The sequence below is a fragment of the Larimichthys crocea genome, chromosome IV, assembly GCF_000972845.2.
Source record: "Larimichthys crocea isolate SSNF chromosome IV, L_crocea_2.0, whole genome shotgun sequence".
NCBI lineage: Eukaryota > Metazoa > Chordata > Actinopteri > Sciaenidae > Larimichthys > Larimichthys crocea.
In genome coordinates, this window is record NC_040014.1 from 807,648 (window position 1) to 879,736 (window position 72,089).

Genomic DNA, 72,089 nt, shown 5'->3' on the forward strand with positions numbered 1-72,089 from the left:
AGGCTGTACCCCCCACAATAAGGATAAGCAGTTTCAGGAAATGGATGGATAGATTAGCTTTATTAGATAGAAATAGCTGAAAGAGGGACAGAGAGAGAGGGTCTGACATGCAACAAAGAGCCACTGGGTGAAAATGAACTCTGGCTGCATAAAGGCCTGGGGTGCCCCACACTATTTCAATTTCAAAGGAAAATTGCAAAGACCTGAGGCAGGAAGCAAGACTCTATCTATACAGTCCATCTTACAAGTTTCCTTCCCGGAAGAAGTGGGAAACATTTCTGTCCTTGTCTTTGTTTCAATATTGATATATGTGTTTTATTTACTTTTTTGCCCTGAGTTGAATCTTCCAGACAAACTTACTGTAATTCTAACACTGCATACAAATAATACCTTCTTTGCTGTGATTGGCCTTAACCTAAATTGATGCTCATTTACAGCATAAAGGTATGAACACATTTGGACATTATTACATTTCATTGAACAAAATTGTCCCCTGCACTCAGCCCTGATGGGATGTTGGCAATAAATAAATCGTGAACAGAGTTATCGCAAACTGTAAAAAGTCTATAGTCTCAGATATTTTGTGACTCCTAACAAATGCTGTGTGCAAAATGAAAAGAAATCCATGATGCCTCATATTGTTGCCTATGAGAACAAGTCAAGAGGAAAACGTGATGTTTTGGCAAACATATGTTTAGACAGGCCCCAAAATGTCAAAATGAATATGGTTTTATTCTTGTTCGCACCCAGTGCCACAAACCTTTCCTCCTCACACTACAGCCCTGTCCAACCACATATGCCCAGACAAGTGATTAGAAAATGAGAACAGATATGCGAAAACCAGGCTCTTACTTAGTTTTATCTGTTGATTCATCCTGTTAGGACCGCAGCGACTTCAGTGATGTTTATGTCACAGCTAAGCAAGCCACACACACACACAAGGACACAAAGAAAGATGACGGCTCAGCCAGTGCACTTGCTCTTTTGCTCTGTCAGGTATTCATTTGAGCCGTGACAGCCTACGCTTACCCTGCAGACACACTGGCTAAATAGATAGGGACTGTTATGTGTGTGTTGCAGTATTTGACCATGCCCTGTGTTTATAAAATGTCATTCTTAACTGTTCTGAGTACAGCATCCTGTCCAAATTGCTGTCCTCTAGCAATTTGACTGAAGAATAGTGCAACAACCAAATATTGCTTCAAGATGTGCAGAAAACACTGAGCGGGCTGGTTATATATCTAGCTGCAGGGTGTTTTTTATACCACAATGGAATCTGTTCAGATGGGAGGAAATAGGTAACTGCAGGTTAAACTCAATGGCTAAATTAGAAGAAAAAAAAAACATTACAGCAAATAAATCTTAAATGCAATGTTTGATTGCTGTGCCCTGGAATTTAGCCATTGTTCTGTACCTTTGGTTACATTGATTCATCTTTGTCTCCTAAGAGTCCAAAACCCATTACCTATTATTGAAAACACATCCAGTAAGTCCTTGAGAAAAATTTTAGTCATCAAGTGACTGGACTTGATTTAAGTCAGTCAGTAAATCAATAAAAAAACAAAAAAACAAAAATCAGTTTTATGCTTTTGGAGGCATGATGATTAAAAAAACTGTATATAGTATATAGTATTTTTTTTCCAATTTTACCAGAAAGTATATATATATATATATATATATATATATATTGATGTGTAATGTACTTAGAACATTTTTGGGAGATAAAAGAAACAGATTAAATTAAGTGCAAAGAAGAGAGGTAAGATTTTAATAACAGAACACATCCAAACGCAAACAGAAAAAATGCAAGAAAACAGGTCTCATCACAGAGGGACTGTTTCAGCATGTTCAGTTGTGAATGATCACCATATTCAAGTAAGATGTCAGAGTTTGACTAGTGGTCTATGAATATGTTTACATCTACTAATTAACAATGGGGTTGCACCAAGAACGGAATGGTAGTCCTGTGTTTGTTGTGTCACGAGATTATAAGAGCACCGAGGCTGGGTCAAGAGGCTGGGTAAAAAGGTCCTTTTGAGTCCCTGACTAAAAAAAGCTAAAGACGCTTGGATTTATTGACATTTAATATATTTCTTCTTCAGATCCTGGGTTGGTTATAACCCTAAAGCCAAGAAAAATGTCTAGACCATCAGTTAAACTCTGACAAGTTGAATGATGACTAGGTGCAGCTTTCTTTAAGAAACTAGAGGTGCATTTGGTGAAGTGCAGGACAATATCTTGTAGTGATCCTTAAAATATCTTATATTGTCCTAAAATCCACCACCAGATGCCAGCCAGATATTTTTGATGAATCTAGAGGTGTTTTGCTGAAGCATTGTAACTTTTTCCCGTTCTTTACTCAGAACAATTGCCCCACCAACCCACTAAAAGATGACCTAAGCCAAATCAAATGCATTATCAAAGGCCAGAAGCATTAGGTCATTAATGGTAACCACTCTCTTACCTTTCTTTTTTCCCCCCACTCAAATGTACAAGATTTCAGCAAGAGACCAGGCCATAAAGACTTAAGTGGTTGGGTTCAACTTCAGGTCATTTACACTCTCAATGAGTCTCAATGTAAGACTCAGGTGAATTAGCCCATTACACTTAAATACCAAAGAGTCTCCATATCTATGATGAAGCTTATCATCACGGCAAGCAAATCTGTACCCTTGACAAGGCTTAGAGGGAAGGGATGAGAGGGACAAGAGGAAGGGGTAGAGATGAGTAGCAATGGAAAAGGAAAAATATGAAAGGATCAGAAAGAGCTGAAAAGGAGGTGCAGAAAATGGGGGAAGGGAAGTTAAGAGGAAGGTTTGCGTAGCTCTTCAGTGACGGCAACAAGCTAGTGAGAACAGATTTGATTCAGGGTCCCTCGTTCACCTTTGTCCAATGACCCTTGTTTAAGTAAATCTCATATTCCAGAAGACAGGTAATGTTCTACTGGTGTTACAGGGCAGGATCTAATCCCTGTAGAACGTTTCGGCCCAGCGTTCAGAGGAACTCCGGAGCCTAACAGAGGATTCAACTCCCAGAAATCTGTGAAGGTTCCAACTTTATAACTCAGACAAGGATACTTTTCCAGAAACTACAGGAGGTTTTGGAAACTAGTCCCATGTCTATCCAGATTTCTCTGGGCAGAGCAAAGGAGAAAAGCTTCAGAACTCTGGGAGCGTGTTTGTGTGTTGGTTAGTCTGCTGGTGGGTCTGGGTATACTGAGCAAACTGGTTAGACTGGCGTGTAGTGGGCTGACTGGGTGCAGTCTGGTTTGCTTGCTGGTTTTCTGATTGGTACTGTTCAAGCTCTCTCTTCCTCCTCATGGCTGACTGCAGCTGCTGCTTGATTACGAGAATTTGGCCTTCCAGTTCTGACAGCTCCTGAACCAGCGGGCTCCTTCCCACACCCAAGCCGGGTCCACAGTCGCCCACACCCAAACCCCGGCATTGTCCCGATGTCATGCCCTGCCTGGAGCCACCCAGCCCTGATCCCAGTCCTTGGCCCAACACCCGCCCTAACAGGTCAGAACGGCCATTGGAGTTGGTCACTATGGGCAGGTGTTTCTCCAGTAGGGGAAGAGAATGTGGATGAGGCAGAGGAGATGGCGGTGGAGGTGGAGGAAGATCTTGGGAGGATGGGTGTTCCAGGTCATTCTGCATCTCTTGTGGAAGGACTCTACGTCTGTTACTGTGGGAGGACTCTGCAGGATTCCAAGTTGCTGACTGGTTGTTTCCCTCATTGCACCTGGACATAAGACAGATACACAGAGAAATGTAAGGTGGAAATTTCTTTCTAAGAATGCCATTGCACCTTTCCAGACTGAATCCTATGTAAAATCAGCAGCTCATATGGTATCTCTCTCCCCAACTATTGAACAGACACACAGACGATGCCAACACTGTGCTTACACACTGAATTGCTGTTGCACATACAGAATAATTCTATACATGTTATATATCAAACTGGAATTTAGGGAGAACCAGACCTTGAAGAAGAAAAAGGAAAGTAAAGACCATTTTCCATAAACTGCTGTATGCGACAGTTCCAGACATTATTGTTAAGAGGTTCACAAGGAATAGAACAAGCAAAGTGAATGCTTGCCAAGAAATAGTACTGGTGTTCTCCCCCAGTGTCCCATTAAATGAAAAATGCCCTTTTCATGTGTCCTTAGTATTGCTCTGCTATTTCAGCTTTGTCTCCTAAAAAATACATTTATATACAACAGATTTGCAGCAGGAAATATGTGTTAAGGAAAACCTAATGTCAACTGAATTACATTTTCTATGAACATCCTTCCATCCATTTTCCATAACTGTTTATCCTTATCAGGGTCGTGAGCCAATCCCACAAGTGGACAAGTCGCCAATTCATCACAGGGCTGACAAATACACATACACATACACATTACATTACATTGCACATGCAAGTTGGAGTCACCAATTAACCTGCATGCTTTGGACTGTGGGAAGAAGCCAGAGTACCTGGAAAGAACACACGCAGACACCTGGAGAACATGCAAAGAACATCCACATACACATGAAGAACATCCAAACAAAAGCAGGGTTTGAACCATCGGATCTTGATGTAGTCGGGTTTTCAGAATCCAGTGACTTCCCTGTGAAAGTCTGGATAAGTGTCATGATAAATTCTTTACTTGTGTATATGAACAAAGATTTTGCGGTGATTTTGCAGTGATTCAGGCCACTCCTGGTGTTATGGTTTGCCTAGACTTACAGTTGATTGTTTTGGCTTCCATAATGGCATGACGTGGTGGCTAAGTTGTGGTGGGGCTTGCATTTGTTGATATATGAGCGTGCTCTAGCATGTTTGTGGATTGGGATGGATTTCTGTGTAGTTTGCTGAGGATTATGATGCTGCAGGGAATGTAGATACAGATGATGCTGATATAGGGGGTTAGTGTTAACAATGTCATTATCATGTCACTATTGTTGTATTATAATGCAAATAAGCGTTTTTTTTTAATGAGTATTTTCATTTAACTATATGAACCCCACCCTTCCCCCTCTGCCCAGCAACATGCAAGTTATTTAAGACAAAAAAGTAGATCATGACTGTCAAGGCTCACTGGTAGAAATTCATGTCCAATTAATTTCCCCATGGCATCAGCACTGATCCTCCCACCAACCTCTCCCATCCAACCTGGAGGTCTACCTTCATATTTAGGCTAATGAGCACTAGCAGCAGTATCTTGGGTTGGAGGTGTGAGGTGTCAGTTCGACACAGCATCACTATTGTCATCTTCTATTTAGGCTTAAACATATATCACCTTACAAATCCTTTCTCAGTGTGCTGCTGCAGGGGGTGAGGGAGAAGCAGAGTGATCTTCAATCATTTTTTATTTTACATTTGTCATGCCTTCTTTTCAACTCATTTATCCTGCATAATCATGTTTCATGTGCTGTGGAAGCACCAGACACCACAGAAGAAAAATGTAATCTCAAAGCTATTTCATTGAAGCTTTAAAGTGGCACAAACTTTAAAAAAACAGCATGGTTCTCCTTGGTGATAATAACCCCTTTGATTGCACTGACCATGAAAAACTCCTGCACTATCGCCCTGGACCTTTTCTGTACAGCACACGATAGGAGAGTTTCATCTGCAATATGTGATTGGATATTAGGCAAGGCTGGTGTCATCCTGTGTTTAGAGCAAATACTGGTGAGTGTCCTTGTCTTTATTCTTCATAAAAACATAGACATGTTTTGCTGAAGGCTCTCCATGATCCAGAATATTTAATTATTATTGAAACTATAGAACTATCGTATAGTTTTGTGCTTTTATTAAAATAACATTATAACTTTTTTGTGAATGACTGGATTAGATGCAACATAACAAACAAACAAACAAAATGAAAGAAAGAAAGAAAAGTCGCCTTTTTAAGACAAAATTCTATTCATAAGATTGATATAGTAGTAAACAGATTACTATTGGATTTTAATGGTACAGTTATAGTACAGTATAAAAAATCTACTTTAAAAACTTTTTTTTATGAACATAAACTTTTGGCATTATATAGAACTCCCAAGAACAACCTGTGCTCCCTATCACTGAAAATGAGAACGCAAGCCAGCATACAAAATACTAATACAATATAATATATTCCCTGTCAACTCAAATTCCTGCAGTCATTTATAGGATAGCTCTGATGCCAGAGACTGAAAAAAAAGAACAAAATTTGGTTTTCTTCTCTCAAAGAGAAACTTTTCACATCTACTAGACCGGATCTGCAAGCTGGAAAATAACTATGATTTCTTTAAAGGAAGAGCGATTCCATCATATGAATTGAAGCTTAACTGAAGAACTCTCTGAATCAAAGGTATTTTCCTCAGTGATAAGAAAAAGTGACAAGAAGAATCTAATGAGATACTCCTGACATCAAAAGAGACCTTAAGCTGAAGGATGAGACATCAGAATATAAGAACTTAAAAAGAATCTCATCTTAAAATGATATATGCAACCCAAGTGCCTTCTTTTGACAACAAGGTACCTGTATTTATATCATGGCTGCAATGAAGGAGAATATTTTGCAATGTGGTTAACATTATCAGAAGTTCCAAATCTTAAGATAATCGCCCCTGTTTCAGCATATTCTATACATTACCTCTTACTGTTAGTGTGCTAGACTTTACAGCACAGATGTTTTCTATCTAATTCTGCAAAAGGATGATCTCACGAAGGTCCCTTGCAGGCGTTACAACATCTAGATTGAAACAACTCCTGGCTAAGCTTTTATGCCAAATGAATATAGAAACGTCTTTGACGGCTTTGAAATCACTGCCTAAGACTCACCTTCACACTTCTTTTATCTGTAAATAACTCCCTGACCCCGTGCACTACTTTGCTTTGTTTGATGAATTATCTTTTTTTCTATTCATTTTGCAGGATGACAATTGCTTTACTGAACTAACCCTTTGCTAAGGTGCTGGAAGAATCGATGAGTCCAAACCGATAGAAGAGATTCCTTACGCTTCTTAGATGTGTTTCACTTTGTAGTGTTTCACTTTAAAATGAAACTCTCTTCTATCAGTTTTTTTTATGAACTTACTTCGAAAGCACTTTGGAGCTGCTCTGAAAAGTGTGATGTAACCAAATATGGTTCTTATTATTGGTAGAGCCTTGAGTCTTTCAGCATAACACACAACACCCTTTTCCTCTGTTGTTTTTCCACCCAAACCTTTAACTTCCCCTTAAATCTCCTTAGCATTTAGAAGCCTGCTGTAAGAGACAGGAGCTCTGTCAACTTTCATGATATGAATGGGTATGATGATTGAGACAGAGCTCACATAAATTCACTGGAAAATGTCTGAGATTGCCGCAAGAAATAATGATATCAAGGTCAGAAAGGGAACTGTGCACCCTGCAGTGTTGCAGATCCAAGTATCCTGAAATACAAATCATTATTTTCTTCGCAGATCCAAGTATCCTGAAATACAAATCATTATTTTCTTCTTCGATGTTAAGATGTCCTTCACATGATCATTATATAAGCTGATAAAGAGGCATTAACTATAAAGTATCAGTCACTCCTCATAGAAAGTGCGTTGTGCAAGATTATGTTGCATCTTAAAGAGGTGCTACAGTAAGGTTTTAAATATAAGAGCTGTAAAGCTCATTAACGTGTTCCTCTCACTGACATCAGAGGGCATCTTCCTTTTTCAGCACAAAAATAAACAGAGCTACAGCTACGTATACACTATATACAGGAGCCTATATGCACCAGTGCAAGTCAGTCTATGTTTTGCTCATCAAATACAGAGATAATTTTGTTTCACAGCTGTGGGGGGAAAGGTACCACAGCTCCTTTTCTTTCAAAGAGATCAGATCCCTCCTCCCTACACTATTTACAGTTCTCAGTTTTCATAGAAATCCGGTTTCCCCTCCTTCTAATCTAAATAGGTCACCTAATTCCTCTCATCAAGTTATGTTACATTTTCATAAATATAGTTTTTTTCCATAAGCAGTGTTTTTACAAATGTCCTTGCAACGTTCTGCAGATCCAGAGCTGTTAGACACATGCACCAAATACCGAATTTAGGCTATTACAATTCACAACTTCCCGTAATCACTTTCCTATCTCAGGTCAACCAGTGCAGCTTATGTATGGAGGGCAGCTTGTGTTTACCTGCAGATCTCTGTACCACATCCTTAGAATGGAATTAGTCTGGAATATATCACCACTGACCAGTATTTCCCAACCCATCTGTCAGTACAGATGTTGCTACCAGCAGCCACAACAAGACATAGGCACAGCTTGTAGCACAGTGCACAGGGAGGCTGTCCTTCAACAAGCAGGACACAGGTGCACCAGAAAGATATGCATCCTGCTGAAGTGTCCTTGAGCAAGATATTGAATCCCTACCAACTCCAGAAGGTGCAGCTTTATACAGGTTTGAATGACCTCTTTTACCACCCCGTGGAGGAGGAAAACGTTAATGTCAAATTTGGTCCCCTTGTATTCAACCGTTGTGGCTCTTATCGGTTGTGATTACACGCCCCTGAAATTGTGGTGATGGTGTGCTATACAAGAGTCAGCACAGCAGGAGTGAAAAAGGGAAGCACAATCCCTGCCCAATTATTTTGACACTGCAGAGTTACTCTAGTTGCCCGGAAATTCAGTATTGGAGGAGAAATGTATGTGAGAGATCAAAAGCCATTTCCTAAACATAACAGACATCGCATTGATTTACTCTATATGGTATTTTGCATGGGAAAACATGCAGCTGGAGTGGTGTATGAGGCATTAAATACACAAAATTAAAAAAGGATTTGAAAATGTCAGATATCATCAATACACGTGGAGCCACAGGCAATCAGGACAACTAAAAGTAGAAAAACAGGAAACAGCAAAAAAGCCTTAAAACTGAAGGGGGATATATTGTAAATGCTATCTTAATTAAGTTGTGACTGATTTAAATAATGATAAGCATACATTAAGTAAGCACAACAGTGGGAGCAGTGCTCTTATCCGTTATGATTTCTCCACAAAAAAGACTCTAAAGCAGCTGAATTGGAACAGATGTTGTTGATCTAGACGTGACAAATAACCTTATTGTAGCGTGGATGTTGGTTAAAGGTCTCGAGCTACATGACCTTAATACTGTGCCACTAAATTACGAGATCTTAATTGGACGTTGGAGAGCTTTTCAGTGTATTACAGACACTGCTCGTAATTCTCTCAGATGGACATTTCTTTGGTGCCTTTGGGCTTTTCTACAACCTTGTTAGCATGGAAATGAAATACAATATGGTTCTATACTAAGTAGTCAATTTAAGCCAATTAAATGTTTAACCATATGCTCCAACTGGTTACATAATGTCTTCTTTTTATTGCTCTCTACAGCACTACTTGTACTCTGGTGGTTAACACTGATACTGAGGTTTTTGGCGCATCTTCTTTTAATTGACCTCAACCCAGAAGTACTTACACCACAAAATCCCATATGCATAAATGGGAAGACAGTCGGTTACTGACACACAGGGTTTCTGCAGGACACTGACAATATGACAGTAATAATTTCTGACTCTTAGACAGCATGCAGGCACAGTGCAGAAGAGCTTGATTGAATGAGCATAATTATGCAGCAGTAGGTAATCTATCCTCATTACCACAGGCATCCCTCACATGGCCTTGGCTCCATAATTATTACGTGTATTTAATCCCCACTTTGAGTGCTCCACCTGAGCATCCCCTCCGTGTGCGGTGCTAAGTAGGGATGGATGCAAACTAGAGTACGGCAGAATCTTTCTCACAGAAGAAGATAAAATGGAACTCATTTGCTCAGCAAAGGCTTGAGGGTTGTGTTGATCTCCTCTGAGAAGCATTAAAAAGAAATGATAAATTCCCCGTTTTGCCTAAACTACATCAGATATGCTTATCTCCTGATGGCATCTGAAGACGAAGCTCCAATGAGACATTATACATGGCAATATGAACTGTGATCGAAAGTGAATAAAAAGGGGCTTCACTATGACACACACACTGTAATGGTGTCAAAATGAATGTGAAGGTTTATGTAACTAATCTGGATCCCGCAACATTTGAAAAGACACTGAAACTGACTGAAAGAAGCTCTCAAGATTTACTGCCTCTCTCCCCTACTGTGCCAAACAATACTCTGTGACATCAGCACCAGATTATTTCCTCAATTTCCCTTACTGGTAATTAGGTTTCAACAGACTGACCATTCTGCTTAGTTTCTGATTAAAATGGGTCCCTTAACTGCCACTTGATGTTAATTAATGTCATTTATTCACAGTCTGATAATTTGGCCAATGGGCCGTTTAAAGTTGGAGAATTGACTTCCCGTTATAGCTCCCTGTCCTTTTTTTTTGGTGTGACTGAAGGTTACCATATGCTGTACGTGATATGTTATATATCTAGTAATACCCCAGTACAGCATGGCATCTTTCAGAAAGTAATTTCCTTTGTCATTTTATTGCATTTTAAGATTTAAATTGGTGGGACATTCAAATTGTATTTGAGAGATGGTGCAGTGGTTTGATAGCACTCTGTGAGGAGTAACGATATGCAATGCAATGAAAATTCAAGACAGCATGTAAAAACAAGTGTTTTCTGCTTTTAAGAGCATTTTTCAGTTTGAGTATAAAAAGCCAAGCCTCATTTTCATTCCATGCAGAAGTGGACATAGGGTAAGATAAGGGCAAGATGTGCACTGGAAATAGACTTAATGAATACATCCACAGCAGTTCTCTTAGTCCAAACATGCATAAAGCATGTGGCTTAAAGACCTACCGAAGCTTCTGCTGAACTGACTAGAAATACTGATGGATGAAAACTCTGATCTGTGTAGAGCGATGAGGAGGCTTTAATATTCCCCAGATTAATACGTGGAACAAATAGGTCACCTTTTTATAGGTTTGCGATTCCAGATTTTCTACCATTTGATTCTTTTAGTAACATCATCCAATTGTGGCTTCTTCTTCTGCAACGATTAATGGCACCTGACTGGACAATTAGCACCAGCAACGGCTTCTCTCAGTGAACCGAAGTGGTGATATTCACATAAAGTAACAGTAGTGGAGTCTGCATTTCATGGAAAATCAGTCAGAATTTGCTCTACTGTTGGATGGATCCAATTGTTGTGTGAGCATTATGCACATTTTGGAGCTGACTTTATCCAGTGGCAAACCTGTTTCTCATGTTTTAATGACTCTCAAGTGAAGACTAAATGTACTAAGTGACTTATAAATCACAATACAACTGGGCCCAGTTTATATTCAGTTCAATCAGTTAGGGATGTTTGTTTTATGAAATGAAATTCATAAAACAAAAAAAACATCACATGAATCATTAATACAATAAACTAATGTATTTGTCTACTGGATTTATTTGAATTAACCTAAAGTGTATTGAGCCCAGGCTTATGGGACGGGGACAGTACCTCTTCTCAGGCTTGGTAACAGTCGGCAGTTTGTCATCAGTGAAGACTGAGTTGAGGGCCCGGTGTAATCTCTGCAAAAATAATCAACACATTAGCTGTCACATGCTTTCTGTAAATCATTTAGTGAGAAAGAGAATGAGAGAGAGTACAACAACAAAATATGTCACTGTCTAAATTGGTATGGACTGCACATTAACTTTCAACACGTGCTCGCGATTCAGGATTTTTACATTCAGTTATGGCAATTTTCACTTAGCAACAGCTCCTCTGGTGATTGGCAAAGTGGTTCTTTGCCAAGTCATGATTGAAAGGGTGCTTCACTCAGTTATATGTGTGTATTTGTGTGTGTGTGAGTTTGGTACCTGGCTTGTGTGCAGCCAGTATTTGAAGCGTGGCTCCTTGACCCTCGGGATCACCAGCTTGTACACAATGTGTTCTGCTATTGTGGTCAGTAGAGATAAGGCCACACCCACGCAGAGCATCACAAACAGACCAGAGAAATGCTTTATACCCATCTGCAGCGTCTGGAGAGACATGGAGTTGGTTAGTGGGGTTACAGGTTATAAGAAAGGAAAGAAAAGGAAAGAAGGAGATGTAGAGGATAAGATATCAGGGATGCTTATCTATTGCTTCTAATGGAGGAGAGGAAAGACAATTTAAACATTTATGTTTATTATTTATCTTTAAATTCACATGGTCTGTGTATATTCTGCAAATCAATTACATAATACAAAATATACATAATTTTGCACAATATACATATATATTTATTTAATTGAGAGAAAAAAAAAACTGCATGCGTTTGGGAATCCTTATCTTACTCAAGCAGATGTTGTTTTGAGTTGTAGGCGTGGCGGTAGCTTTTAGCTGGTGTATGCAAAAAATTTTCTCCAGTTAATACTTCTATGATAAAACTTTTTTTTTTTTTTACTACTATTATTAACCATGATATGTGGGAACACATTGATGTATTCACCACATTCAAAATTCCTTCTGTCCCCATTGCAACAAGTTTGGCCGATCTCCTAGGATTCATCGGTACTAATTGTTTTCAAAATTCCATTAAAAACAGTTTGCATAGACAAAATGCTGCAGTGACACACCTAATGAATCTGAGAGCAGCACTTGTAAAAGCTTTCTAGAAAAACAACACAGTGTATGGACGCTGCTCAGGTTTTTTCAACTCTGTTTTCATTCCTATCTAAAGTAAATAACAGTATAAAGTAGTGGGAAAAAACAAATATTCTAATAATTAACAGCATTACAAAAGTAAAATACACATTGCCTTTGTATAGCACTGAAATCAGCATTTTCTTTCAAAGAGAGAAAAACAGTTTTTTTCCAGAGACTTAGACATTTGAAATAAGAAATCACCTTCCCTGACTTACTTCTCCTGGAAAAATACAACACGTGTTTCACATGAAATCATTTTACTACAACCTAAAAAGGACAGCGAATCCATGATTTTTTAAATTGCAAACGTATTCATTTTCCATCAGTCCATTTCAGATGAGCTTGAGCCCAGAGAGGTCAGCAGCATTTTTTGGATGTTGCTGATATCTTGCTTTCGTTTTGCGTGGTAGAGTCTTAATACACATTTTACTGGTTCCAGAGCACATGTAGTGTAGTAGTAGAATCCTTTATACAGTGCAGTTGTTTTTTAATGCAGTGCTGTCTGAGGGGTCAAAGGTCAGTGTTTGTTTTTCGGACCTGCCCCTTATGCACAGAGATTTCTCTGGAATCTCTGAATCTTTTAATGATATTATGGGTTGTAGATGGCGAAATGCATAGATTTATTGAAAATGTGCATTGTCTGTTTGCCCACACGGTTTCCCACAAAGTGGAGAAACTCATCCCATACTTGCTTGTGAATGACAATGAGCATTTCCAGGACACCATCACCTGCCACTATTGAACCTGTTTACCTGTTGAATGATTTTTGAGTATACTACAACTTTCTTTTCTTGCCTCTGTCCTGAATTTTTCAGAACATGTTGCAGACATCTAATTCAGAATGAGTGTATATTTACAAAAAACATCAAAGTTTATCAGTTCGATTCAATTAAATATAGCTGAAAAAAGGATTTTCAAGTCTGCATTCTGTTGTCATTTTCATTTTACACGGTGTTCCAACTTCACCTCCTACAGTAGCTTGTATTCTAAATGTGTTGCTACGGGGGAAACGTCTCGTTAACGTATCATGAGTCTGCAAGTGTAGCCATCTATGACTGCAACATCACACTTCTCTTAATTGAGCACTTGTTGCTTTTCCTGCAGACGTTCAGTATGTTCCCATGTGACTCTCTTTACTGCTGAGTATGGAACAGCTTGTGATACAGCCCCAGCTGCAATGATTGCATTATAAAGTCATGTTGGAGAAATACACATGATGGATTAAGTTTGTCATTGCTGCGTTGTGACTTGGCGAGCTGGCTGTAATGAAATTTTGGAGAGTGGGAGCTGATGATTCCTGGGAAGTCAAGCAGTACAGATAATAGTAGAGTCTGACGGCCAGGGAAGACATTTCAAACTCTGTGAATTCATTTGGATAGAAAAGATAAAATTATAGTGGTATTATTCTTTAAACTTAAGACAAGCTTACAGAGGAGACATGACATTAATTTAATACTATACTTAGCTCCAGTGCAGGAAAAGCACTGTAAGTTATTGTATCAGCCCAGTCCAACATTCCTCACAGTTATGGGGGTTCTCTGGATCAGCACATTTAAGCACATATTATTCTACCAAGTTTTGGGAATACACACTCCCTGTCTCTTTCACTATATGCAGCCATATAAAACAACCATTTCTCATAGTCGTCTTAGAATTTACAACTCTACTTGTGTGTGATTTCTACCTCCTTTGGTTCACTCATCGATTACTTGTATAAATTTGAGGCAAAAATCTATGAATAACTTCAATAAAAATGTAACACTCATAATCTTCATCCCTTTGATTGCAATTTATTTCTTGGTAATGTTAAGTTTGGCCCCCTTAATGTTAGGTAATTGAATAATATGCCATTTATTGGTATTGATTTTATTACTCCAAATGGGATCAACTTCTTTGGGGTGACAGAGAGTTGGCACAATGCCAGAGAGTTTGGCCGTCTCGCTGAAGCCAATCCATCAGATTTTTCATCTTTTCAGAATGCCAGGCTTGCTGCTGCTGCAGGTGGTGTAGCAGTCATTCATTGGAATAAAAGATTGCTCAAGAAAATGCTGAGCAGGACTAAACTGAGCCAGCCTAGTCAGTAATTCATATTGCTCCTATCACATGAATTTCCTGCTGATGTTGTCCAGTGTTCATTTTGACAGCACAATGTAACTGGGCCAAAACGTGCTACTTTTGTTTCCGACTTTTTGGGTGACAATGAAATGGTGCATGCAAGTGAGCAAGTTTAGAAGTTATTTCACAACATTATCTATGACATGAGAAGTAGATGATAATCATACTGTGATTTTTTAAAATGGCACCTGACTATAGTTGAATGTAAAGATAAATGACAGGCAGATAAATACTGGTCAAACGGCTTTTTATGTTGTCACCATGGGCAGGTGGAGGCATGATGCTGCAAAATGAAATGTGCCCAGGGCTATTTAAATGTCTGCAACAGTAGATAACAACTAACACGTCTAGCTGTTCAGCGACACTGAATCTGCTGCATCGCAATGTACTACATCTGCTACTCATATCAGACTCATAAGATGGTAATTTACATTCATCTATTAGATACTGCCATCATTCAGAGGCACACACCCAGGAGTGCTTCCTAATTAGACATTGTGATTAGTAACCAGCAGAGATTTAAAAACAGAAATGTCACAAAGTAGGAAAGAAAAATAAATAATAAAAAAAAGTACAAATACAGGAAGAAGGAGGAACAGAGGAGGAACATGAATTTCTTTTTAAAGAAGTGAGTTTTTAATTCATGCTTGGTAATAGGGAGTTCGCAGCTTGCACTGAGCTCAGAGACACTTTTGTGGATTCCAGAGTCACAGCTGGGTGGAGAGACAACCAGGTTGCTAAGAGAGCTAAATGCATGGAAATAGCAGAATAGAATGGACCATGGGCGCCGGACCGAAGTTACGAAACACAGCTTGGTTAACAGCTGGAGGGTCAGGGCTATACTCTGAATTAGTAGAGAGAGTGCAAAGTGGTTGTGGAGGCAGTGCAAGAACTGAACAGGCAGAAAAAGGCAGAGTCCTTGGTAAGGATTCTTTATATCTATATATATATATATATATATATATCTATATAATATATTATATATATATTATATATATATATATATATATTATATATATATATATAAACTGCTTCCACTTAATTAAGCAGCAGGAGAGCTACTTCTATACAATTATGGTATTTACAATTTGGAATTCTAAGCAGAGAGATAGTAATTATACTTTGTATTGCTGTGCTTATAACTGCAATAAATTAAGCAGCATTATATTCTTCTCTTTATTATTTTTATATTGGAGGCTGTGGAACAAGCTCAAAAGTCAACACAACAATTTATAAAGTTGTTGTGCAAACCTGTGAGCGGCAACTACCTATCTGCACATCCAGTGAGGGCTGAACTATATTCCTATGGAGTCATGCATCAGACTATCTAACAATGTTCAGCAGTCACTCTCTCTTTGGTCTGCACTAACTCCTTGGGGAAATATCTGGCTTTTTAGCTGCTACATGCTGCACAGTGTTCACTAGGCAGTCTAGTTACTCTTCTGCTTGTTCTCTGAAAACAGCTGCCTGCTGCAGCTGGAGAAAAGGGTGGTGAGAGCAGTGAAATGAAACCAAACATATAGGTTTTGGGCTGGAAAAACCAAAACAATGATCTGGAAGAAGCTCCGACTGAACTGAGGGGAACTGCAGAGTTGGGTGATTTTTTGCAGGTTTATTAAGAGCAACCCTTTTCACGTTATAAATAGATATTTGTGCAGCTTTAGACTTGGTTTTATTTGTTTTTGATATGTAGGTAGTGTAGTGAAATGTATGTATTACATATTTGAACCACATGCGGTATTTGGAAGATACAATATGTGCCATACAAAACAACATATTTGGTACTAATATATATACACTGTATGTATGTAATGTATGTCATTCTGCTCCTACCTCAGTCACGGCGAAGCTGCGTTTCCCACAGGGCACAACCTTGTACCATTTGTCATGCAGCATGTCCATGAAGCCATCGGACTTGTACTGACTAACAAGCTCTGAGAAGTTGGAGGTGAGTGGAGAATTCTGAGGAAGACCAATGCCATAGCCTGCCAGTGGAAATGCACAGAACAAATTCATTATTCCTCTGTCACAACAGCAAAATCATTTTCACTTCTGCTCCATGTACTTCCATTATATTCTTTCTATGCTTTATAGCTGTGTACTAGAATAAGGAAAATAACTGCTGAGAAGAAAGAAGGGAGTCTTGGCATATGTTGTCAGTGTTTATCAGAAAGCCCCACTGTCACTCTCAAACAAAGCAGGTACTTGACACTGCAAGTAAATCTGGGATTTTCTTAGCATGCCACAAAAGTGTGACAAATTCAGCAATGGCCAATTACAGAAGTACCTTGCCTTGGTAGAAAATTCACTGATTGATTTGTATTGTATCCTGAAGGCTTAAGGGTGCATTAAGTAATTAACAACAACGCTGGAATCTGGGACTATGGTGGCCTGTAATGGAAGCAACTACCATGGGAACATTTTCACACTGGGAGGAAGAGGCTTGCTAAATGGAGATTAACAGTAGACAGTAGAGAATCTAAGCTGTTGAAAGCCAAAAGATTAACTACTGCACAAATGTTGAGTGATTGATATTGTTAGATTTACGGTTATCCTAAAACTGCTTATGGGCAGTCAGACTGCAGTCATGCAGAGATAACTTTTAAAATCTAGAGATGATTACAAACCAAAACATGTTTGTGAATATTGCTGTACTGCCTGAAATCTGACTACTGTTTTACAGCACTGGCTAATGACTAATTTAAACATTTTCTTTACTTCAAAGTCTGTGTAAAGGCAATTCTGATAATTTTTTTAAAATACATTAAATATGGTGGAAAATAGTTGCTGAAAATTTGTGAAAAGACTTCAAATGATATATTACTAAAATGTGGAAACAGTTTTTCATCAGTTTTCAGTCCAGGATTTTGTGGGCGGTCCTAAAGGGTTGCTCAGTAACACGCTAAGGCCACCCTGAGCATACCCCTACACCCCTAGCAGAGATTAATTAATCGCACTCAGTGTTTCAAAGTTAGTCATGTCATTTCCTAAACTCATCTGACACGTTTCAGTCGCTTCATAATTGCTGCTCGACTGCTCCCACGAGTGGCCGTGGCTTCAGCGCATTCAGTGGACACGAAGAAAGACACTTTCTTCTTTGGTCTGACAAACTTAGAACACATTTATTCTTACTTTACACATATTTAAGTCAACAAATAAAATGGAATGGAAATGGAATGGGTTCACTTTCATCCACAATATGCAGTAAACTTGTTTCAATCTACTTTCATATCGGTGAAGTCTTTGTTAGTAAAACTGAATATGAAGTACCAAAGAGGCAAGTCGCTTGCCATATAATAAGCATCCATGTTACCTTCTATAGCAAATGGTTTTCCGACTGTTAGCGTTTTACAGTCTGCATCTATGGAGACCTCATAGTCCAGCAGAGCTTTGTCCATGATGAAAGCATCCAACCTCTGAGGGTCAGCCCTTTAAACACAGCAGGAAGATCGAAGTGCAAAGACTGAGATGATTCTTGATTCTTGACTAGTCACATTTTTGCAGTCACTCCTGACAAACCCAATCAAGTCAATCATTCCATAAAATATAATCACGATCAAATATATCACGTTAGAGGCATTCTGTGTTATGTTCAGACAATTTTGCTGGGCCAGAGTGTTGACCTGAATCATGCCGTTGAGTTTTATGACAATCTGATCAGTGGCATTTGAAATGTTTTTGATGGATGACTGGACAGACAAACAGATAGATGGTGCTGGGACTGATGAATCTTCGCTCTCCCAAATTCATTGCAGTGACAAATATAACCATAGCGCTAACAGAAAATCTTACATTGTCTGGGAACCAATCCCAGATATAAACATTTTAAAGTAACTCCAAATTTCACATGAAAAGTTTATACCTCCTGAGACAGAAACTTAAATGACCCTTACTTAACCCAGGGTTGCTACTCTGAGTCTTATTGTCCTCATACCACACCTCTGACCTTACAGAGTGAGTGAAAGAATAAGAAAAGATTGAATTCGTCTGTTGTGGTAAGTCACACAGATACAAACTATATATATTCTTTATATGCTACATGCTTTCACTTAATTTTACACAAAATAAAACAAACATGGGCCAATAACGATAAAGAACCAAATTAAATGAATACTGTACTGTAGACATACTTAACACAACAATAAGAGGTAAAAAAAAAAAAAAAAAAAAAACAGAAAACAATGAATAAATAAAAAATGTGTGGGAATGAATTGTTTTGTTTTGTGCTTGCAGGTATTTTATAGAGGCAGGTTAGGGGAAATCACTGAAAATGGGATGTAAATGACTCTACAAACGTCTCTCATCCTTTTGCCTTGTCTGAACCGCATATTTGTCAGACCAGTCTTGCCCGTGGTTTTCCAATAATTTTACTGGCCATATGCCAGTAAAATTACTCCCTACCAGTTTCTGCCAATTTACTTGCATTCCTCCCTCCAAGTCTGTTATACAGAAGTGAGATATTAAATCGTAACGCTCTCAGTGAGGCATTTGCAAATCAGCTCAAAATGTCTGTACTGAAAGCCAAAGACTACTGGGATACATATTCTACAAAGACTTTTTTCAAGATATTTCCTGTATATTTTACTTATTATCACGGACAGTGTATGAAATCCTCCACTATCTTCTATGCCCAACCTGGCTGTTCATTATTACAGTTTGAATTAGACTGCAGCTTATATCCTACGATCTTACAGTATGTGTTTTATATTGATATCATGCATTTTATGACCAGTGCACTACCTTGACATCAAACAATTACCTAATCACTGTTATTAAAACACAATGCTTCTTTTTCTGCATTATCTTCCTTATTACTTGCTTATAAAAGTAGCTGGATTTCTTTTTGTGGTGTGGCTTTTATTTAATACAACGTGATGTGAGGCACAGCAGTTCCATTAATGCTGAATCACTGAGTAAAAAAGTCTTCACATTTTGAAGTAAGACCTGTAGCACCAAGGTTAAAATTCCTTGTGTTATGTGAGACTGTATTAAGGCGTATATAAGCGTATCTGCCTCTTTAATAAGCAAGCCAAAATAGCACAAGACAGCTGTTGATGGCTGATAATGCTCCAGTCAGTGCACTTTGTCAAAATGCTCTAATTATAAAGCAGACAGGCTGCTTTAGTAGCTGTTGCTAGTTTCACTGGCACTGGCTGGTGAGACATGTTCATTAAGCTGAAATATTATGGGAAAAACAGCACTCAAAAAGACACATACTGTCATGGGTACACAGTGTGCAAGGATAAGAACTGTGACAAGTGCAAACAGAGCTCTAAATTTCAGTTAATATCCACAGGCAATGGTGTTGCACTCATGAGGCATGGAGTTTTGTATCTGTCATAATAAATCAAACACTTATCATGATACAAAATACGATTATGGTCAAAATCCAAAATGTCAGTTGAAAACAATGCATGAATGTTGAGTTTAATCTCCACATGGGGCTATGCAGTATACTGCAGGTGCATTATACTATAATGTGAGATTCAAGTGTCCAATGGACGCATGGTATACCAAATGATTATGTAACTGATAATACTAACATCTGGTCTCTTGGGGAGTTCAAAGTGGCATTGCGGCAGACTTGTATTCTTTCGTGTTCCCCAGTTGTAATTTTATAAAGATGACATTTTTCCTTGAGCCCTCTAATCATCATTTCACAAGCCCAGTAAAAAAAAATAAAAAATCTCGTTTCATCCATTTAAATGTCCTACACGACAGAGGCCTGAATTCCAGCTGGCTTTTCACACTATATTCTGCTTTGCTCCGTGGGGATGCTGGTTGAATGTTGAAGCAGCTTAGGATGACAGCAATGGCAGGGTAAGGAGGGGTGGGTGGGACCTGAATGCAAACAGACTGGCTTGTGGCATTATTTTTAGTCAAATTTTGACTTTCTTCGGACATGCAACTCACATTCTTTTTTTAATTTCAAAGACAATGCAGTTTATCATTTTTCCCATTTGTGTAACCACACTGAAGGTGATTTTCAGGCAATGATGACAGCGTGAGATAACCGGTTGGATATAGAGGACAGATGACAGTAATACCAGGTTGATTGATGACTACCATGAACATGATTTCTTATGTATTGTACTTTAATGTTTATGTGTGTGTTATGTGTGCGTCTTACTTCAGCTGATGTATGCCATCTGGTGTTGCTGGGACGTTGTATCTTCTCATGTACTCGTGCATCTCAGGGAAACTCTTCTTGACGTAGTCCTCTGCACTGCTTTCTCTCACTGTGGCAAATCGGAATCCCTGAGAGGGATGGTGCAACTGCAGGAAAAAAGAAATAAACTCAGATTTTACCCTTGAGAATGCCTTCAAAAAGCATTAATATATATACTGATATATTTTATTTTAGTCAGCATCTTTCTCTTTTCATCAGTATTTTTTTATACTGATGAATGTTTACTTTTCCTTTCCTTTTGTGGAACACAATCCCAATATCCTTGAACTTTTGCGATTTAGAGTTAGAAGCATTAATTACTTTATCGCAATTCCTCTTACAAAGAAAATATTTGCAGGCTTCAAGTTTAAAAGGCTACTCACTTCACAAAAAGAGCTCTTTTAAATTTTTAGAAAAGACACCTTTTGGTCGGCAGTTATACCAAATGAACATTACCGTTTCAAACATTTTCAAAGAGAAACTCCACAAAATCTTGGCATCATGAACTTGAGAACCTAGAACCATCATGAACCTAGTGAATTTCAAAACCACATTAAAAAAAAAAAAAAAAAAAAAGTTTGTGGAAAAAAACTCACACCTAAGAACCATAATGCCGTAATGTTTAATCTGAACTAATTACGAAAATGTATAAGCCCATGACAGCATATTTCTCTATCACATTAAATATTCATGAGTTTAAAACTAAAAACTAAGTTAATATGCTGTGATCTGTGTGACAGTGACCTACCAACCCAAGAGATTCTGATTTAAATGTCACTGTATCCTGTTTGGTGCAAGAAAGTGCGTGAAATCAGTGTTTTTTAGTCCCGCTCACGTCATACCAGTAAAAAAGAGAGAGAAAGAGAAGAAAAGCAGAGTTCTCTATTGTGAAATAACCTGAACTGTGCTAACTTTGTATGGTGTATTAATCAAGGATCATCATCTTATCACTTGTATTAAGAAGCTGATTGAGAAAATAAGTTTTCAGGGCCAACTTTTATACCTTTGGATCATGTATCCCTGACAGTTGTTCATAGGTCTTCTCCCCCACCATGACAGCAGCTAGATTAGCAGTGTAGGTGGACAGACAGAACAGACAGAATATGGCCCAGAGGTTCATCAGCAGGCGGCCTGTCCAGCACTTCGGCGGCTTGATAGCCACTGTTCTCCCAAAGAGAATAGCGTAGCACACGTTGAGTGCTGAGGAGAAGGAGAACACCCGGTCGCGGTTGCGTCCACGTGGTGTCATACCAAACGGGCTGTGCCACTCATACAGAGTGAGGAAGATGGCGGTGACATGAAGGGAGACAAAGATGCCGAGCCACATGGACCAGTGGAGAGGCCACATGAAGGCACCAATGGGTGCAGCTGTGTCACGAGTGCGAACCTGGGCAAGAGGGTGACACAGGATTGGAAAAGCTTTATAACTGATATTATTGAAGTCAGAAATTTGTGTCCTTGTCAGATTTTATTACCAATTTCTACAGGTTGTTCATGTAAAGACTAAGCTGTTACATACAGAATCCTCAGTTTGCTGTTTTATTTACCACAGCTGTGTCAGCATCAGGCTGAAGTATTATGTGTTCATCTAAAATTCAGTAAATGATGAGGTTAGGCTTGATAGGCTTATTTCACCAATTTGAGCTAGGAACTGAAACAGGATTAGGAGTCTTGCAAAAACTCACAGATGCAAGATGGGATACTATAATTAATGAAAACAGTTCAGTGGGAATTCACTAGCCTAGCAATAATTGGACAAGAATGTGCTTCATAATCCAACAGTGTACTGTTATCAGACTCAAAATACTGGTAGAGGTGATAGTTATGACAATGCAGTTCGAGAGACAAAAACAGTAAAATGGGAAAAAGAAAAAAAATGTAGGAAATGGGAGCCACTGTAAACAAAGCAGACTATCTCTATAGCAGCATGTTAAGAGGAAGAGAGGACAGTGATTACCACCATCACTATGCCTGCCAGCCAGTGAGACTAGATACAGTAATTGTAATAATAGGGTCACTCCACAAAGCTGTACTCACCAGTCTAGCCCCATATAGGGAATTGCATTAGAATCCAATAAGATAGGGCTTGTAGTAATAAAATGCTGCAATACTGATACTGACCATCAGCATACCAAGCAAGCAGTTGAGGTGAGGTCAATGACAGTTGGGAAGGAAGTGCCAAAGAGTAACAAAAATGAGATATATAAAAATATAAAATGCTGTAAAAAAATGCATATAAAAACAAGTAGGAGAAGAAGGGAACAAAAGAAAGAGACACACTCACCAGGATTCCCAAGCTGGTGGAGAAGAATGGTGAGGTGAAGTCAATGACTTGGCTTCTGGCTGAATTAATGCTAAAAGAAGTTACTGCCAGGTGGGCAGCGCCGCTGAGCAGATCACCCACCAATCCTGTCCAGCGACCATTCTTGAAGCCCCCATACTTCCCATCGCCTACAATATAGAGGTCGAAAGTGAAGCCCATGTCCTCTGCCAGCTTCTCCAGCAGGTCAATGCAGTAACCATAACAACACTTCTTGTGGTCTGTGGGAACAGATCCGTTGGGTCCTGCAAGATTCTGGAAAAGTTTTTCCAAAACCGAAGATTCGTTGGTGAGCGGGTCGAGGCACAACTGACCTGCGGGACACAACCCATCCCCATCCACCTCACGGGTAAATACAAATGGGTGCTCCACCAGTGTCACCACCCGCATGTGCAGCCGTGTGGATCGGCGCCAGTCACCTCCCCCCCCAGAACCTTGATGGCTTGGCCAGGCCCCCTGGTCCATCAGAACCTTACCCCTGCGCCATCTTCCCAGACGGGTCCAGGTTGGCTGGCCTAGGGGGTCCAGCTGAAGGGACCAGATGTAGTGATGAGCCTCTGAGATGACATTCTGGCTGTGACTGTGTCTAGATATAAAACCGCCCTGGCCCTCAAATGATGTGTTGGATAGAAATCTGAGAGGAAAGAGAAGAAAGAGATGACATGGGGGTAAAGGGGAGATACGGGGAGGAGAGTGGTGGAGGATGAGAGGACAAAACGATTGAATATTAGAGGAGGAAAAAACCTTTTTACCTTCCATAATTTGACCTGTGGATACACAATATATCTTGGATATTTCTTTCCTTGCAGGTGTGTGAATTGAAATGAAAGAAACCATAGATCCAGGATATTGAAACAAACAAACATAATAAAAAAAAAAAATCCACATTTTTCTTTTCTATGTTACATTTCCAAAGCTGAAATTGGGTTCAATCTTTTAGTATTGGTTATATACTATATATGTGCCCATGTAGACTTGAGAAGGTGACAGTTAGCATAGCAGATCACAATACAAATCACCAAAGTTAGACTGATTTAAAATGTTTCATGGGCAGAGAACATTGAAGTCTGTTTATCTCTGTTGCCCACTAGTGGCCAAAAGTATTAAGGCATATAAAGGTAACGATTATTTGCCAATAATGAGTTTCATCCAACCTGTAAAATACATATACTGTTAAGCAGTCATCGAAAAAAGAGACCAAAAATCAAAAAGTATAAAAGAAACCAAATAAATACAGAAAAGTTTGAGATAGAGTAGTAGTTACCTTTTTGCTTGTAGCATAAAAAAGACCTGAAACTGAAGTGGATTTGAGGAGACTTCCAACTTATTGGCACTATTCTCTACATAAAATGTGCTTGACCAGTGTAAAAAAGTGATCCTCAACCCGAGGGCACTGAGCTGTGTTTCATCATTTTAGTGATAGGTGGAGTGCAGAAGTGCTACAACAGACACTTTGCTTTAGGAAGTTACATTTCCAATCAAAACTAAACAAAATCTGCGTGGTAGATTCATATTAAAGGCATCAAAACTATTATGTAACACATATGGAATTATCAGGTAAACAAAAAAAAAAGTGTAAACAAGACAAAATATGTTCAATTTTAGATTCTTCAAAGTAGGCACCTTATACTTTGATGAGAGCTTATTTTCTCAGTCAGTTCCATCATCAGTTTCACCTCGGATGGTTTTCAATTGACATCTAAAATAAATAGTCTAATTTCAGTTGTTCAGAGGTAGTGTTGGTATAGAGTCAATTGCCTTATTTCACTACTGTAGTAATCCACATTATGTCAAGAAACTCTAATTTGAGTTAAGAGAAATAACAGTCCATTACTTTAGGACATGAAGTTCAGTCAATACAGAAATGTTAACAACTTTGAATGTATCAAGTGCAGTCAAAAATCATCAAACACTATGATGAAACACCTCCAGGAAAGAAAGATCAAGTTACCTCTTCTGCAAAGGGTAAGTTCTTTATAGCCTCAGAATCACCAATTAACAGCACCACAGATTACAGGCCACATAAATGTTTAACAGAGTTCAAGTGGCAGACACATCTCAACTGTTCAGAGGAGACTGTGTGAATTACTGTGTGATTACTTCATGGTCAAACTGCTGCAAAGAAACCACTACTGAAAGAGACCAACAACAAGAAAAGAAGAATTGCTCTGTCCAGGAAACACAAGGAATGGACATTACATCACTGGAAAGCCTAGATGACTTTAGATGTTACATTTCCCATCATTGTTACTTCTTATCTATGTTGACTTAAATCAATAAATCTGACATCTTCAAAATACATTACGGTATGACTGGAAAGATTGAAAGATGGTCCTTTTGGTTTAAAAACAAAGACTATAGTGAACAATTGTGGTCATGGTTGACATAATTACTTGGTTTAAGTCGCTGAGAGATTATGTTCACCTGTTGGAAGCACTTGTTAAGGGAAAATGAACAGCAGTCTCTCTTGTCAAAGCCCCATGCTCTGTTAACTTATCGATCCAACCCAGCCTATTCCCTGAGAGGTTTTGCTGTGCTGTAACAGCATCATGCTACACTACTTTGGACTTTTGTTGTTATATTATATTGTTTTATTAAAAAATGCTTTTTTCTGATGAAGACAGTCTTGTCAAAGAGGAGTTAAAACTACTGATCAGGGTTAAATTCACAGTATGGTTAGGAAAAACCTGAAACCTAATGACCCTCCTGTGCTTAAGTCAGAGACCTTTGTAATGAAGTGCTATATCAGTTTGTCTTGTATCATTACAGTAGATCTTCATTATGCGAAAGACACACAAAGTGAAAGCACATGGAGCATAATATAAATCACAATCAAGTTAACTGCAAGATGCCCAGCTGAAGGAGTTTTCTGCTGGCTTGCTTTTTTGGTCAATCGCCAACAAGAAAACCACCTTTTCCAGACACTTTAAGATTTCTGTAGCTGTGATTTACAGGCTTAATGTACAATTACATTTTACCTTTGGTTAGTTTATAAAAAGTCCCAATTTAATGGTGTATTATATTGGTGGCCTTAGTGGCTGTCTAGTGTGTGTGTGTGTGTGTGTGTGTGTGACAGGATAAGACAGACCACGGTCCAGTGATCACGCCATCTCTCTCACTGAGCCATGCTACTGGCTGTCTGAGACTGACAGCTACCGGAGCAGACGCACACACACACACACATGCGCGCGCACACGCACGCACACATGCACGCACACAAAGAACAAGACTGATCCCTTGATATTAAATGTTTATCTGCAATTTTTTTTAGTGGTCCTAGTAATAATTGTTCTTAAAGTGTACTGAAGTAGCATATCACATGACATGGTTAAGCTAAGCTTGAGTCAAAAGAAGTTAGATGAACAAGTTAAATAATTAAAATGACCTTCTTTGTTATTTCATTGTTTTCTATATGCATGTCTTCGTCTTTCTATGACTCACTCTCAGTTTAATGTTGTTGTTAGAGTTTTGTTATTAGGGTGCTTTAACTATGCGCTCCTCCTCATGCCTCTTGGTTTTTGCTCCTACTATGCTCGTTGCTGGACTATTACAGTGCGTCCCTTTAAGTAGCTGAAGAAAACACTTTTAAGGAGACGACTGTCAGCTCAATGTGTACTGCTGTGTGAACAAGAGACGAACCCACTAGTGGCCTTTTAGTGTGTTCACACAAGCAGCAAAGCAAATCTTTTGTGCAATAATGTGACATGCACGTATTGTCTAAAGCGAAAAAATACAAATTTGTATCTTTGTTCGGTGATTGACGCAAGGTGAATAGTAAGATATGAAAAAAAGAAAGAAAGAAAAAACGTACTGCAGGGTTTTGCAGAGTGTTGTGAGAGGACCGGGCAGAGCGCTGCTGAGTGCTGGTGAGCCACTACAAAAGCCGAAACATCTGGAGGAATAAACACCTGGAATCACACAAGATTCTGCTCTGATCAGGAGGTGTTTACTGGCTAGAGAGCTCTGACTTTTGGGATTAGAAAGATAAGCACAGTTGGACTGCTGAAAATGTGTCTGTTATTTGATTCCAGCTATTAATTACAACTTACTATGTAGTCAGCATGTAACCCTAATCAAGCAAAACTCCATCATGGCAGATCTGTTTATTCTGAACTCATGCTGCTGTAGTGAGCCAGATTAAACGCAAACATTTAGTTGTGTTACTTGTGCAAATAAACGCAAGTAATCCTGCAGGTAAATTCATAGAATATGGATTTATGTAACTAATGTTCACACATATTAACTTTGAGAGAGCAACGGCCTACAGTAAAAATCCACCACTCAACGAACCAGTGGTGTAGCTTCATTACTCACTCAGATAAGGACTCGGTCATAGACTTTCATGCTTAAAGTGCTGGCCCATACTCGTCCATTAGAATGGATATGATCATTTGGATATAACCCAAGAACAGAGCCCAGAATAGAGTCTCCTACATCAGTTGTTGCTGACAAGTCTCACAACAATGCTACTTCCCAAACAGAATAAAGCAAACCAAATTATGACTCAATGCAAAGACACCTATTTGGAACATTGGAAATAAGAAACTAAAAGCCAAAGAAAATTAAAATGTTATCTCATGCCCTAAAAGGATTATGAATTGGCAGAATATCTCTACTGCCAGAGATAGAAAGCCAAGACAGATCCTTAGCAAGTTCTGGCTCAGCGACCACAAATTGGCAATCGAAGCAACAAAAAGAAAACAGAATATGTGGTCATTGTTTGACAGGTGAGTCTGAGACAGAGCTGCACATCCTCCTACAAAGTAAAACATTAAATCATATGGGGTACCTCAGTAGCTCACCTGGTAGAGCATGCGCCCCATGGCTCAGGTTCGATTCCAACCCACGACCTTTGCATGCATGTTGCCCCCTCTCTCTCCACAGTTTACTGTCTATCTTCAGCTGTCACTATTCAGATAAAGGCATCATCATTTTAAGAGCTGCCCAATAACTAACAACATGACACAACCGGAGTGTGACCTTGACATACACACAGCACATACGTACATGTGTAGACACATTGCGAACTGAATTTAATGTTTGGATGTAAGAATACATGCAGGCACCTCTACCGTGAAAGTAGATGCAGACCTCTTCCATATGCCGTCAGGAGGTAATGATGTAAATGATGTGACCTTTTCCAAAATGTCTCTTTTATATCACCTTGCTCACTAGAACCCTTTCCACCACCTTGTCTACTTTCCTACACCTTTAACTGGCATTAAATTAGCCTGACAGCTTAACCAGTGCTCCTGAAGGTCAATGTCTTCACTGCAGCTTGTAGATGTTAAGCTACCTGAGGAGTGTGTCTTTTTCCTTATTGCATATAATGGAAGTGACATGCTCTTGCATATACTTGCAGAAGGTGTTGCGTGTTAAAAGCGAAATGTCACATTTTAGTAAAAAGGTCACACATGTTAATAGTTCATATTTTAGTGTTAAGTCAAGACATCAGTAACATTTTAGTGTGTTTCAGTGTTCTGAATCTGAAGTGACAGATAGTTACAGACTAATACTAGCAAGGTATGTCAGCAGAGTGGAGATGTATAATGGAATCTGGGTTTTTTCGTGATATTGCCTGCAGCAGAAAGTTTCTTCAGAGTCAGAGATGCTCTTCTTTACTCCAAGGTCACTCCGACAGGGCTCTATCCCACTTGTGTAAAAAACATGACATGCTACAACAAACATGGATAATAATGTCTAGGTTGAACAGGTACAGTCAGTGCTGTGAGCGTACATGTGGATTTCCCCACATCTCTAAGGGATTTGATGGGCCATTTTCTCTCATGCATGAACAGGAAGCAGGCAGGGAGCAATAAGTAGACAAAACACAATGAAGGGACACTGGCTATGGAACAGAGATTGGTACCACTCCACTCTCATAATCAGAACTCCGTGGTACTCATTACAACTGGGCCTGATTCTAATTGGCTCCATCCATTAACTAACTATTGACTTCCTCTAAACTGTCCATTTTGAATTACCTGAAACACCCACAGGACTGCTACGATGGCATGAAAACACCCTCAAAATAATTTTAAGTTTGAAGCATGGCTCATATAGTCTGAACAGACTTAGAATCTTCAAGCTCGTTAAGTTGAATTGCTCTAGATATAAGGTCTAATAATGATACCGTAGAAATGCTTCTTCTTTTAAATAAACTCACTTAACTTGTATTTTGCCTTTTTGAGTATCTAACCACACGTAACTTTTACAAAGAATTGCATTGCTTTCAATGGAGCATCTAATGCTGGTTTGACTGGCATAATGCAAGCGGATACAAAGGCAAGGACAGGTGGATACATCTCTCTTTAAGAGCTGCTGACTGTCAAACAAAACCTTAACGTCAGGAAATGCTACAGCACCTCCTACACCCTAGATAAAAACTGTGATTTGATTTTGTTTCTACAATGCAATGATTCATTTGAGGCCCTGACATGAAAAATGAAGACACTTGAATCAGAGGAGTCTTTATGGCATATTAAGCTGCCGAATGACATCTGGGTGAATCACATCTATTACACAGGAACACAGGAAGCGTCACATCCACGTCATGTTTCCTCCTCATGAATCACCTAAACAAGATTTTGAGCATAATAGGGTATAACCACAAGGCTGTGCCTATGTTCACATCACCAGCCAAAAGGGAGTGTGCAAAAAAAGCAAGCGATGGGAATGCATTTATATTTCACAAATCACTTTCATTACTACAAAATATTAATTAACAACATTAAATGTTTTTCGTTGGTATTAAAACGTCTTGTTCTTAACACCAAAAAATACAGACATAAGCAAATGCAGATGCCTTTTTAGAGGCATAAAAGTGTCTGCCAAGAGCATCCATCCTTGTTAAACCAACCTCCCCCGAAGCAAACAGAAAGTGTTTTACTTGCATTGGTTCAGGTAATGCAACCCTCAAAGGGGACATTTATTATATAGCATTTTCTATCTTTATAGCTCAGCTGGCTGGCATATCAGGGTTCTATACTTGGCTTTGTTGGGCATGCATCACTTTAAAATGATTTTTTATCAAGAAAGGCTGTCTCTGGTGGGAAGGAAAAATGAGTAAGATAAACTGGCTATATCTTATCAGTTAATACAGGACTTTTGCCCCCTGCAGTTTATCTGCATCTACATCTCCAGGCATTATTCACAGTATTTACATGGAAATGTCTTTGTCTCTCTATTTTCAGCTCTGTCTTTCGTTCTCAGTCCGGTGGGCAAACTTTATCAGTCCCTCTCACAGGCTTATACTATACATACTGTAAATCCAGACTTTTGGAATAGCATACACTGTATTGTTCTTTACCTGACTCTTAACCACAAGTTTATTTAAACTGACAGGGTTTCAATCTTAGCCTGGTGAACATCTACCAGGTCAAAAGGTTTTAAAAAGGTTACTAGGCTATGAGAAATTGGTGGGGATGCATTAAAAAGTAATGAAATTATTATTTACTTTACATTTATCAATTAATGACACACAAAATGGGCAACACAGTGGTGCGATGGTTAGCACTTTCACCTGACAGCAGGAAGGTTCCTGGTTTGGACCCTTTCTGTGTCTGTGTGGTCCTCCAGCTTCCTCCCACAGTTCAAAGACATACAGATTAATCTGTCAGCTCTGTGATGGGGAACTGGCAACTTGTCCAGAGTGTATCAAGCCCCACACAAAGTATAATGAACAGAAAGCTTAAATCTAATCAGTATTTGGTGTGTCCTTTGCCATCCTTTTACTTTCTAGATGCTCAGCAGGTAGATTGTTCCAAGAATCTTGGAGAACTCCTGATGTATTCCCGGACCATAGCTCTGTTACAGGACACCTTGTTCTTCTTTTCTCTAAAGATAGTTCTTTGACTAGCTGTATGTTTGGGATCATGGCATGTTGTAAAATGAATTTGGGATGGATCGGACACTTCCCAGATGGTATTGCATGATGGATGAGGATCTACCTTTACTTCTCCACATTGAGAAGACCACACATTCAAATCCCCAACTCCATTTGCAGAGACACAGGCTCAGACCTGTAAGAAACCTCCACTATGTTTTACTGTTCCCTGCAAATCTGTGTAGTACTCTCCAGTCAGAACTGGATGCAGATCAGCACCCCACAACAGTACTGTAGAGCTACAGATGTAACCTTTTATACAAATGTATCATTTATCAAGGGAACACTAAGCCATATAATTTTAATAAAATGATCACTCTCTGCTTACTGAACACTACCTTTAAACTTTGACATTGATTGATTGTATGAGCACTAGCAGTACATTAGCTGACAATCTAACTTTATGATACTTTTATGATTATCTTATTACCATCATCATTCATTCAATTAAACATCATTCATCACTGTCATCATTGTGGCATGGCATGCACATTGCCTCACACTCCCTCAGAGCTCCTGTTTCCCTGCTTACTGCTTCAACTACACTCTCCTCCTGATCACTCTGTTCGCTTCCCTGTCACACCCTGCTCCTCACAGTCAGAAACCTCTCCTCCTGTTGCTGCATGATGGCGGCTACTGCTGTCACCTTGGATGTTGAAGCAAAATGTGTTTTATATTTTAGATTCTTCAATGTAGACACCATTTGAAAAAACCTGCATGGTTTTCAGTTAAGAATGTGCCTTGTCATATGTAAAATATATAAAAAAGTAGTTCCAACCAAGCAAAATGATCAACTAGACTTTTTGAACCTGATAAAATCAACATGACAACATTGTAACACTGTAATGCTGTAACAGAGCTGAAGAAAAAATAACAGACACAATAGCAATACAAGATTTATCATTTTGTTGTTAATTTTGATTTGTGTGTCAGACAAACAGATATGTTGCGATGTCAAATGTAGAGCTAAATCAGTTAGAAAGAGATCAGAGATCAGTTAGAAAAGTAAAGAAATCAGAATGTCATGGCTCTTCTTGGGCTATCAAAAGTTTCCAGGACTATCTGAAAGGAGGGAAATTGCCAAGTATTACAAAACAAGATCTCAAGAGGAATCTAGAAGTAATGAGGGTCAGTACCACTTGATTAGGAGCAACCGTCAGGCTGACAGGTGGCATTAACCATTTTATTAGCAAGCCTCCTCTTGGTCAGGTGTTGTGTCTCATGCAAGACTAGTGAAGTTTCTCAGGAGAGCATGCCATGACAGAACTAAACATCATGCCACGATCACAGAGGAGAACCTGCTATAAGTGTGGTTTTTTGACATGCAACTACATTTTGGGAGGAAAGGAAAGGTTATGAGAAAACTGACCGCATAATCTTTCATAATTAAACGAGATACAGGTGGGGTAATCAACTTCATACTAGGTGTTATGAAGAAACATTGTCAGTGATGTTAGTGATTCTGCTTTATTCCTAGCTTAAGACACCAAATATGTGGTGCAACAGTGGAGCAATATGTTATGCACCAGCCGTAAAAACATCAGGCCTTTGGCTAGCCCCGTAAAGAGCTCCACAGCATCACCTGCTACACAGCACAAATCCAGCACTGACTTTGCAGCTGCTTCAACAACTGTTCTTTTAATGGCAGTATTAAATTCAGCTTTTATAAACAGCCCAAATTAGTACAAATTAGCACATGTAAAAAACAAAAAACAAACAAAAAAAAAAAGAAAAGTGTCTGATGCCATTGCTACTGCTCTGTGAAAGTGCTGTGACTCACCCTGCTATATTGCAGGACCATTATACAGTATGATTTGGACACACATGCGATATTAATATTTAAGGGCTTAAATGTATAGAATGAACTCATGCCACAATCCTGAAAATATATAATATGTAAATAAATATTGAGTACACCGAAAGTCAACATTTAATAAGGTAATAAATCTGAATTTCAAATTTCACTTTTCTAATGACTTCACTTTCCTATAGTTTATGGTACTGTTAGATAGCTGCTAGGCTGCTGCAGGTGCTGCCTCCCCTGTGTGCTAGCCTCTTTCCAAACTGGAGAGCAGTTTTGTGACCACAGAGAAGTTGTTTTTTTAAGGCTAAAGGCCAACTAATATGGATTTCAAGCAGAATATTTAATTAGATAAAACATATATTGTGATTTTTTTAGAAATCATTACACATTTCTTTTTTAAATATATTTTGACTTCAGGTTTTTACAACAGTCTGGAGTTATGATATTTTTGACTTCAGGTTTTTACAACAGTCTGGAGTTATGATATTTATTTACTTTAAAAAATAAAAGCATTATTGTTAGCTTAAGTTTGCTGTATGACTCAACAGGACTAGAAATAGTTTCTGTTACTAGGTCGTTACTAAGGGAAAGCCTACGTGCTGGAGTGTGAACTGTTGCTTATTGCAAACAGAAGTCTTATTTTTCCCTGGTGCATATAGCCATAGCCTAAGTTTTTTTTAGCATGGTCATTATAGCAAGTCAAATGTATAATTAAGACCCTTTACAGGGTTCTTGTTGGTTGGAAACATCAAAATGTCATCTAAAGGGGGCGCCGTTTAGCTCAGCTGGTAGAACACCCACCCCATGTGCGAAGGCTCAGTCCTTGCTGCAGAAGCCCAGGGTTCGAATCCTGTGGCTCTTTCCCGCATGTCATTGCCCATCTCTCTCACCACATTCCTGTCACTCTTCAGTTGTCTCTATCAAATAAAGCTTGAAAAGGCCAAAAAAATTATCTTTAAAAAAAAAAAAGGCAAAATCTGCTAGAGGTATTATTTCAGCCAACAACCAGAATGAGAAATGTGCTTTTGTTTACAAAAAGACTAATTGCAAAAAGACTAATTGCAAATTGTGCCATGAGAACAAAGAACTGCACTGACATTGCATTGCAACTGAGAGTGTTTAGGAAAGTAAAGGCTAGAGGGTGTAATTATCACAACATTACAACTAAAGTGCTGGATGAAACAACAAATGTAATATTTTAGAGCCGTTCAGAGCTATTTACATAATGCAGCAATGTGTCCAAATTGAATTTTTTACCAATTAATGGCACGGAGGGAAAAGACAGGACAGAGTGGATCTGTTAGATTTTTGTATTCCTCGCTTAGAACAGATTTTGACACGCCTTTTGAAAAGTAGGATATTTGACATTTGGACTGATGATTGCATGTTGTAGTATGTAATTGTAATTTCTAGGAGAACAGGTTGAGAGGAAAGAGTCTTTGCACATAGTAGAACAGAGAGTTCCTGTGCTCTCTCTGTGTTGCATTATATACAGTATACCAGTATACTCCAGTGTCCCTTACAGCTATTTCCTAAACATAATGCTAAGTGAGATGCCTTGAAAGAATTTTTCCATAGAACCGACTGAATGCATGACTAGAAAGCTCAGCTCTGAGTGCTCAGCAAATGGAACCCAGTGTTCCTTATTGGATCGAAGCCTAAGAAAGCAAATGGAGAAAAAGATGGGAATAAAAGTCGTAATAAATAAATTGTCCAAGCTGATCAACCCTCTTAGAATAAAGAATAATTAATCATCTGATTTCTCATAATGGAATGTTGATCTTTCTACATTATTAGATTATCTTTGTTTCATCCATCCATCCATTTTCTTTAAGCACTTATCCTCTTTAGGGTTGCAAGTGCGCTGAAGTCTATCCCAATTGACTTTGGGCAAGAGGCGAGTACACAATGGACAAGTGTATCTTTGTTTCATTTTTCTTTTTTTCATCCATTCCATATATTATTGATGTCAGTAGATTTAGTCTATAAATATTCTAAACTTGGAGAATAAAATTGATCTGGGGACATTTTTAATTTTACTCAGAAGTGAGAATTGGCAGAAATCTCTTAAAACGCTTTTAAATTGGGAATTGAAAAAATCCAACACACTTTTGCACACTTGCCAAACAAAATTATTTCATGGGCACGATGATGATATCAAGAAGACGATATAAAGAAGGAACAGTTAAGCAGTTTTGAAAAAGAATCCAATACAAAATGTGTAACTTTGATGAGTTCACCCTCCACAGTGACCTCTGAAATACTGTTATTTGAGGGACATTTTATGTCTTACTCCTATGTTATGATATGTCACTTTCTTTATGGTGAAGAAATGCTACCAAACATAGACTGGATAAATAGAGCAAACTTATTTCTGAAAAGTATATCCTATGTCCTAAGTATGTGACAGACAGAAGTTTTTTAAAAATAACATCACAACCCCATGCTTTCTCTTTATATTTGGAATTTCCCAGTAACACTCTAATCCATTACATCTTAATCGTTCTGTAGAAAGTCTTTCCTGACACCGGGTGTCTGTTATCAGAGAAGAGGCTAACGTTTGATCACATAGCCTGGAGGAAAACATCTGGGAAAATATCTGGCCAAATGCTGTTGTTGTATTTATGTTTATATATTCAACCTGTCACCTATCTCTGTGCACTTGTAATGTGGATTCTGTTGTACACATTAGTCCTTGATCCATAATCTTGATCTTTTCTGGTGGCTCTTGTAACTGTTTGATTGTTGTTGTTTATTTGCATAAATCAGCATTTTAAAATATTCTGTGCATTTAAGACTTTTTTTTTTTAACATGCTTAACTTGTGTGTTTTATTGATAATCAAATGAAGTAAAATAAAAGCAGCATTTATTTGTCTGGATTTGTCTCATCTTGCTGAAAAAACATCTGCCTCCTAACTTGCTTGGTCACACTGGAAATGATGTTTTTCTAGCTTCTAGCCTCTGGTTTCCACAATGCCTCACCTGCCATAATCCTCTACAATAGTACAGTTGTCTGATGACACATGCCTCTATATGTCAGCAATTTCTCCTTGTGACTGGTTGATTGCTTGGCCAGCGACTTTGATGCAACGATAAGTCCAAATTCATCATGCGATATACTCCCTGGAAGGTTTCAATGTCAAGCTTGGGAACCAAGCCTGCGGGGTGCTCATCTGTCACAAGCTTTCTGGCTTCAACACTATTGCGGTGACAACACTTCTTCCCTCCAGGTCCGCTCATCCACCAAACACCTGATATCACTGCTCTCACACAAAAACACAGGCAGTCCCCTCACTGCAACAGAAAGGATCTAAAATATGTGAAAAGAACAGCAGGTTTAATACTAAAAAGCCGTTGGATTGGAAGGGTTTACGACAAGAGTTCCCAATGTGATGGTCTGTACACCCCCACAGGTCCATGAAAGAAATCTCAGTTGTTCAGCAGATGATTAACTAGGTAGGAAAGAAACAAAAACCCTTTGGAACCACTAGTATCAAACAAGGCAAATACGCTCTTAGCTGAAAGGTTTAATGATTATCATGATTTTTACAAGCAGACTTTGCCATGATGACCCTGACACAGACTTACAAGGTGACAAAACCAGTCAACGCTTTCACGGCTGGTTAAAAGGAGAGGGACCATTTTAACGTTGGCCTATTTCACTTCTAAATTACCCTTAATAATGGCTTCAAGTGGCAGCAGTCTCTCTTCATACAGTCACACTGGTATAACTTATTTTCTTGTGCAATGGGTCAAGTGTTGAATAAAGGTTAATTATCACGAAAGAAGGTGGACTTAAAAAATGTGTCTAGCGGCACACTGAGTTTGGTAGCAGATCTATAGCAGATTTTTATGTATATTCACTGTGGAGAGATGAGTGGGAGTGTTTAACTCTGTCTGACATGATAATATGTCACTCATGTGAGCACACCTTGGAGAATACAAGCAGCTAGCTGTTACTAATATTTGTTGCAGTCTAAGTACGCAGAATTTATAAAGTAGATTGGGAAATTGTAAATTGTCTTGTTTTCAGACATCTTCAGACAGAAGAAGCTGGCCGTGTTGGATAACAACTATTGAACAACAACTGGCAACTGATTGTTCTGCTCTGAAAATGTCAAATGGTGAATTTGAATATATAATCGTGTCAAAATGGAAACCGTGTTGATTTTGCCATGTTTTTATTTGGCTTTTTTATGATTTCTCTCAGTGTTTCTTTTAAAAGGGTAACTCAACCCTCAAATAACTTTTGTCAGCTCAAAACCAATGTCTATGGATATTTAGTAGTGTTGATCTTTTCAGGTCCAAATCTTAACATTTTAGTGCAGTGAATTTGTGCATGAAATGCATAGCAACCTCCCTTGACTGGAGGTAGGTGACATTTATTATTATGGTGCTTTTGTGTATCTTGGCTTTTAAGCTTTTATGGTCTGGGTGCCATTTTAAGACAACTCAGGAAACCCGCTATGAATTATGTGTATGTGTGTGTAAAATAAAAAAGGTTATAATACATACGGACAGGTTGAGATCCTCTGTCTATGAGATGCTGCTTTATAGACATGCAAACACCCTTTCAAATGAGATGTATGACAGTAATCCTACAACAAACATCTCTGATAAAGGATGAATATAAAGGATTCGTTTTTGTGAATACTGATTTAAAGTTTGATTGTAAATTTTGATTAAAAACTCTCAGAGATGAGGACTTTCTGTCTATTCTCATTAGCTCCTCCATACCTGATGCCCTGGCGGCACCAATGAACTTAAGCTAACTTGTCATCCTTGGTGTTTGGGAAACATTAATTCTGTGTGACAGTATGTCACTGTCTTAAATCAGCTTAATCTCGGTGAAACTGTGTTAACAAGACCTGCTAAACGGAATTTCTGTTTGTGAATATACACCAGGCATGACAATAAAAGCCACATAACCGCTGAGCTACAGTGTTGTTGATTGATGCTGTGTCTAATTAGCTCAGTGGTTTTCTTTGTTGCTGCAGCACTGTGCTGCGATGGCAATTTGTTGGTAACAGGTGGTGATTTTGAAGTCACTGTCGCTATACAGAAACTTACAGCGCCTTTTTTTTTTTTGGAACCTAAACAGATTTCCACTGGTATAGTGTTCCTTGTTTCTTCAGACAAGCAATTATCTTTATCTTGTTGGCGTCCTAAGTGGAAGTGGTTTCCTAGTAGCAATTTGGCCATGAAGGTCTGATTCCCACAGTCTCTCCCAAACTGATCTGGCTGATCTTGAGACATGTCTGCTACTTGAACTTTGTGAAGCATTTATGTAGGCTGTAATTAGAGGCGTCATCCCGATCCTAAAGACATTGACAAGACATTCTTAAAGTTCTTGAAATAATCTGCATTGTCTGACCTTCAATTCATCCAATGATGAACTGTTGTTTCTCTTTACTTAGTTGAGCATTTCTTGCCATAATGTGGATTACTACAGTAGATAAATAGAGCTATTAACTGTATGACAACACTACCTCTGAACAACACAACTGATGGTCTCAGACACATGAAGAAGGCAAGATATTATACTAATTGACTTTCACTGCATCTGGGAGGATGACAAGAGTGTGCAAAACAAAACAAAAGGTGGCTCCTTCTAAAATATTAAAAAATATAAAATATATTTAGCTTTGTTTACACTTTTTTTGTTTATCACATAATCCCATTTGTGTTATTTCATAGTGTTGATGTCCTCAGTGTTAATCTAGATCGCAGAAAGAAAAAACATTGAATGAGAACGTGTATCTGAACCTTTGACTGGTACTCTCTTCGCTGTCCCAGAAGTTGTGAGCTGTTGTCGCAGCACTGTGATGTGATGTGTTCATATGTTTTTACCTGACTAATGTTAATACCCCTTTATTATACAACTTTTTTAAACAACTAAAACAGGTGAACTGACAGATTTAAGCTTAAATATTGTATGAAGGTGAAATAATATGGACCTGCAGGTATTTATCACCTCTCTAAAACCTGACCATGCATTCTTGTTTTCCAAACTTTAATTCACCTCATTCTGGTCCCAGATTGAACTCAGACTTAAAAAAAACAGCATTATGAAAAAATAATATCAAACTTTAATATATGTAAGAACTTCTACTGAGTCTAACAGCCCTGAAGTAAAATAAGTCAAAATTGCTTTCCAAATATACAGTATATACCTTTAGCTTCTTTCATGCATGAATATCAGCGTCTTCCTCTGCAAAACCTCGACTTGAATGTTTGTCACACCCTCAACTTGCTCATATATCTCACTCTTCCTCAGGCCGTCTACAGTACTTCTCTGCCATTGTGTGAAATATTAGGACTTATTACATTGGAAGCTTCTTGCTAAGCACAAGAACCCCTTTTTTTTTAAAAAAAAAGAAGAAAGATATGAAACTCTTTGGTGGTCCTGCATTGAAAACCCACAGGATATCATTCACTGTGTTCCATGTAGAAATAAAGTACAGGTGATTTAGTGTATCTGACTGCTAAAGTGTCCTGCCTCCACAATCAGATTAAATTGAATCATTTAAAAAAACAAAAGAAAAATTGTTAGGCTGCACACACAATATATTTATATTTCATACTGGGTGGAACAAAAGGTAAAGGTAATATTATGACCATGATCCTGATTCAATTCATCATAACCAATCTTCATAACCTAAAGAGATGCACAGAAAGTGGAAAAGCAACAATAAGTCAACATCTATTAATCCTTTTGCTTTGCAAAAACTAAATTTCAAAGAACATTTCTGGGAGATTTCTGTTTCTTTGCAGGTTACATACAATCATACATCCTTTCCTTTTTCCCAGCATCCACATCTGGTTACATTATATCATATATTGCTATCAAATAACTACAGACTTCCATGAGCCAGGCATATGGCTGACTCTCCCAAATCCCAGGAGTGTGTAACAGCCTGGATTAGACCCACTATCCAAAATCGGAAACTAAACCTGACGTAAATCCCCTGCCTTCACAGTGATAGATCAATGATAGTGCTCTTATAAAACTGTCGAAAGGCCCTGTGACACCTGTTCTTTGTTCTTTGATATGTAAAACGCTGACAAGCTAATGAACACTTTGTAAAAAGCTTAAAATGAACCACGGAAATGTAAACACAATCAGAAAGCTCCTCTAGCCCTTCCAAGCTCACGGTGCTCAAATAATTACCGTCCTGGAACGATTATTCTGCTGATTCGGGTGTTTTGAGGAGAATCTCGGCAATAAAGGTCACACTCTTATTGTAATGCAGTGGTGTATGATCACACACTCTTCATCGCTCATATCTCAGCAATATAAAGTAGAGTGGCCCAGCTGAAGATTATGGCACTGCTGATAAATGCAATTCATCACACGTTATCATTTTACCACACTGATGCAGTTATTGAGTGTACACATAGTGTGTGTTCAAGTACCCTGATGCATGCACATGTGTTTGAATGTGTGCTTCAGTGGTGAAGAGAGTGTGTGAGAGGGGTGGAACCTAGGGTGGAGATGACCAAGGTTCAATTCTTGATTTATCACAATGAGAGCTGTGTTTATTTTAGCCATACAAGAGTATAATAGTAGGGTGTTTTTAGCACCCTATCTATACATTTTTGCTGACCTAATCACACCATGCAGCCTTAAAAATATGTGATGTATATTAAATAGGCTATAAACAACATTTTTATATTGACACTGGATCACACGACAGCGTTTCATAGCATCTGGCCTTGTAGATTCACACTCCCACGCCGCTCATCAGTGTTGTTTTAGAATGCAGCAGGCAATCTTTTTCAGTGAAATTGCTCTAAAAACCCTGTGTATCCTCCATAGCCAACACTTTATGGTACACAGACCAAGTAAGCTATAGCTTAGATTTAGTATATAGCCGCTAGAGAGACAGATATTTCCCTCAGGAGTTGGTGGAAACCAAAACAGAGCAGCAGTGACCAGAAAAAACATTTCTCTGAATGTGGCAATTGTTTGCTACCATGTTTTCCAAGTCAACTTAAGAGGTATGTTGGTGTTAGGTTTGTATTGTTATGGCAGGTAAATTGTAGATAGAGCTTTAAACCATAGAAATGAGCAGAACAAAACAGGCTAAACATGCAAAACCACTACTTTGCATAAATGGTACGTCATTTGGCTAAAACAGTTCTTTTATGGTGCAGAAACAGTCAATAATCACATTATTCATATCAACCTATAAACAAACTCATTGTTTGTGGTGATGGCATTTCATTTTATGCATGGCTGTATTCAACAGTTTAGTATCTATATTCATTTCCTACCTTGCCAAGTATTCCCCCGAGCTGCCATTACTCTGTTGTACATCCATACAGTTAGTAGTTCCAGGTATGAGTGCCAGGGCAGGGTTCTCTTGGGCTGCACTGCCCACCGCCCGTGCGACCAACTCCACTGAGTCATGGACGTGGTGATCCAGAGAAGGGGACCCCATGACCCCGTGTGCAAGTAACCCCAGGGGCAACCCTTCTGTTCTGAGCTCGGCCACATTCTGGCTGTCCCCCAGAACCCAGTGAAACTCTGGAAGCATCATCCGGGTAGCAATTGTCCACAGACGGCGCACTTCACGGATGTCGCACCCAAACGTCACCACTCCCGTTGTGGATGAAGGTTCTCTCAGGGCTTCCAGCTGCCGCATGAGAGCTTGCTGCTGATCTGATTTAGAGGAGGAAGTGGACGAAGAAGCAGAGGATGAGGCAGCTGGCGAGAAATAAGGTAAAGAAGCCAATGACGATGACGCCTCCGTTCCTGTTGCCAAACCTGATGCCAGTCCTGAGTATGATAATGAAGATGAAGACTGTGGTATTGTTGAGGCAGTAGTTGTCAGATTGACAAGAGTGCCCAGGTGGAAGCGGGTGTTGTTCTTGATGAGGATGAGGAAGTCGCTAATGTCCCATTCCTGACAGAGCAGAACGCTGATGTCCCACCAGCCATTCATCATCAGCAGGGAATAGAGGAGACGGGATGGCGATGCCTCCACAGTCCGCATCGCCATTTGAAAATGGAGAGGATTCTGTGGAGAGATTGTAAAGGGGGAGCGGGTGTAATGGGAGATGATTAGGCAAGCAGGTGTGAAAGGTTCACACAAAGGAGGAGAAAAAAGGTTAGACGAGTGAAAGTGGGAGACAGAGAAACAGAGAAAATTAGGTGATTTGGGAAAGAGGAGGAAAAATGTGCATTTACAGAGAAAAGAAGGGAATGAGTGTACAAGGGGAGAGGGTGAGAAAGATTTAAGAGATGATGAAAAAAACAGATAGAAGAGATATAAAGGAATAGCATAAGATTGGAGAGATGGTGCAGTTGAACAAATAAACAGCAGGGAACAGAGGGAATGAAAATATAAGTGTGATAGTAGTGATAAATGAGTAGTGATGGGGGCAGGGGTCAGTTGGAATTCACAGAGGGCATGGACATTGAAGGATGTTTTTGTATGAGGGGCAGATTCCAAGAAAGAAGAAACGAGGCCGAGAAAGAATGCAAAGCAAAATAAGTTCAATGGTGGTTGAGATGGGAGAAGGTTAGAGAGGAATAAGAATTGAAAGATGTGGCATCACGAAGGAGAAACAGATGTAGTAGAGCAGAGATGAGGAAAAAAAAGAAAGGAAGACAGGAAGGTTATAAATCCAACAGTAGAAATACTTTCTCTTAGAATTCAATTTGTTCCTGGAGAACAAACACAGTCTGTTGGATGTAATGGATTTCAGCCTCTACTTACCTGCTTCCATGAATATCATTTTTCACATCATAAGAAATACACTACATCTATTTTTATATGTACTCTATTTGCATTTTAAGCAACACCCCAACCTCAAGAAAATCAGCTTGGTTCCATTTCAAAGAGATCTTTCACATACTCGCCACGTAATTCAATTCACACCTCTGAATTTATGATTCATAATTTCATCAGTTGATTGACAAAACCTGGGCAGATGGATGTGCAGAGCACAGCAATGATGCGTGATTTCCACCTACACCAGGGTGGAATAGTGTGTTCTCATTGTGTTGTAAAGTGCTGTGTTGATCCATCAAATGTCGAAATGCTCAAGAAAAATACTAAAATGAGAAGCTTGAAATATCCAAAATGCATTTTGGCAGTAGGTTAGATATTTTAAATATTACTGACACCTTTTTTTCATCTTATTCTTGTCTGAGTATACATAAAATTTTGACGTCAACAAAATCTGTACTATAGTTTGTACATAAAAGGCTGAGTGCTTGCTTGCCTTGTAATTTGGGAAATGGGCTTTCTGTCAGTGATGCTTTAATTTGGCCTAAACCACCTTCAGATCAGTGACAAACTGTGTTCTTTATATTGCTGTTGACCATTTTCAAAACTATATACAGTAGTGTGTTTTAGATTAGTTTCTAGATTGATTCTAGATAGATTTCCTACCCTCCAGGCTATAGTTGGTTACACTTCATTTCAGTATGTTAAAGAACCTTTGAGAGCTTCTAAATTTGCTTCAGATTATTAATCCAGAGTGAACAGTTATTATCTTTTTTTTTTTTTTGGTCACAGCTAATGTTATCTATGTGTAAGACTGCAAGCAGGGACCAATTTCAGAAGTTTCCCTGGTTTAGTTGGTATACTGATTCCTATGTTATCAGAAAATCAACCCAAGAACCAAATGATAAGCAAGTTGTTGTTCAGCAACTGATTTTCAAATCTGAGTTTTAGAACTCAAGAATCACATGGACATAATTTGAAAACTACTATTTTTAACCTTTTTATATTATGACTATGTGAACTGTCACTCAATGCAAGGAACACACAGATCTATTATCCAACTTTCAGCTAACTGTTTTGGTTCACTTTCCAAAAGCAGCAGGCAGTTTTCAGTGGAAAACACTCACTGTACACAATCTGCCCAGCACCAATTAGACATACACAGTTAGCAACTAGCTGGTGGAACAAAGTGGAACATTTTAAGAGCCCTGTATTTCTCTCAAGTGTTGGTACAGACCAACAAATACTAAAGAAAAAGAAAAAACACAAAAGTTAACAAAGTAATTTGTTAACACAATAGTTTAAAAAGATTACTGAACCCTAATCTTAACCAAGTGGAGCATCGTTTTTTATACCATACTTAAATAAAAATGAAACTGCTTTCTGCAAGGTTGGATAATACAAATATTGTGCTAATTGGTAAAAGAAAGAAATGGGTCCATTTGACTCAGACCAGTACAAACCTGCTGCACTCTACACTTTATATTATACGGATTATAGTAAGCCAGAAGATCAGAACAGATACGTTACTGGCAGATGACACAATCATGCCTGTAATACTTTAGATAAAATTAAATAGACCAGATCAGGCTGCATGAGCTGCCAGATCTGCTTCAGTGTACCTTGGCACACTGTACCCGCCACACAACATAGCAGCCACCCAGGCAATCAATTAGTCATGCATTTTCTTGCGTGCGCTCCCATACACACACACACATGCTGAACTACACACACTTTAAAAGGCCCAAAGCAACTCTGTTTAATTGACTTTACAACTTTTACACAAGCTTTGCACTAAAAGTCCATTAGATTAAACTAGTGGTTAATTTCATTTATCCTATTAATCACTCTACCCAATAGGCATGCAAATGGGACAATTATTCATCTGCTTATTGCGTATACATGGATGGATTATTGTTGCAACAAAAGCACCAACAAAAGCAATTCTACATGTTTTATTTCAGATTCAGAAATCCTGTGTCAGGGAAAGAAATGGTAATGTTGTCCTCAGGGCATCAGACCCTCACCTTCTCTCATCCCTCAGGAGGATTGGAGGATTTATTCTCAGCTGCAGCACTTCTGCACTGTGATCACCATAAATATGTAACCCTCTCTTTGTTCCTCGTGTTAATAAACAGGACATATTTTGCTAGAAAGTGCAGCTGCCTGCTCTCTTACATAAACACAGAGGTTCTGCTTTCGATGCACCAGGATATCCCAGCTCTGTTGTCACCCTGCTCTCTTTCATCATTCTTCTCTCTTCAAATATTTCTTTTTTGTGATACTCACTGCTCAAATATATTTGTTGTAAGTTCTTGTGCAAAGAAACTTGCAACCCTTGCTGTATGTTAAAACTGCAGGGACTGGCAGAATCATGAGCCAGTGGACAAATCAAATAAACTAGTAATGGCGTGGTTATTGATCTTTTCTTGATTAGATGATTCATTGTGGGGAAAGTGTGAAAACTGATTTTAAATGGGTTTCAGGATTTTCTTTTTTTTTTTACAAGATTACAATTTTTTTCTTTAGCAAAGACATAGAACATTGTCCTGTCCTTGCAATCATTCACAGGAAACTGTTGGTTTAGCAAAAAAATATATATATATTGCAAATGTTGCAATATGTCCTCAGGGGTCTCACCCTTTCTTTGACTGCAAGAAATCCCTGAAGAAACAACCCAGAACTCCATAAAGACCAGACATCCATAGCCTTTCATCCTACTGGCCTCCTTATGTCATGTCAGTGTTATTTATGAAGGGACAAATCTCCAATAACCCCCCTAATAGTCGAATAGCGAAAGCCTAACAATCATCTGCTATACTGGATATATGCCTGGTATAATATGCTGCATAAATTCTCTTGATTTCCTGATCAGCGTAATCTACAAAATAATTTACCAGAATCTACTTGAAAACATAATTCCATGCTTACTGTGTATATCTGTGTACACAAGTGTGTTTTCTTTAATCTTCTCTTATTCATGACAAAAATATCAATCCCATATCCCCCTGTGCAAACTATTAACTGACTTGTAAACAAGTTTTAAAGGAAACACCTTAGATCTCTACCACACAGCATGAGTTAGTATGTGAAGCATGTGATAGCCAACACATTTCGGTGCACGCTCTAGAACACACTGGACTAGACAGGATTATCATGAAAAATGACTCTACTTAAGTCATTATAGAAAACATTACAAAGGTTAATGCACGCCAAGTAAAGGTGTCTGTCAATACCTCATACACTACATGTCAGTGTGTAATTGTTCTTCATTTGTATCAGTGCTGTAATTGTAAGGATCGATCCAGACTATTTTGTGACAGTCTTACTAACTGTGATGAAGTTTTTCCAAAACCAATGACGTATTTACACTTTGTCGAGTCATTTCTCTACTTTTTAAATCAAATGTCTAATAACAGCAGGTCGTGACTGCCACGTTGCATACATCATTAGTTATGATGATGCAGTTGCAAGTCACACCAAAACACTGATTAAAGCCTTGAGACAGTTACTCAACACCTGTTTGATTCTGTCTGCAAAAGCTAAACATTATAAGCTTAACAAAGGTAGAACATCTCATTCACCTATTCATACACATTCATACACTGATGGCATTGGCTGCCGTGCATCAGTTTTAGGAGCTAACCATTCATACGCATTCACACAACGATGACAAGGCCTTCAGGAGCCATTTGGGGTTCAGTATCTTGCCCAAGGACACTTTGACTGAAGGAGTCGCTGATCATCTGATTAGTGGACGACCTGCCTTTACCTCCTGAACCACAGCCACCCCGGTAGGATCTATACCAATGTAGCTAATAAACCAGAAACGTGGTGGATACCTTGTGCCTCTGTTTGCAATTTCCATCGCACACCTTCATATTCCATGTATACTTCTGTATTCATGCCCTTTCGCGATAATGAGACTATCTGCCACACGTCTGAATGCAAACAGCATACATTTGTGGATAATTGGATTAAGTAGCAACAGATATTTGCATATATGCATCAAGATGCCAGTGAAGATGCTGCATCTATTTCCCACAAGCTCTAGTGTTGTCAGCCAGCATGAGATAGATTTTCACTTCAAAACTAGGTCTCCCTATCAGAGACAGCTGGTCTTTCCCAGGGAGTTTCCTTTCTCCAGTCACTGGCCTTTTATACAGTATGCTAAATTCTTTTTTTGGGCTGCTTCCAACCCTCCTTGCCATCTCCCAATCCACCTAGTCCCTTTACTCTGGGGTCACTTTATCCTTTGGTCCATAAGTTCCATATTTTTATGCAGCTGCTGCATCATTTGGACACTTACATAAACTACAGTACATTATAAAAGGTCGCTCGCTGATTCCTTTTATTAAAGTTTTCAACGGTGAACTTAAAACTACATTATAAACAGAAATAAATAAGGCAAAGGTCAAATGCAAGTCAACACTCATGCGATCCTCTAAAGACATTCCATAAACTTTTCACATTTTGAAAACCCTGTTTTGGAGAAATTGCTGCCAGAGTTCAGTTGGGATTTGCTTGCGAAACTAGATTGAGTCAGAAGGGAGTTAAGCCATTTCTCTAAAACTCACACACTAGCACAGCACAATCTGTTTGTGTGGCTGTCTATTTCCAGTCAATTTTTCAGCCTGTTCATCCTCCCATCCATCCAACCACCCATCTATGCCATCTATTCATATATCCACCCGTTCATACATCCATCAGCCAATCAATCTTTGTCAGTTGGGTTATCTGCTTTACCTGCACCTGTTATTTCACTTTCAAGAACCGGTTTGGACTTTTAACACCTTCTGACTCCTTACATTGAAATGCTTCCTTGTGCACAGAGCAGGAAATTAGATATTACCTTGGAGACACACACACACACACACACACATATTACTATAGCTCAGTAGATGGCAAGTGTCCCAGAGCACTTCAGCTTAACTAATGGTTTGGATGTGTGTGTCTCTATGTGCGTGTGTGAGTGTTGAAAAAAACAATAATGCTCTTTGCCCCTCTTCCAGGATGGTCGTGTGTGAAAAGTCGAAGGCACACACTGTGACTGCTAGTCAGTACTCATTGATATGCAGTAACTGTTAGTGCCACCTAATTAAAAAGGTTTACAGTGTATGGTTACACTAAATCATATTGTGTGTCTGCGTGGGTGTCTAGTTGCACTTGTGAGAGATATGTCTACCTGTACATGCAAATAAATAGACAGACACACTCTCATAAACACTCACACTCAGCAGGTGTTTTTTCCAGAGAGTGGTTATTGATGAACCATCCCAGTGATTAATTCAGAGCGGTTACACTTTTGACTCATTCTCTCCCTCATACCAGCTGCAAACTCTACTGATAATCCTAAATTTGTGTATTTGGCACAAGAGCAGCATTTTTCTTTTCACTCGATGAAACTGACTAAGCTCACGTCACGCCTCCTACCAACCGTCAAGGTTAATTTTCATTAAACATGAGGATGAGCTTCCTCCAACCTAAACCAAGTAGCTGTAGTTGCCGAACCATGAATCCATAATGGAGACGGATCATTTTGTTTTGGATGGCACGGACAATGAGCTGTTTTGTTTTTCTGGTGCTGTGCATGCAGGTTTTGTTGCCTCATATCTACAAAGTTTCACACCTTGTGTACCTACCCAAACTATTTTAAAAGTTGGATGGTTGGCAAATCAAACTCCCAGTTCAACTTTTGTGGGCAAAGAAAGTGACATATATATTTTGTGACATATTGAGTCATTAAAGAGTTTATAACTGTCACTCATTTTCCAAAAAATATTTTTAGTTTTAAAGAATGATTGATTGAACTCTTGGTTAAAATAAAAGAGGTGGTAAAAATAAAAATAAAATAACACCACTGTATTATGTCATTCTTAATGATTAAGATGATGATTTCCTGCCAAGTTGGTATATTGTTTAGTTAAAAAGAAATTAACATATAGTCTAGCCATAGCTAAAGTGAAGCCTTTTAGAGAACAGGTAGGAAAGAACAATTTTTACCTCACTGTAAAACGGCTTCAAAATCTTCTGAATGGTCAACTTGCTACGCTCTATCCAGTGCGCATTCACCTCTGGATCCGGCCAAATGCCAGAAGTGGCATCCAACTTACTCTTACTTATGGCCTGCTCTGCATAAATGGGTTCCTCTTGTACAGACATAAAAGCAGGCCAGATTCTGATCAGAGGTTTGACTTTTGATTGATGATGCTCACCACAAGCACTCAGCCTTTTGAATTAGACTTCTGATTCAAATCTTAATATAAAGTATTATTAATATGTATGTGTTTGCTAATTATTAGTGCAAGGATTGAGAAAGGGCAGTTTATCACGTCTTTGTCATAAGGGAAAGAGTTGGATCAATAATGTACATGTCAGCATGACTTATGGTTAGTTTAAGCAGCTACTGTTGTTTGTGTGTGTGTGTGTGTGTGTGTGTGTGTGTTAATTCATCTCAGTTGTCCACGTAGTAAGTTGTCAAAATGACGTATAGTACCAAATTCATTCTTTTACTACACCATACTGTTATAATGCTCTCTCTCTCCATAGTGCTGAACTTCAGCTTTGTGTATACACAGTTGGATGCTGAATATCATCTGTACCTCAGGGCCTGTGCTGCTGAGTTCACGTACACTTCAATCACATTTTTACGTGTAACCTTGTCTTTAAAAGAAAAGAGAGTGCATTCTCTGCAGACAGACACCCGGCGCATACTGTAGATTTCAGCACCATGGACGGAGCCACCTCTGTCCGTGCGCCTTCATTTTGTTTCATTCTGAGACAGCTGCGGTTTTTTCTTCTTTCTTCTTCCCTGTTTGATGCTTCAAGAACATCAGCTTGCGATAAAATGTGTCTCACCACTTTAGCTTCATTTGGGCCACTTAAAAAAACAAAACTGGTGAAATGAACATTGAAAACAAAAAAAAATGTTTTGTGCTTCATCTGAAGAAAGAGGAGAAGAGGGAAAAGATCAAAAACAACAGGAGGAAGGGTGCCTGTCTAATATCTGGGCCACTGATGTTCTGGGCCTTGTAGAAATCCACATGGCCTCATTCTCATCACGTCCTAAAAACTGAGTTATGTCCATTTGTTGCGTAAATTAAACAGCTTTGTGTGTATATATTTGTTAAGCTGTTATTCTAATTGTTATTCTGTGTTTTTCTTTGTATAACATATGTTCCACCTGTGCACACACGGCTCACTGCAGCTGTATCTGAAGAGCAGTAATCAACAGTTTAAATGTAACTTGGGAATAACTTTCTTTCTTTTTTTTTTACCTCACTTTGGCGCGTAAACTCCTTCTGCACAACGCTTACTACTGGCACCTGAAGCGCAAGAGAGACGAACTCCAACTTGACGAACTCGTCCCGGTTCTGTGGAAAGGCGATCATGGCGGAAACCCCCTGCACGACCACGGTGTGACACACGCTCTCCACGAAGGACAGTGGGTCTTCGTTCTCGGGGCTGCCCACAGAAGAGGAGGAGAATGCGGGCAGCTCACCGAGTCCAGACCCAACGGCCATGACAAGCTCCAGAGATAAATTGTATGGCAACAATCCGGCTCGGTTCAGAGCCTCGACCGCGAGCAGGACCGAGTCTCGGGGTGCGAACACGCGGTTCTCCCTCGAGGTGTTCTCCTCCCGCTGCCGTGCCTGGTTCTTACTCCTACTGGACCCCCGCTGGCTATGAACTGTGCCTCTAGTCCTGAGGCTTCCATATCCAGGCGCACTGGCACTTGTTTTAACCAACTCCACCCGCCGCTCCCGGCTCCCAGTCAAATCTCGATCGCCGTCCCAGTCCTCAGAACCGCTGCCGGCGGTGGCAGAGAGCATACGAGGGTGGACATGCAGTGCCCCGATCCGAACCGTGTGGCCGATCCGTTTCAGCACCTGGCACGGCTGCGGGTGCGAGTGTGCGCACGGCGGGAGAAAGACGAGAGCGCACAGAAGTAAACATAATGCTTGCGAGACTCCGGTGCCTGCTCGAGCTGCCGGGCCATTCATCATCCTCATCACCACCGTCTTCATCATCCGCGCTCCACAGCTGCACCGGATGCCCCGTCCAACCACAGAACGGCCGAACACCGGGGCCGCTCCGTTGGTCCCCCTCCTGGCCCCCTGCGTGTGGCCCTGGTGCGCCGCTCAGACCAGCTGCAGCCCCCGCTCCAGCTCCAGCTCCAGCTCCGGCTCCAGCACGCGGCAAAGTTGTGCGTTTCTCCACGGACACAGACAACAGGCTGCTGAGGCGCGAGATTAGGCACGAGCCGCGCACAAGCAGAAAATTATCCCCAAAAGTGCTGTTTTTCATCTCAAAAGATTTTCATCATTCAAACCTTTTGATCACTAAACAGGCCGTGGAATCAAACGGTAAAATGTCCACATATTCCAGTGGCAGGAAAAAAATAAATCATGTAGCCAACCCCAGAGGAGGAAATGTCGAAAAACAGGTTAATACGCATCAAACACATTCCAAAACAGTGAAATCCACCACTGGAAACATCTGATGGCTTCGAAAGAAAATTATCCCATTATCATCCAGAGCGCAGGAGCCAAGACAGCCTGACTGCATCCCGGTACGCGAGATGTAAAAAAAAGAAAAGAAAAAAAAAATGTTTTTGTCCCCTTGTTGAACACTGGAGTAGAAGCTTTCCAGAGTGCGCGCACTGCTTGGCTGGAGTCAGCCTCTGTACCGACACTTGTACAGGCGAGACCTCCGGCACGAGAGCGCGGACTTCTGCGCACGTTCCAAAGAGATTTAACCCCGTCCTCACTTTACCCCCACCTCAACCCCTTCAGCAGTGTCAGGGGGATAGGTTGTGAATGAATGAGTTGCATACAGACAGACAGACAGACAGACAGACAGACAGACAGACAGACAGACAGATAGATAGATAGATAGATAGATAGATGGTGAACAAGAAAACCAAATTATCCAAGAAATCAAACATTTTTGTAAAAGAAAAAAGAAAAAAAAATCATACAACAAATCATATTGTAGCTACACACATCTTGATGTCCAGCTGAATTTACTGTTATGTTTTATGGACTTATAACGTCACCTCTGCGTAAAGCTTGACATGCCATGAACCAAGAACACCATAACACATTAATTTATACAGCAGCCCTGCAATAAATAACAGAACGTGTAAAGCGTTTTCTTTTATAAAGTCAGAAAGGTGTTGATTTAGATTCATAGTCTTTTTTTTTTAAAACCTGTAGCTATGGTTGCAAGATGTTTAGAACTGCATAATGTGTGTATATAAAAGAGTCCTGACAGTGTAGCTTAATGGATTCCAATTCAATAAATCACCATCATTTATATTAAGAAAGTGTAAGATGGTTGGAGGTGTTCTCACTTACGTGTTCAGCGCCTGTTTTATGTTTTGTTTAAGTCTAATATGAAATTCTACTGTTCAGCCATTAACACAATTATAGCCTACAATTTAAACCAGGATCAATCTCAGACACTGCCTTCATTTGTTACAGCACACAATATCAACCAGCAAACCTATAGGTTTTAAAAGTAATTTGTATTTTATAAATAATCCAAAGAAAAAAAATATTGGGCAACACATTGAATATATAGATATAAAAAGGATTTGCAAGATTTCATTATAGATCTGACCTGCAGTGTGGGTATGTGTGTGTGTGTGTGTGTGTGTGTGTGCACAGCCAAGACAGCCACCTGCTCTTAATAAGATTGTTTTATTTAATCATATCTAAGGACATCCAATGGGATTGTTGACAGCTGCTGAAATAAGGAATGTTTAACTGATGTTGCTGTGGTAACCCACAGGTCAGAGGTCACCATTGACCCAATCAGCAGCTCCAGTTTAAATGGTGACCCAGATTAATGATTGGTTAATTGTCTGATCGAGATTAATGATTGGCTAATGGTCTGTCTTGAAATGGGAGGCTCACCTACCAGGATACTGGAAGATCAATGGCTCTGATCGATCTGATACTGCATGACCTCAGGGGATGGCACAGGAAGGAAAAGAAAGAGAGAGAGACGAGAGTCCGATTTTGACAGGAGAAGAAGAAGAGCAGGAGGAGGAGGAGGAAGAGGAGGTGTCAACCAGAGGGGACAGTGGGAGAAGAAGGAGAGAGAAACAGGGATGATGGAGAAGGAAAAGGACCATAAAATTGGAGAAAGGAGGGAGAGAGAGAAGGAGCAGATGTGGTGGTGAAAGGAAGAGGAGTGGAGAAGTGGATTGCATAAGGACAGAAGAGGAAAAGGCAGAATAGGTAAATAAGGATAGAAGGCGTGAAACGGGAGGTGATACAACAGGCTACTTCAGTTACAGCCTCCTTTAAAGAATCAAGGGTATAACAAATAGAAGAAAAATATCACATTGAAGAAGATGAAACAAAAGCGGAGAGAGGGAAAGAAGTTGAAAATTGCACTGATTAAAAAGTTTATGGTGAGATTTTAGAATGAATCTTTGAAAGAGCCATCATAGTTGTTGTTGCACCAAAAAAGTAATTCAGTTTTTTGCTATTACATTTTGCACAGTGTGGAGGGATGGGATATCAGGCAGCCTGTTTGCTGCATTGGGCTTTCAAAAAGGCTTCACAGTCAGAGCGTTAATTCTAATTCCAGCTCTTGATAAAGACACAGTTTAATCATACAAATGCTGAAGATTACCTCTGCCACTGGAATTGGAGCTCTGTGGAAGAAAGAACTTTTTATTACCATCATATTCTAGCTTTTTCCCCATGGGCCTCTCAGAGGAAAGTCATACTTTTTAGGGACTGAATTTTTGGGAGAGGGGAGTCGGTGTACTCCATGTATAAGTTTTATTTCAGCCTTCTCTTACAAGATTATTACATAAAAAGAGATCAAATAAAGACAGACAATTGTATGTGCCTATGACAAAACTCATGCTGTTAGTAATTAAATGTTATCTCTGGCAAAATGTTAACTTTTTTCACAAATGGCCTGTGGATTAACACAGAAGACATCAAAACTATCAAAGAACACATATACCAACACCATATATGTGTTATATTTTGTATTCTTCAAAGTAGCCACCTTTTGCTTTGATGATAGCTTTAGGGTTCACTCAATCAATCAAGCTTCATGAGGTCGTCACCTGGAAAGAGTTCCCATATAGACTCCTTTTCACTCCATCTGCAGTCCAACTCATCCCAAACCATCTCAGTTGGGTTTAGGTCTCCACTCCATCACTCTCCTTCTTGGCCTTTACACAGCCTAGTGGTGTGTTTTGGGTCATTGTCCAATTGTTTCACTGGCAAAGCACCACCACACCATCACACCTCCTCCTCCATGCTTGACAGTGGGAACCACACATGCACATACCATCCGTTCACTTTTCTGCTTCTCACAAAGACACACCAGTTGGAAATAAATATCTCAAATTTAGATTTATCAGACCGAAGAACAGATTTCCACTGGTCTAATGTCTTGTTCTTGTTGGTCTTGGACTGGTAACTAATAAACGTATCCTCTGCAGGGATAACTCTTTGTCTTCCTTTCTTGGGGGGTCCTCATGAGAGCCAATATCATCAAACTGTTTAATGTTTTTTGTGACTCAACTTGAAGACACATTTAGTGCGTCTGGATATGGAAGTCTCAGGACTAGAGACAAATTTTCCAGATTGTCTGACCTTCATGTCTTAAAGTAATGATGAGAACTGTTGTTTCTTTTTACTTAGTTGAGAGGGTTTTGCCATAATATGAATTAGTATAGTAGTTAAATAATGTTATTTGCCAACACTACCCGAAATGCATTAAGAAGGTAAGAACAATGCCAAGAGCAACTTTGAAGAATCTACAACATAAAATATATTTTGCTTTATTTACACTTTTGTTTACAGCATTATTGTTATTTCATAGTTTTGATGTCTTTAGTGTTGATCTACAATGCAGAAAGTAACAAATGAAAAAAGTTTGAATAAGAATTTTTTACTGGTATTTTGTGTAAAATACAAACCACCTGAGTGTAAAATGAGAACTTGCTGGTTGCACAGTGTGCACAGGTAACCTTGTCAGTGGACGTTTGCCAATATTTGATATGTCGTCTGCTGGAAACAACACATTTTTGTCCCTTGAGTCCCTTAAAGACATTTCCCATCATGGAGGAACATTGGCTTAGTGTCTTAAGACAGGGTTGTATTTTTTTTTTCTTTTGTTGTTTTTACCTTTTACCAAAACTATGTTAAAATGTTTGCCCAGTACCAACATAGGCTGCCTGTTTGTTTGTCTGTCCACTTTCAATGTCTTCATCCAACTCCCTGTTTGTCTGTTTGTCCCTGCCAGCTGTCTCCGTGCTTACAGGCTCATCCGATTTCACATGCCTGTCCGCTTGCCTGTTTGGAACACCTATAAGTCTCCCCATCTTTTGTCCCCATCTGAATATCTGTCTGACCCCTTGTCAGATTGTATATTCATCCGTGTCCCTGTGTGTCTGCTTTGGTTGTCTGACTTGCTGACTATTCCCTTCACCTGCCTGCTTTCCTGCCCACCTTTCTGTCTTCTTCCTCTGTCAGCATCATTGCATAACTGTTTGCCTGTCTATCGCTCTACCCACCTGTCTCTCAGTTAGTCTGCTCACTGTATGCTGCAGACTTTGCTGGCCCTTACACCTGCCAACCAAATTCCTCCATGGTTCAATACTCCCCAGCAGCAGGGCTTATGAACAGATGAAACCTGAAGGCACACAAAAAAGAAAGAAATCAAGGCTAGAGCACCCATTAAACACCTACCTGATCACATGGGTTAGACCTGCTGAGGTCACACAGCCTTGCGTGCATAAAGATACAGTGATTTACATGAACAAACAGAGGCCACTGAATTTTGTATTTTGTGAAGCTAAAAAGGCATTTGATGAGTGAAAATGCTTGCCACCAAAACAGCTTAGCTTATTTAGGAAAGATCTTTTATTTTGACGTGATATCTTTAGTATCTTAATCTAATAGTTTTTGAAAAAGCTTTACGAAATCATGATCAGAGTTCAGGTGAAGTGTTTGACTTTAGAAAAAAAGTAGAGTCAGCATGAGCAAACTCCTGATTTTAATTATTTAATCCCCTCATCAGTCTGCTGTCACAGCTTCAAGATGTTGCTATCACCTTTTTGTTTTCTAAATGTTTCTTTTCCTCATCAAATACCACTCTAGATGTATATTTTACAAGCATGTTAAAAATATCCTATAATTCATAATACACACACAGGCACTTTCTTCTGCTGTTTTTTTTTCACTTCTCAAATAAAGTGATTTAGTCAAGTGAAGCAGTTGGAGCAGTTAAGTGATGGAGAATATTAGCACAATTCAGACGCATGTAGTATACACAAGTAAACAGTTTAAAGATTTAGATTTTATGCCTATACTTGCAACCAAACAATCCCAGAAACGAGAGAAGAAAACAAAATGAAGGGAAGAAATGAAAGACTGATACACTTGCAATCAATCAGTCCAGGTTGTGACTTTAAATTTTTACAGCACTACTCTGCCAAGGTCAGGCAGTTGAGCCCAAAACAAGAAATAAGGTGGTTTCCAGTAGTTTTTCTTTTTATAAGTAGTACCTTGTTGCCCTGTTTTAAGTATTTTACAGAAACTCACACCAGGTATTCAAACAGCCGCATTTCCATTTGATTAAAATGTTCATTCATCAGACCACCAACAGTGTGCTACATTTACTGATGACCATACCGTTTTGTTTTTTTTACACATCAAGTCCTGAACAAAGGAGTTCACTGATTTTGTTACAGTGTATTACACCACGCAGAGTACCTCTCATGAATGAAAGCTATTTTCTGATAAATTTACATTTTAACCTTTTATGCATGTTATCACTTATGATAATAGTGGAGAATTTTTTTTTTAATAAGAATATTTTCATCTTATAAAATTATCTCAGCTGTGCCTTTGTGTATGTTTTTTCATCCATTCTTTGAAAATGGCAGGTCCAGTTAAGTTCAGAGAATATAAAAAGGCAACAAAACTACCACATACAGTATAATACAGAGGTGAATAAGTTATTCCCTGCAGTAGTGGTGATTTTAGTGGGATCCAAAGAAGAAAAGGAACAAGACGACATACAAAAACTTTTATACAAAATGGGATGATTGGCATTTAATTTAAGAAATAACAAGACTTTAGACTGAGTCATCTTTGGGTTCTGTACTCCTCTTGGTGTTAAGACTGTAGAACTGGATGAAAATACAACACACGTGGGAAATACACAGATTCCAGAGTACGAGCAGGAGAGTGAAAAAGGGCAAAGTCTATTTTTTAACCATTTCTGTTGCTTTCTTATCAGCATTAAACTACAACAGTCATTCACTCCAAAGCCCTGTTTTATCTCACAGACATAGAGTCTGTTCCAATGTCCCTTTGGACCATTGCCCCAGATTACAAAACCCAGATTTGGCAGATGAGAACAATACCCTTGTTTTCAGCAGGCCACCCAAAGGACACCATGGTGCCACACAGACCAGGATTTAGGGGGGCTGATTCCTGTTGTGCTATTACCTCTGCCTGTGTGTTTCAGAACCCATAATATAGTCAAATGAGCAAAAAACACAGCACTAAGGGACCAAAGACACACACACAGCATGATAAATACGACTGCCAAATTACTGGAAACTGAACTTTGCCTCACACACATTAAAAGATAATAAAGTTTGTGTGAAGCAAAACAAAAATAAATACACAAATGTGGGCATATGAATACGGTTTAGAAATGAATACGCTTTTTTTTAAAAATACAGTCATTTTGTTTTATAGAAAATGGTATCTGATCAGTGTTTGGACATGATCCCTAAAATGAAAGACCACAGATCTTGGATAAGAAATAGGGGAAGAAGTTGTGATATTTTCAGCATATTTTTCAAAGACATTAGCTTCACTTCTCAGCAGGCAGGAGTATGGGACAAGTTAAAAGATTGCAGGAGGTGGTTTAAAGCTCTTTGATTGGATCACGATATGAGGAGACTTCATATATCTCTGACTAGTGCAGAAGCACTGCGAAAGATTTGGGCAAGACAGAAATGAGCCCAATGATTCATTTCCTCAAATCCATTTGTTCTGCAAGGATGTTTGAGTACCTGAGTGGAGTGAAAGATTGTCTGTGAAAGTAGAATGAAGTCCAGGCAGTGCATTTCTGCTGCAACCCATTTCTTTCACTGGTCCTTAATTCTACCCTCTCCGGTTTTGCTGCACCTGAGATACTATACTTTGATTTGTGAAGGAGCTGCTTAGTTTTCCCCACTTCAAAACAAGACGCCTTTCACTACACTTCACACTCAAGATGAAACTCTCAGGGCTGCGAACAGACATATGTCTTTTCACAAAGTTTACCTTTTTAGTCTTAGTTTCAAATCACGTCCTGCCAGGAGCTGAATCAATCAATCAACTCAAGATTTGAGAGGTTTACTGTAAGTGTCAGCTCCTCTGTGATCTGAGGTTATCTAACACCCTTCTTAACGTAGATTCACGGAGAGCATTACACGTATCTTCAACAAGCAGAATTCCAACACCTTGCAAAAAGTGAGGTGCTCTAATACGCCATTTAGGTGGGTATGAGTTTTAAGAATGTTTGTTCTATGGTTTGAAACCTTCATATATTTGAAAACAATGCAACAATAGTTGGCTGTATCATGCTTCCTTATCATGAGTCCTTTAGGTGTCCTCGTGTCACATTTCAACAACTCAAAACCCATTTCTTACTGCATTCAAACTAAGCATTCAAAATCTGTAGTCTCATCCGACATGCCACGTTGTGATCCATACTGTGTTAGGTAATTGCTTCTGCAAGCATCAGCACTACTTAATCAATACCTCTCACTCATCTCAGTGAGATGCTTATTACACCAGCTCATGTGCGTTTTCATTTATCCAGCAGATGACACCAGCAGAGACAAGAGAATGCTAATATTGACACAGACCAGCCATCTCCCCCAGTGACGCTAGCTGACGTTAGCTTCATGCCAAATTCTAATGTGTCACTATCTATTACAAAAAGGGCAAAGCTCTTTATATGAAGAGAATGCTAATATCGGCACTTGGGCACTAATCTGATAAGCAAATTGATAATGTACAGTAATGCTATACGGTATGCGGACATATGGGCCTTGCCTTTCTGAGACATAGTCTAAGAGGAGATTAGTTTAGACAGTTTTCTTTGTTGTGCAAGTACAATGGAAACACTCAAAACTAGAAAGTTTTAAAATGTTTAATACCACAAAGGTTCAGTGAAGGAGTCACAAGACCAAAACTCTGAAGACCGAAAAGAATCCCACACAATGTTCATAACTTTATCACTTCATTAACTAATACCATTTCAGTACCTTCATCTGGTAGAAAGAACGTTTTATATGTTTCTCATTTGGTGAAAAAAAGAGATTACTCTACTCTCTTAAACCAGATCTTCACAGTGAAGAAGTCATTGTCAAAATTGGTTCTTTACTTTGTCGTGCAGGACAGCTGCGAAGTGTGCTAAATAACTACTTTCCATTTCACATTCAGCTGAGGTGTAAACAATGCGATGTTTCTACATTCTCTTCTACATGAGATGTAGAACTGGGAATTATTTGTATGGCAATGGAGATAAACAAAATGATTTTGCAAAGTAGATGCATGGAGAGGGAAATGACAATAGGGCCTATCAGCCATGGTAAACCCCAGAGGTGGTGTTGCCTGGTGAAGAAGATGGATTGCTCGTCATGACTGTGACAGTCATACTAGAGAGATTGGATGTAAACTAACACAGTGCTCATCTTGAAATGTCCAAGCATGCTGTTATTAAATATAATAAATGAACCCTGTGATTGAATGTATGTTTAATGCTGCTGAATTAATGTTGTCATTGCTGATATAATTCTATGTCTATGTGCTTTTGATCAGTGTTGATAAGTCAGGATAAGGTGAACAAAAAAAGAAAAACAAAAAAAAGATGAATGCTTACAGGACAGGTAGAGCAAGTTTTTAAGGCAAATGTTAAAGCAGAGAGGGGTTATTGCAGAGATGGTCATACTCTCCTTAATTATTAATTCTCAAAAAGGCGATTTTTGGTCTAAAAAATATCCCTGAGAGTTCCTCTGGCAAAAGTGGGAAGTGCAATACATCATTGGCAGGTCAGTGCGTTGAAGGGTCTGTCTGAAAAGAAGTGACAGGATGTAGAGCATCGGCTGATGGATTTTTGCACATCGTGGCCGGGGAAGTACTGGACATGGGCAGAGGGCTGGATCATGGCCTGGAGATATGCAGGCGTCAATCCTCTCGCAGTGCTGCCAGAGGAGGGGATGGCATGGAGGGGATGACACAGGAGATTTTAGAGAGGTTGGAAGCTAACACTGGCTGTGTTTTAGGAGTGCAGACAGTGGATCATTACTGCTTTAAAAAGTTTTGAAAGTTTGCATGCATGAGTCACTTAACATGTAGAAAAAGGCTCCAAAATGCTTGTCTTTTCAACAAGTAAAACTATTATAGTATTTTGAAATATCTGCTTTATTATCAATACACATGTTCATATATACAGTATCAAGGTCTCTATAATGAGCCGTGGGGCAATTCAGACCCTTTTTCCTCCCTCTCTGTATGCATTATATGTATGTTGTAATTGAAATAATTAGTTACGTTGTACTAAATACACATGTATTTAGGAGTATGCTTGTACGATGGACACATGAAAAATTAGCACTGGACTGAATAAACTGAAACAATAAAGGTTTCAAACCTAGATTTTAGGTTTAGAGATGAAGTCTCCACATTATGTAATAATACAAGTAATGATGCAGACCGATTTGCAAGTAATCCAATTATCACTTCAGCCAGTTGGTAATCCAACCACATTCAAATGGAAACAAGACAAAGACTTTCCCAAAAGACTAATTATAAATACAAATTTTCCCTCAAAAGAAAAAACAAACAAAGTGAAAGTTACACAGTTTTCTGTACATTTATATTTTACTCCTACATGATTCATTTGTCTACTTGTGAGAGAGGGTCTGATTTAACAGACATTATGGCTTCTGTATCAGTATCTGTTACTGACACTTCCATATGCTCTAACAGAAGTATCACTCTATTCATGTGTGGTATATGTGCAAGAGAGCGCTTTTACTATGTACCTTACTGTTTTCTGTCGATAATGAGAGAATGTTTATCCAGACAGATTGTCATTGACAATAAGCACTATCCCATCAGGTAAAACCAACACAGCTGTCTGAGACTGTGGACCATACCCAGAAGTATTTAATTTGTGGGTAAACTCAGACTGAATAAATGCACTCTACCAGTGTTAGAGATTTATAAAAAAAAGCTTAAACATATGCTGTACTAGGGATACAATGTTTTGCTGCAGAACTTGCATTAGTGCAATATGGAAAGCTAGACCACACCAAAGACTAAAACAGAACACCAAAGAGAAAGTATCCTCTGGGAGCTGTGAGGCAAAATAACCTGGCCCTAGGCCTGACAATCTGTGTATTTGTTAACTTCCAAACTTTCTCCATGATATGTTTTTATATCAACCTAAAAAATGAGCATTGTCAAAAATGACTGCACATTGTGCACTGGAGAGCAACTGCACCTCTGCTTTTAAATCAAGGAAAGCAAAGTCAATTTTCTACCCCCATTAAATAGCATTTTTTAAATTAAAAACAGATGAAAACTTCAGAATCAGAATCAGAATGACACACACAAACGTCTGCATCAAGAGACACAGACATACATCATTAGATATATTCCCTGATCAATAGATTCAAGTGATTAGAGCATTATACTACCTCACTCCCACTGTTATTGTGTTTTGTAAGTCATCTAAGACACCTGGGTGAATGAATTCCAGAAACAGAAAATAAATAGATTTTTGGCCCACAAAGGTGCCCTGGAAACAGCCAAATGATGAGGTAAACAACAGGAAGGCGCTTTTCAACGATAAGCTGCATGTAAGCTGTGAAAGCTTTCTGGAAGGCAGCTAAATTACTTTATTCTAATGAGGCAAATGTGGGTGTAGCTTGCCACAGGAACATGATGTAAGACAAACCTGACAACAAAACAGAGTCAAACTATAATTTAGAGTCAAACACGTACATCATGAGAATGTGCAGACATTTAAATTCAATCTGCTATCTAAGATACTGTGGATACTGCAAGCAAATGATTATATTAAAGCAATGAACTCTTGATGTTTTGGGTCACAATAACTAATATAATAACATAACTAATAAAAATGGGCAGACTTATTTGTGCAATGTTTCAGATAATATACATTTTTATATACTAAAACTGACCTTGTTGTTATGGCAAGTAGATAATTAAAATAAATCACTCTCAAAATCCAATGTGATCTTTCACCTCTTGTTCAGTTTAAATCCAACTAGATGTAGACTGCACGTGTGGGCTGATTCTGAGGCAAACATAGCAGCAACATCAGTGACAATGTCTACACAAACTATTGTAAAACTATATTATATTTATAAGTATTCATCCATTTTTTTCCTCTTACCTGGGATCAGTTCCTCCTGGCTCTTTCAGCTCCTTTCCAGGCTAGATGAGCTATATAGTTCCTCCAGCAGGTTCTGGGTTTGCCCTGGGGTCTCCTACTAGTTGGATGTGCCCAGAATATCTTAAGTGAAAGGTGGCCAGGAGGCATCCTAATCAGATGCCCAAACCACCTCATCCAGCTCCTTTTGAGGTGAAGGAGCCATGGTTCTACTCAGAGCTCCCTCCGTATGACTGCGCTCCTTACCCTATCTCTAAGACTAAGCCCAGCCACCCTGAAGAGGAAGCTCATTTCAGCTGCTTGTATCTATGATCTCATTCTTTCAGTCACTACCCCAAGCTCATGGCTATAGTTGAGGGTTGGAACATAGATGGGATAGAAAACCGAGAGCTTTGCCTTTCCGGCTCGGCTCCCTCTTCCCCACAACAGTTCAGTACAATGTCTGCAATACTGCCAATGCTGGTCCACTCCGCTGGTCTATATCACACTCCATTTTCCCCATCACTCATGAACAAGACTTCCTCGCATTCCACTGTCTCTTTCAGCAGAGAACCATGGCCTCAGACTTGGGACTTTCCTGGGATGAGAGTCAGCATAATGAAGTCTGAAACCAATCCAAGTGTTAAAATTGATCAAAACATTAATTTGTACTATTTAGCAATGCAAACTTTTGCTCAATATGAGAGGAAAGACAAGTGACATTTACACATGAGCTGCTCAAGAATCAGTCAGCAGGTGAGACAGAGACGAATGCTTTGGTTGGGATGCTTTGCATAAATCCCTTATTACCCTCAAATATGCACTTAAGTAAATGGAGTTTTGCAAAGTACATACGAAACGGTACCAATCTACTGAGCAGTGAAGACACTGTCATCCCACACTCTGTTTTCAGCACAGTTAAGGACTCCTCTGATTAAACAGGTTGCAGTGTTTGTATACAGCAGTGACTGAACACACACAGAAACCAGGCTGTAAAGCCTTTATTCCAGGAACCTGGTTTTAAACCAGAACAAACTGCCGTCAACAACATTTTGATTTTATGGACTGAACAACATTGAACAGCATACAACCACCAATTTCATATTATCCTTCCCACAAAGTCCATGTGTGCACATTGTTGTTTGTCCTCCAACTTAAATAAGAAATAGTTGGCAACAAACCAAACTTCTCTAAAATCACCAGCCAAGGGTTCAGCCATTTCTCCTATAATGAGGAGTTCATTTTCTGGCAAAGTTTATGACAACTGAAATCCATGGGGGTTAGGTAAATGTTAAGAACATACACAGAAAGTCTTCCTCAACAACAGTGCATGAGGGGTCATTTAATGATTAATTAAAAAAGGGAAAAGAAGAAAATATTTCCATCATTTAGTTATAGCACCGTATAATCAAAATCTCAGAGAATGACAAAGCATGACATAATTTAATAATAAACTGTCAATCAAGAACACTAGAAAACATTTTGAAGCAAAGCAATTCTGCTCTTCAAGCCAGAGTACATATTATCACTCTGACGCTCCAAGCTGTTAATTAATCTCAGTTCATTTATAGAGTTTGCTTGGGGAATTTGCTAATTCATGACATAAAAGCTTGAATCAAGGGACACAAAAAAGATTTTTTTTAGCCCAAATTGCACTTCAAGAACTTCAAGAGAGTAGGGTCATGGCATTTAATTACACTTTTTTTTTTTAACTAAAAGTGTTCCTTGACAAGCTTTCAGAGCTTTCTAAGGAAAAATACACAGTTCAGCTTATCACACAGCTTGTCATGGTGTAGCCTGATCTGCCTCTCTCTTCATTCTGAGACTCTCATCCTTGCTCTTGACCATGTATTTATTGTAGAACTTTCCAGGCAATGTCATCTACCCTTTTACTTCTTACAACTTCAATCCTACAATATGCCCAAACAACTTTATTAATTAGCCAGATGTCTGATGAGAGGCACAACGTCTTTATGGATCTACAACCAGGCCCAGTTGCCACAAATTTACCTTAAAAAGTGAACCAAACAATTAGCCAGATCATCAGTGTTGCTTTACTATCAATGTGTCCCAGCCTGCTTACTCCTGTAACCCATCTGCCATGTTTATTTGCCAGATATTGATCAAGTTAATCAGCTGTAAGCCTTTTATTAGACAATTGATTCCAGTATAATGTGCCTTAAATTAAACCTGCTCTGTGTGTCTCCACATTTGGATCCTTTTCCATGTTGCTTTTTGCACCTGATCCAGTAATGGTCGATTATAGGGGAAAGGTCATTTTTCAGATTGTGTAAACCCTACCTTACATAACAAACACAGCCAAGCCTGATGCAATATTTTAATGCCCACAATGTATGGTGTCCACAAGCTTGCCAAGGTTTTGGCGCTCTGTGTAGGAATCAACAACAAGAACCGAGACAAAGAGAACACCTTCATGAAGCTCGGGGGTTTGTGTAGGAGGGTCAAGTCCTTCTTCCAAAATGTGAACAAATACAGTGTTTTCTTTCTTTTTGCTGTAACACATTTTTATAGCACAGGACCAAGACAGTCTGCCTGCAATTACTTTATCACTAACGACCTAGCTTTCCTAATTGGAATCCTACAGGATAGGTTCACCAACCAGATCATGACATCCATTTACGCCCACATATCAGCAGTACATATTCTGTCAAGAGCATAAGCTAAATTTACTAACAACCAGCAGACTGGGAAGGTTAAGCATCGTCCCCCTCTGCCTCTCCTCAGTTCCTTAGTGCCCGGGGCCTTGTTGAACCGCTCCTAGGATTCCTCATCAAACATTCTGAACTCTAATTGTTTTTCTCCCAAGACAAAGGTGGATCTGTGGGAGAGTTTTACTCAAAGACCTCACATATTCGACCAGATGCTATATCAGAGGCACCTCTTACATCACAGGCACATCAATCTGGTTCAGTATTACTGCAGCAGTATTTATCTATCTATCACAAACTGTACCTTAATGGCCTCACTCACACAATAACTATCAAGATGAACCTGATGGATAATGTATCTGAAAAAGGAGTAGACGAAAAGTCATGTCATCTCATCTTGCAGGATTCCTCTTTGTGGTTTTGTAAGACGGTGTACTGATAAGAGGGGGAGGACGGGAAGAATAGGGACAGTGACTTCAATTTACGGTGAGTACATGTTGAAGTATTTCTGCTTTTTTCTTGGCTGTAAGTGGATATACTTGAGAAATACTGACTAGGGCAGAGCCATGCTCACAGATTCACAACCATTGACAGGACACATTGTCATTTAGATTTCACTGCAGCTTTGGAAATGTTTCTATAAAAGAGTTTTTGAGGCCTCTTAAACTCAAATCCTCAAAATGTTGTTGCTTTCGGGGCAGTTAGAGTCTCTTCTGGGGGAGCTCAGCCCCATGGGTCCCTCATAATGAACAAGCTCAACCATCCATCCATCTGTTAGGGTGAAGTATTTCATAGGTCTTATTTAAGTCACATTTTAAATAAACTAACATTGATAATAAAAATAACATAGAGTCAATTTCTACTTAGGGTCACACAATCACCTAAGGCCAAACTCCATCATAGACACACCTTTAAAGGTACTGTTAAATCACCACTTTATTTGGTGAAGTCCATCCATACAGTATAAACCTCTCTAAATTTAACAAAAAATGTTTTAATCTGATTATGGTAGTACTGTAATGCCAGTCAGACTAAAAAAAAAGATTCCTACTGGCTCTGCAATCCATGACAGTCAGAAGGTAGCCTGAATTGAAGCCTTTACTTTGGTGAACCTCTTTTATCTGCAGTGTCTAATTGGAATGATGCAATCAATGTCAAATCACAATAATGCACAGCAAATACACACGTTAATATTTGTGCAACAAACACCAGACTGTTGCAGAATAACTTAAAAGAACATCTCTTGTGTTATTTTCTTTTTTGTGTGAAGAAAACTTCTGCTTTGATTTCATATTCTACAGTTTCTACTGCAGTCACCCACCAGTGTCTTCATCCCAAACACTGGCTAACCAGACCAACACATGCACACACCATCTTCCTGTTAACAAGCCTAGCCAAAGTATCACCTGGGGAATGGAAACAGATTTGAGACAAATGTTTATCATTCATGGCAAGATCTCACATGCTGGATTATTTAGCCAGAACCTCACATTCACCTGCAAATCTCCAGGTGAAGAGAAGCAGACACTTTACCAATGGCAATACATGTCCACAGCACACATAAAAGCTATACAAGAGCTTCCTAATGTCACACCATAACAGTGATATACTGCTCTGAATGTTACCAGTTATGCAAATGGATAATAAAGTAATCTGGGAACACTTCTATGCCAAGTTGTTCTCACACAGCCTGTATCCTAAAACAATTAGCAGTTACAGTAGTTCCGACAAAATTGTTTTTCCCTCTAATTATTATTTAAAGTTGTGTAAGAAGGTGCTCCAGAATCTAATCAGGTCAAACCATTCAATTAGGAGTGTGCCATTATGAAGACTTCTATTGTAAGTCTTCTATAGTTCTTTAGGTGTTGAATATTTATATATCCTTTATGGAGTCGGCAGAGGCAGTTGCTTGAAATAGAGGTGTGTAGAGTTTCTAATAAACCTTCCTAAATTCTTTTTTTCTTCATCAAACACAGCAGCAGTAAGCAGATCAGTGTGCAATGTTCACTGAACAAAACCCTCAGTATGGGCCCGTCTCACTGTGAAATCTGCAAAATAATCCAATAATATATTGGACCCTCTTATTTCAAAGAGGCACTAGAGTCAGCATTTAGTTGATTTCTGAATTTTTTTTCCTCTATTTTTTCTTTGTAGAGGCAGGGGATTACTGGCTCGGCAGGGGGGCACACGAGCCAAAGTATTACACTACAAGCTGGCCTAAAATGATCTGCTCCTCTCTTATTGTTACTTTTTTAAATGTTTTTATCCTATTTCTGTATGTCACTGGCTGTCTGTTTCTGCACATCTCTGAAATGTATGCTGCGATTTCTCTTTTACTATCCATTACTATCTTATACTGTATACCCTCCCTTCATCGTAAATCTCCCCTCCTTCGTCCTCACACCAATTACACCCCCGTCTTTCGCTCGGTTCTTCTCCTTTGATTTGGCTATGAGTGTCCTTTTGCCATTTACCCTCCATCTATCTATACATCAATCCAGTGCAGAGCAGTTCACAGCTGGGAAGGGGAGAAGGAAAGAGGGTTTATGTTCTGTCTCCACTCTGTCACTCTTCGATTGCCCCACTGTGTCTATTTCAGTAATAGAGTCATCACAACTTTACAGGGACTTAATGAGGCAGCAATTAACCACCAGCCAGAGTTGTGCATATATGTGTGTGTGTGTTCGATTAAACTGATTTAAATTGTACATATTTGTGTCTTCATGGGCACTGTAAACACTCTAATAAGTGTATTATCCTGCAGTGTTTCTTGTGTGTATTGTGACAGCAGCTCTATTAAACTCCTAGTGATGGCCCTCATCCATCATTTCAACTGTTTAAATTATGAGGACACTTTGGCAGAGTAATCCATTACAGATTTCACATTTTGTTATTATTGTTAAATATGTGGTAATTTCAGAAGAAAGTCCAAACCATTAAGTAAATTGCGATTTGTGATAAATGTCACATATCTCATTCCTCAGTGTGCTCAAGCAAAATGTGATTTTATATCCATGTTAAATGTACATTTAAAGATATTCATATTTGCACTTCTCAAAGAGGTAAAATAAAATAAAATCTAAATTTAAAGGTCACAGGTTGTGCAGGACTGTTGTCTTATAGCAAGTTTTAAGGTTCAAACATACTGGCTGGCTGGGTCCTTTGTGTGGCTGAGGCCAAGACCTTTCTCTGTGGAGTTTGCATGTTCTACCCATGTCTGCATTGATTTTCATCTGGGTGTTCTGGCTTCTTCCCACAGTCATGTAGGTTAATTTGTGACTTTAAATTGCTGTAGTTGTGAATGTGAGCATGAATGGGTGTTTGTCTTTATGTGCCCTGTAATTAACTGGTGACCTGTCCAGGGTGTACAACCTGGCCAATGTCAGCTGGGATTGGCTTCAGGCCCCTGCAACCATGCATAAGTGCTTATTGATAATCGATGGATAAAATTAAAGATAACTCCCTATAGTAATTAAGTCAATCATTTGTCAGTGCTGTAGCTGTAAATGCTCCTTAATCACATATTCATTTATTCAAGTATTCCAGTAAATGGTCTGTTTTAGTTAGTTATCTCCAAATCCACTTAGTATTCCACCATGCTAATATTTTCCAGATGAAAATTCTCCAATATAAACACCAAAAGAATGAATATGGGTGAATCCACGCTGTGCTCATGGTAATATTCGTCAACTGTTTTGTAACCAACTTTCTTTGACCTTTACTTGACATTGCTCGCCTCCCTGCCTCTCAAAATGATATAATTATACCCTAGTGTAAGCACAGCACACATAGTGTAACTTTAGAATAAATTAACATGTGCACTATTTCTTCTCTCTCCCTTCGGAATTCTCTCAGTCATACTCCATCTTCTCTTCATTTGCTCTGAAAGCCTGTTGATCCATAACATAAAAGACAACCCTCAGAGAGCTCAGGCAGTAATGAAAAAAAAACTGATAAGCTGTTTTTTACTCTGTGGAACTGTATTCTGCTCTCGGTTCAGGACTAAATGAACCTTGGTGGATCCTTGATGTTGCTTCAAGTAGTTATAGTTTAGATTTCTAAATACACGGGCCTCAGAGCTCATCAGCATTTTACCCTTTCTAATATGCAACCAGTCGTCATTTCTTGGTCTATGAATCTGCTTCCACTTAATACAAAAATAATTTTGTATTATGGCAATTTCACCTCCTCTTATTCAATGACATGTTTTTCGTCAGTGTCACATATGAAAAAGATGGTGTGGTGCAAAAACTTGTAACAGTTATGGTGTAATTAAGCTGTATTTTGGGCCCATTGACTCATCTTAGCTTCTCATTTCCTTTCAGGAGCTGAAAATTAGCAACTCACCTGTTTTGAACAGCTGCTTTGGCGTATATCCAAGCTGTGTTACACCTCTAGATGCACTTTTTTATTTTATTTGAAGATTACCAGTTCCTGAATCACATTTTTCTGACAAGTTAAAACATCCTTTGTGGGTCAATGAATCAATTCTTTCAATTAACCAGCAATGATTCGGTAAGTGGTCAATATGGATATTCGCAGATGTTGATTTGTTAGACATTGGTTCATTTGCATACTAACCATTCTAGTCTGCTCTCATGTTATTTCTGAGTGAAAGGAAATGTTTTTCCTAAATGTTCAGACAAATTGAAATCAAAGTAATTATGGTGACATTTTCTACAGTCTGTTGAGATAACACAACATGCATACACATGTTCATCCTTTTTCTAAATTAGGGTTATGGTAAGTCAAACTCTGTTTGTATCGTGTGTCCTTCATAGGTTTTCTTTCCCTCTCCAACTTTTGTATATCTCTGTACTGTATATCTCCCAGTCACAAATATAAAAAATAGAATTTATAATACATAATCTCCCTTCCTGATTTCTCTCCTCTCTGTCTCTCTGTCCCACAGGGATAAAACAGTGAGAGTGTCATGGTGAAAGAAGATACTTGTGAAGCTACTTTATGTAAGTCTTTAATACATAAAGACAGACAGTTACACAAACAACTTTGTGAAAGTACTGTTAAATCACGGTCAACCAATGCCTTTGAGTACCAGAAGAAAAGAGCACAGTAGATACAATGACACAGCAGATAAGACAAAAAAAGAAAGAAGTTTGAGACAGTAGACAACATAATGAATTTTGTTATTGTGAGTTATGTTATTATGAGTTATGTTATTGCTTCAGAGAGACAGAAAAAGATAGAGAAAGACAGGTAAACAAAGAGACAGAGGTGAAGGTTTTCTGCTTCCCCTTAGGATGCGTGTCCAGCCAGCAGGTTTTGGCTGTGGCCTCTCATTCAATGCAAATGGGGTTTCCACCACACCGCCTGTTACTATACTGCTACATTCTATTTGCTGAGGCTGGGGCGCCCTGATAACGCTCCACTTCTTTTCTGCTCACTGGGTCTTTTTTCTTTTCATTTCATGATATGTGTGCTGCTCTGTCAGTTCTTTTTGTTCTTTTACTTTTTCATCATTTGTCTAGTATCCATATCTGTCATTGTGTGTCAAACTCTTCTTCTCTCACCTGCTCACCCCAACTCTGCCCATTATCCAGCTGCCATCATAAGAATGGATCGTGCACCTCTGCTTTTCTCAGAGCACATCACACATATTCAGATCTTATTGGCGGATGCTTTTTGCCAAAGTACATGACTGGCTCAATGGACTGAACTATAGCCAGAGGGAATTAAGTTTGAGAGATTTACGTGAAAGACAATTAATTCAAACTAAACTTCATATAAATTCAAAATGATATTGCATATAATACTAATACCCAGATTCCATAACGGTTGCGCTGTGTAAAATGTAAATAAAAACAGAAGTTAATGATTTGCAAGTCATTTTTGACCTACAGTATATTACAGTACAGTTGTACAAAGACAGCATGGTTAATATTATAACTGATACATTTTACTGTTCGGCTTATTCTGAATTTGATGCCAACAGCACATTCCAAAAACATTGGGGCAGGAGCATGTATCAATGCTATTTCACCTTTTCTATTAACAACACTCAGTCAGTCAGTGATTAGGAACTGATGACACCAATTGTTAAAGTTTAGAAAGTAAAGTTCTATTCAAGTCTTGCTTGATGTATGAATGTAGTTGCTCAACAGTCTCTGCTAGTTTTGGCTTCATAAAAACACAGCCACACTTTTGAATGTGGCTTGGTACTATATTGTTAAAATAAGCGTTAATAGGTGGGTGTTCCTGAAAAAAATGTTTGTTTGGTAGCATACAGTATGTTGCTCCAAAACCTGTTTTAGTCTTGCCCCTTAGGTGCAGACATTTCAATATTATAGTGACAATATGGTGAAAATGGTGAAATCCTAAAATTTCACTTGTAATTGTGAAGAACATTGTTTTTAAACTTAACCTTATGGTTTTTCACAAAGTGGTGAACTTGCTCCGTCTTTGCTTGTGAATGGCTGAGCCTTTTAAGGATGCCACTTTCATACCCAATCATGATACGATCACCAAAAACCTATGAATCTTTTATGGTATGTTCCAAATGTGTTATCTTTTTTTTTTTTAGTATTGAACAACTTTCCCAGTTTTTTATTGTCCCTGCCCCTACTTTTTGACATGTGTTTTAGGTGTTAAATTAAGAATGAGTGTAAATAGTACAGTAGATCAGTTTGAACATGACATATTTTGTCTTTGTACAGAGTGAATATAAGATTTGCAAATCATTGGATCTTAAAAAACTTTTTTTCTTCAATTTCTAATTAGGAAGTCTGGAAGTGTCTGCCCTCCTAGAGTGTAATGACAAGGGCAAATGTCCCTGTACTATTGATTAAATTACACACAAGTGAAACACTTAGGCTCCTTAGGAAGGACACACACATACACACATACACACCCGCCCATACACACACACACACACACACACACAGGCTCCAATGTAAAAACTGTCCTTCATTTATTTTGTTTCACCATCTGTCCACTTGACAGAAAGAAGTGATGTTAATAAGAGAGTGTCTATGCCGAAGGTAGTGTTAGAGCCACAGGGTCAGATAGAGGCATTTCTGTTTTGTGGGGATCCAAAGTTCCCACTTGAAAAAACATGAAAATGTCTCTCAAAGGTATTCATTAAGAAGGCTTCCAAGGAAATTATTTAATCATTATTATTTTAAGGTCAGAATATCAGGGTAATTACTATAAGACAGGGTTTGTTTGCCTAAGCTACATAATCTATTTGATCAGATACCTTGACATTTTAACTTGAGGTATTTTGCTGTATCAGGAACTCTACAGGTTCTAATGGAAATGTGTTCAAACTTTTCTATATTGTGCTCTGAGTAGATGACTTTGCTCTTTGATTGTGAAACTGAGTGTCCG

The 72,089-nt window shown here is 38.9% G+C and overlaps 1 protein-coding gene across 2 annotated transcripts; it reads right to left on the reverse strand.

Annotated features, from left to right (window-relative positions):
• Positions 1-1,752: 1,752 nt before the first annotated feature.
• On the reverse strand, positions 1,753-55,287 carry grin3a (glutamate receptor, ionotropic, N-methyl-D-aspartate 3A). Of its 2 annotated transcripts, none has more exons than XM_027278559.1 (10): positions 55,178-55,287; positions 41,165-41,910; positions 23,162-23,831; positions 21,881-22,264; positions 20,839-20,984; positions 18,022-18,137; positions 16,542-16,693; positions 11,783-11,944; positions 11,421-11,491; positions 1,753-3,741 (listed from the first exon to the last, which is right to left on the reverse strand). In XM_027278559.1, exons 2-10 carry the CDS (start codon positions 41,890-41,892, stop codon positions 3,159-3,161), a joined length of 3,012 nt encoding a protein of 1,003 aa, XP_027134360.1. In that variant the 5' UTR covers positions 41,893-41,910; positions 55,178-55,287; the 3' UTR covers positions 1,753-3,158. The 2 variants fall into 2 exon arrangements, with proteins under 2 accessions (XP_027134360.1, XP_027134359.1); XM_027278558.1 differs by lacking the exon at positions 55,178-55,287 and adding an exon at positions 49,902-51,485.
• Positions 55,288-72,089: the final 16,802 nt, after the last annotated feature.

What these genes read in the sequence shown, in the direction of transcription:
- grin3a (XM_027278558.1), bottom strand. Translation starts at nt 50,654, where the DNA reads ATGATGAAGACGGTGGTGATGAGGATGATGAATGGCCCGGCAGCTCGA. An exon ending in AGTTTACGCGCCAAAGTGAG is followed by an intron (nt 41,911 to 49,901) that starts GTAAAAAAAAAA and finishes ATCTCTCCACAG; the next exon opens with AATCCTCTCCATTTTCAAAT. An exon ending in GCAGCTTCGCCGTGACTGAG is followed by an intron (nt 11,945 to 16,541) that starts GTAGGAGCAGAA and finishes ATGTCTCTCCAG; the next exon opens with ACGCTGCAGATGGGTATAAA.